The sequence below is a fragment of the Dama dama genome, chromosome 32 (assembly GCF_033118175.1).
Source record: "Dama dama isolate Ldn47 chromosome 32, ASM3311817v1, whole genome shotgun sequence".
NCBI lineage: Eukaryota > Metazoa > Chordata > Mammalia > Artiodactyla > Cervidae > Dama > Dama dama.
In genome coordinates, this window is record NC_083712.1 from 7,270,719 (window position 1) to 7,341,903 (window position 71,185).

Consider the following 71,185-nt stretch of genomic DNA (forward strand, 5'->3'; position numbering starts at 1 on the left):
CCTCTTGAGTCGAAGCCAGGGACTAAGCTCTCATCTCGAGTTGATTTGGAGTCCACGGAGTACTTTCCTGTTGCTCCAGTGACCTCAGGTTCCCTCTAGACTTGAGACAGTGATCTTGGGTTTTCTCTGGAGTGCCATCAAGGAAATCAAGGCTCCTTTCACGTTTGATGTGGAACACGGAATTGCTCTGCACGCAGTGCAGGGGAATCGGGCCTCATCTCGCGGCGAGGGGGAAGTCTCATGGTTTTTCTCGAGTTGCGGCCGGAACCTGGGGTATATTCTCGAGTTACGACGGGGAGGGCCCTTCCAGACACGTGTTTGTTCAGCGACATCAGGACTCCTGCCTAGGTGCGAGGGACACCTCGGGATTCTCCTCGAGTCTTGGCATGGCAATTGGGACGGGTCTCCACGTGAGGCGGGAGACGCAGGGTACCTTTCCACGTGCCACAGGGATCCTGGGACTCCTATCCATTTTCAAGAGGAGTCAGGGATCGTCTCCTTTGGAAGCATTGATCTCCGCGGACCTCTCGAGTTTTCAAAGGATGTGAGGCCTCCGGTCGCGATGAGGCGGAGAACTCGGTCTTTCTCTGCGGTCTCCACAGGGGATTCAGACATCCCTTCATCTTGGGAGATGCAAGACGAGCCTGCATTCAATTCACTGCAGGGATATCCGGCCTTACTTCGAGTCAGAGCATCTCGGTGACCATTCCACTTGAGGCCACAAACTCAGGGGCCCTCTCACATACCTGTGTCTGCGAGAAGCCTCCTCTTGAGGTGCTTGTGGAAAGTCGGTATTCCTCTTGAGTCAAAGCCAGGGACTAAGCTCTCATCTCGAGTTGATTTGGGGTCCACGGAGCCCTTTCGTGTTCTTCCAGTGACCTCACGATCCCTCTAGGCTTGAGACAGTGATCTTGGGTTTTCTCTGCAGTGCCATCAAGGAAATCAAGGCTCCTTTCACGTTTGATGTGGAAGACGGAATTGCTCTGCACGCAGTGCAGGGGAATCGGGCCTCATCTCACGGCGAGGGGGAAGTCTCATGGTTTTTCTCGAGTTGTGGCCGGAACCTGGGGTATATTATCGAGTTACGACGGGGGTTTCCCTTCCAGACACGTGTTTGTTCAGCGACGTCAGACCCATGCCTAGGTTCGATGGACACCTCGGTATTCTCCCCGCGGCTTCGCATGGCAATTGGGACGCGTCTCCAGGTGAGGCGGGAGACCCAGTGTCCCTTTCCACGTGCCACAGGTTCCTGGGACTCCTATCCATTTTCAATAGGAGTCAGGCATCGTTTCCTTTGGAAGCATTGATCTCCTCGGACCTCTGGAGTTTTCAAAGGATGTGAGGCCTCCAGTCGCGATGTGGCGAGAACTAGGTCTTTCTCTGTGGTCTCCACAGGGTATTCAGACATCCCTTCCTCTTGGGAGATGGAAGACGAGCCTGCATCCAATTCACTGCAGGGATATCTGTCCTTACTTCGAGTCAGAGCATCTCGGTGTCCATTCCACTTGAGGCCACAAACTCATGGTCCCTCTCACATACCTGTAGCTGAGAGAAGCCACCTCTTGAGGTGCTTGTGGAAAGTTGGTATTCCGCTTGAGTCGAAGCCAGGGACTAAGCTCTCATCTCGAGTTGATTTGGAGTCCACGGAGTACTTTCCTGTTGCTCCAGTGACCTCAGGTTCCCTCTAGACTTGAGACAGTGATCTTGGGTTTTCTCTGGAGTGCCATCAAGGAAATCAAGTCTCCGTTCACGTTTGATGTGGAACACGGAATTGCTCTGCACGCAGTCCAGGGTAATCGGGCCTCATGTCGCGGCGAGGGGGAAGTCTCATGGTTTTTCTCGAGTTGCGGCCGGAACCTGGGGTATATTCTCGAGTTACGAGGGGGAGGGCCCTTCCAGACACGTGTTTGTTCAGCGACGTCAGGACTCCTGCTTAGGAGCGAGGGACACCTCGGGATTCTCCTCGAGTCTTGGCATGGCAATTGGGAGGCGTCTCCACGTGAAGCGGGAGACCCAGGATCCCTTTCCACGTGCCATAGGGATCCTGGGATTCCTATCCATTTTCAAGAGGAGTCAGGCATCGTCTCATTTGGAAGCATTGATCTCCGCGGACCTCTCGAGTTTTCAAAGGATGTGAGGCCTCCGCTCGCGATGAGGCGGAGAACTCGGTCTTTCTCTGTCATCTCAACAGGGGATTCAGACATCCCTTCGTCTTGGGAGATGCAAGACGAGCCTTTATTCAATTCACTGCAGGGATATCCGGCCTTACTTCGAGTCACAGCATCTCGGTCTCCATTCCACTTGAGGCAACAAACTCAGGGGCAATCTCACATACCTGTAGCTGAGAGAAGCCTCCTCTTGAGGTGCTTGTGGAAAGTTGGTATTCCTCTTGAGTCGAAGCCAGGGACTAAGCTCTCATCTCGAGTTGCTTTGGGGTCCACGGAGCCCTTTCGTGTTGCTCCAGTGACCTCAGGATCCCTCTAGACTTGAGACCGTGATCTTGGGTTTTCTCTGGAGTGCCATCAAGGAAATCAAGGCTCCTTTCACGTTTGATGAGGAACACGCAATTGCTTTGCACGCATTGCAGGGGAATCGGGTCTCATCTCGCGGCGAGGGGGAAGTCTCATGGTTTTTCTCGAGTTGCGGCCGGAACCTGGGGTATATTCTCGAGTTACGTTGGGGAGGACACTTCCAGACACCTGTTTGTTAAGCTTAGTCAGGACTCCTGCCTAGGTGCGAGGGAAACCTCGAGATTCTCCTCGAGTCTTGGCATGCCAATTGCGACGCGTCTCCACAAGAGGCGTGAGACCCAGGGTCAATTTCCCCGTGCCACAGGGATCCTGGGACTCCTATCCATTTTCAAGAGGAGTCAGGGATCGTCTCCTTTGGAAGCATTGATCTCCGCGGACCTCTCGAGTTTTCAAAGGATGTGAGGCCTCCGGTCGCGATGAGGCGGAGAACTAGTTCTTTCTCTGTGGTCTCCACAGGGGATTCAGACCTCCCTTCGTCTTGGGAGATGCAAGGCAACCTGCATTCAATTCACTGCATTGATATCCGGCTTTAGTTCGAGTCAGAGCATCTCGGTGTCCATTCCACTTGAGGCCACAAACTCAGGGTCCCTCTCACATACCTGTAGCTGAGAGAAGCCTCTTCTTGAGGTGCTTGTGGAAAGTTGGTATTCCTCTTGAGTCGAAGCCAGGGACTAACCTCTCATCTCGAGTTGATTTTGGGTCCACGGAGCCCTTTCGTGTTGCTCCAGTTACCTCAGGATCCCTCTAGACTTGAGACAGTGATCTTGGGTTTTATCTGGAGTGCCATGATGGAAATCAAGGCTCCTTTCACGTTTGATGTGGAATACGGAATTGCTCTGCACGCAGGGCAGGGGAATCTGGCCTCATCTCACGTCGAGGGGGAAATCTCATTGTTTTTCTCGAGTTGCGGCCGGAACCTGGGGTATATTCTCGAGTTACGACGGCGAGGGCCCTTCCAGACATGTGTTTGTTCAGCGACGTCAGGACTTTTGCCTAGGTGTGAGGGACACCTCGGTATTCTCCTCAAATCTTGGCATGGCAATTGGGAAGCGTCTCCACGTGAGGCGGGAGACCCAGGGTCCCTTTCCACGTGCCACAGGGATCCTGGGACTCCTATCCATTTTCAAGAGGAGTCAGGCATTGTCTCCTTTGGAAGCATTGAACTCTGCAGACCTCTCGAATTTTCAAAGGATGTGAGGCCTCCGGTCGCGAAGAGGCGGAGAACTAGTTCTTTCTCTGTGGTCTCCAGATGCGATTCAGAGATCCCTTCGTCTTGGGAGATGAAAGGCAAGACTGCTTTCAATTCACTGCAGGGATATCCGGCCTTACTTCGAGTCAGAGCATCTCGGTGTCCATTCCATTTGAGGCCACAAACTCAGGGTCCCTCTCACATACCTGTAGCTGAGAGAAGCCTCCTCTTGAGGTGCTTGTGGAAAGTTGGTATTCCTCTTGAGTCGAAGCCAGGGACTAAGCTCTCATCTCGAGTTGATTTAGGGTCCACGGAGCATTTTCGTGTTGATACAGTGACCTCAGGATCCCTCTAGACTTGAGACAGTGATCTTGGGTTTTCTCTGGAGTGACATCAAGCAAATCAAGGCTCCTTTCACGTTTGATATGGAACACGGAATTGCTCTGCACGCAGTGCAGGGGAATCGGGCCTCATCTCACGGCGAGGGGGAAGTCTCATGGTTTTTCTCGAGTTGTGGCTGGAACCTGGGGTATATTCTCGAGGTACGACGGGGGTTTCCCTTCCAGACACGTGTTTGTTCAGCGACGTCAGAACCATGCCTAGGTTCGATGGACACCTCGGTATTCTCCCCGCGGCTTGGCATGGCAATTGGGACGCGTCTCCACGTGAGGCGGGAGACCCAGTGTCCCTTTCCACGTGCCACAGGTTCCTGGGACTCCTATCCAATTTCAAGAGGAGTCAGGCATCGTTTCCTTTGGAAGCATTGATCTCCTCGGACCTCTCGAGTTTTCAAAGGATGTGAGGCCTCCAGTCGCGATGTGGCGAGAACTAGGTCTTTCTCTGTGGTCTCCACAGGGTATTCAGACATCCCTTCCTCTTGGGAGATGGAAGACGAGCCTGCATCCAATTCACTGCAGGGATATCTGTCCTTACTTCGAGTCAGAGCATCTCGGTGTCCATTCCACTTGAGGCCACAAACTCATGGTCCCTCTCACATACCTGTAGCTGAGAGAAGCCACCTCTTGAGGTGCTTGTGGAAAGTTGGTATTCCTCTTGAGTCGAAGCCAGGGACTAAGCTCTCATCTCGAGTTGATTTGGAGTCCATGGAGTACTTTCCTGTTGCTCCAGTGACCTCAGGTTCCCTCTAGACTTGAGACAGTGATCTTGGGTTTTCTCTGGAGTGCCATCAAGGAAATCAAGGCTCCTTTCACGTTTGATGTGGAACACGGAATTTCTCTCCACGCAGTGCAGGGGAATCAGGCCTCATCTCGCGGCGAGGGGGAAGTCTCATCGTTTTTCTCGAGTTGCGGCCGGAACCTGGGGTATATTCTCGAGTTACGACGGGGAGGGCCCTTCCAGACACGTGTTTGTTCAGCGACGTCAGGACTCCTGCCTAGGTGCGAGGGACACCTCGGGATTCTCCTCGAGTCTTGGCATGGCAATTGGGACGCGTCTCCACGTGAGGCGGGAGACGCAGGGTACCTTTCCACGTGCCACAGGGATCCTGGGACTCCTATCCGTTTTCAAGAGGAGTCAGGCATCGTCTCTTTTGGAAGCATTGATCTCCGCATACCTCTCGAGTTTTCAAAGGATGTGAGGCCTCCGGTCGCGATGAGGCGGAGGACTAGGTCTTTCTCTGTCGTCTCCACAGGGGATTCAGACATCCCTTCGTCTTGGGAGATGCAAGACGAGCCTGCATTCAATTCACTGCAGGGATATCCGGCCTTACTTTGAGTCAGAGCATCTCGGTGTCCATTACACTTGAGGCCACAAATTCAGGGTCCCTCTCACATACATGTGGCTGAGAGAAGCCTCCTCTTCAGGTGCTTGTGGAAAGTTGGTATTCCTCTTGAGTCGAAGCCAGGGACTAAGCTCTCATCTCGAGTTGATTTGGGGTCCACGGAGCCCTTTCGTGTTGCTACAGTGATCTCAGGATCGTTCTAGACTTGAGACAGTGATCTTGGGTTTTCTCTGGAGTGCCATCAAGGAAATCAAGGCTCCTTTCACGTTTGATGTGGAACACGGAATTGCTCTGCACGCAGTGCAGGGGAATCTGGCCTCATCTCTCGGCGAGGGGGAAGTCTCATGGTTTTTCTCGAGTTGCAGCCGGAACCAGGGGTATATTATCGAGTTACGACGGGGAGGGCCCTTCCAGACATGTGTTTGTTCAGCGACGTCAGGACTTCTGCCTAGGTGCAAGGGACACCTCGGGATTCTCCTCGAGTCTTTGCATGGCAATAGGGACGCGTCTCCACGTGAGGCGGAAACCCACGTTCCCTTTCCACGTACCACAGGGATCCTGGGACTAGTATCCATTTTCAAGAGGAGTCAGGCATCGCCTCCTTTGGAAGCATTGATCTCCCCGGACCTCTCGAGTTTTCAAAGGATATGAGGCCTCCGGTTGGTTGAGGCGGTGGACTAGGTCTATTTCTGTGTTCTCCACAGGGGATTCAAACAACCCTTCGTCTTGGGAGATGCAAGACTAGCCTGCATTCAATTCACTCTAGGGATATCCGGCCTTACTTCGAGTCAGAGCATCTCGGTGTCCATTCCACTTGAGGCCACAAACTCAGGGTCCCTCTCACATACCTGTAGATGAGAGAAGCCTCCTCTTGAGGTGCTTGTGGAAAGTTGGTAATCCTCTTGAGTCGAAGCCAGACACTAAGCTCTCATCCCGAGTTGATTTGGGGTCCACGGAGCCCTTTCGTGTTGCTCCAGTGACTTCAGGATCCCTCTAGACTTGATACAGTGATCTTGGGTTTTCTCTGGAGTGCCATCAAGGAAATCAAGGCTCCTTTCACGTTTGATGTGGAACACGGAATTGCTCTGCACGCAGTGCAGGGGAATCGGGCCTCATCTCGCGGCGAGGGGGAAGTCTCATGGTTTTTCTCGAGTTGCGGCCAGAACCTGGGGTATATTCTCGAGTTACGACGGGGAGGGCCCTTCTAGACACGAGTTTGTTCAGCGACGTCAGGACTCCTGCCTAGGTGCGAGGGACACCTCGGGATTCTCCTCGAGTCTTGGCATGGCAATTGGGACGCGTCTCCAAGTCAGGCGGGAGACCCAGGGTCCCTTTCCACGTGCCACAGGGATCCTGGGACTCCTATCCATTTTCTGTAGGAGTGAGGCATCGTCTCCTTTGGAAGCATTGATCTCCGCAGACCTCCTGAGTTTTCAAAGGATGTGAGGACTCCGGTCGCGATGAGGCGGAAAACTAGGTCTTTCTCTGTGGTCTCCACAGGGGATTCAGACATCCCTTCGTCTTGGGAGATGCAAGACGAGCCTGCATTCAATTCACTGCAGGGATATCCGGCCTTACTTCAAGTCAGAGCATCTCGGTATCCATTCCACTTGAGGCCACAAACTCAGGGTCCCTCTCACATACATGTAGCTGAGAGAAGCCTCCTCTTGAGGTGCTTGTGGAAAGTTGGTATTCCTCTTGAGTCGAAGCCAGGGACTAAGCTCTCATCTCGAGTTGATTTGGGGTCCAAACAGCCCTTTCGTGTTGCTCCAGTGACCTCAGGATCCCTCTAGACTTGAGACAGTGATCTTGGGTTTTCTCTGGAGTGCCATCAAGGAAATCAAGGCTCCTTTCACGTTTGATGTGGAACACGGAATTGCTCTGCACGCAGTGCAGGGGAATCGGGCCTCATCTCGTGGCGAGGGGGAAGTCTCATGGTTTTTCTCTAGTTGCGGCCGGAACCTGGGGTATATTCTCGAGTTACGACGGGGAGGGCCCTTCCAGACACGTGTTTGTTCAGCGACGTCAGGACTCATGCCTAGGTGCGAGGGACACCTCGGGATTCTCCTCGAGTCTTGGCATGGCAATTGGGACGCGTCTTCACGTGAAGCGGGAGACCCAGGGTCCCCTTCCACGTGGACAGGGATCCTGGGACTCCTATCCATTTTCAAGAGGAGTCAGGCATCGTCTCCTTTGGAAGCATTGATCTCCGCGGACCTCTCGAGTTTTCAAAGGATGTGAGGCCTCCGGTCGCGATGAGGCGGAGGACTAGGTCTTTCTCTGTGGTCTCCACAGGGGATTCAGACAACCCTTCGTCTTGGGAGATGCAAGACGAGCCTGCATTCACTTCACTGCAGGGATATCCGGCCTGAATTCGAGTCAGAGCATCTCGGTGTTCATTCCATTTGAGGCCGCAAACTCAGGGTCCCTCTCACATACCTGTAGCTGAGAGAAGCCTCCTCTTGAGGTGCTTGTGGAAAGTTGGTGTTCCACTTGAGTCGAAGCCAGGGACTAAGCTCTCATCTCGAATTGATTTGGGGTCCCCGGAGCCCTTTCGTGTTGCTCCAGTGACCTCAGGATCCCTCTAGACTTGAGACAGTGATCTTGGGTTTTCTCTGGAGTGTCATCAAGGAAATCAAGGCTCCTTTCACTTTTGATGTGGAACACGGAATTGCTTTGCACGCAGTGCAAAGGAATCGGGCATAAACTCGTGGCGAGGGGGAAGTCTAATGGTTTTTCTCGAGTTGCGCCCGGAACCTGGGGTATATTCTCGAGTTACGACGGGGAGGGCCCTTCCAGACACGTGTTTGTTCAGCGACGTCAGGACTCCTGCCTAGGTGCGAGGGACACCTCGGGATTCTCCTCGAGCCTTGCCATGGCAATTGGGACGCGTCTCCACGGGAGGCGGAAACCCACGTTCCCTTTCCACGTACCACAGGGATCCTGGGACTCCTATCCATTTTCAAGAGGAGTCAGGCATTGTCTCCTTTGGAAGCATTGATCTCCGCGGACCTCTCGAGTTTTCAAAGGATGTGAGGCCTCCGGTCGCGATGAGGTGGAGAACTAGGTCTTTCTCTGTGGTCTCCACAGGGGACTCAGACATCCCTTCGTCTTGGGAGATGCAAGACGAGTCTGCATTCAATTCACTGCAGGGATATCCAGCCTTACTTCGAGTCAGAGCATCTCGGTGGCTATTCCACTTGAGGCCACAAACTCAGGGTCCCTCTCACATACCTGTAGCTGAGAGAAGAATCCTCTTGAGGTGCTTGTGGAAAGTTGGTATTCCTCTTGAGTCGAAGCCAGGGACTAAGCTATCATCTCGAGTTGATTTGGGGTCCACAGAGCCTTTTCGTGTTGCTCCAGTGACCTCAGGATCCCTCTAGACTTGAGACAGTGATCTTGGGTTTTCTCTGGAATGCCATCAAGGAAATCAAGGCTCCTTTGACGTTGGAAGTGAAACACGGAATTGCTCTGCACGCAGCACAGGGGAATCGGGCATCATCTCGCGGCGAGGGGGAATTCTCATGGTTTTTCTCGAGTTGCGGCCGGAACCTGGGGTATATTCTCGAGTTACGACGGGGAGGGCCCTTCCAGACATGTGTTTGTTCAGCGACGTCAGGACTCCTGCCTAGGTGTGAGGGACACCTCGGGATTCTCCTCGAATCCTGGCATGGCAATTGGGACGCGTCTCCACGTGAGGCGGGAGACCCAGTGTCCCTTTCCACGTGCCACAGGGATCCTGGGACTCCTATCCATTTTCAAGAGGAGTCAGGCATCGTCTCCTTTGGAAGCATTGATTTCCGCGGACCTCTCGAGTTTTCAAAGGATGTGAGGCCTCCGGTCGGGATGAGGCGGAGAACTAGGTCTTTCTCTGTGGTCTCCACAGGTGATTCAGACATCCCATCATCTTGGGAGATGCAAGACGAGCCTGCATTCAATTCACTGCAGGGATATCCGGCCTTACTTCGAGTCAGAGCATCTCGGTGTCCATTCCACTTGAGGCCACAAACTCAGGGTCCCTCTCACATACCTGTAGCTGAGAGAAGCCTCCTCTTGAGGTGCTTGTGGAAAGTTCGTATTCCTCTTGAGTCGAAGCTAGGGACTAAGCTCTCATCTCGAGTTGATTTGGGGTCCACAGAGCCCTTTCATGTTGCTACCGTGACCTCAGGATCCCTCTAGACTTGAGACAGTGATCCTGGGTTTTCTCTGGAGTGCCATCAAGGAAATCAAGGCTCCTTTCACTTTTGATGTGGAATACGGAATTGCTCTGCACGCAGGGCAGGGGAATCGGGCCTCATCTCGCGGCGAGGGGGAAGTCTCATGGTTTTTCTCGAGTTGCGGCTGAAACCTGGTGTATATTCTCGAGTTACGACGGGGAGGGCCCTTCCAGACACGTGTTTTTTCAGCGACGTCAGGACTCCTGCCTACGTGCGAGGGACACCTCGGGATTCTCCTCGAGTCTTGGCATGGCAATTGGGATGCGTCTCCACGTGAGGCGGGAGACCCAGGGTTCCCTTTCCATGTGCCACAGGGATCCTGGGACTCCTATCCATTTTCAAGAGGAGTCGGGCATCGTCTCCTTTGGAAGCATTGATCTCTGCAGACCTCTCGAGTTTTCAAAGGATGTGAGGCCTCCGGTTGCGTTGAGGTGGAGGACTAGGTCTTTCTCTGTGGTCTTCACAGGGGATTCAGACAGCCCTTCGTCTTGGGAGATGCAAGACGAGCCTGCATTCAATTCACTGCAGGGATATCCGGCCTTACTTCGAGTCAGAGCATCTCGGTGTCCATTCCACTTGAGGCCACAAACTCAGGGTCACTCTCACATACCTGTAGCTGAGAGAAGCCTCCTCTTGAGGTGCTTGTGGAAAGTTGGTATTTCTCTTGACTCGAAGCCAGGGACTAAGCTCTCATCTCGAGTTGATTTGGGGTCCACGGAGCCCTTTCGTGTTGCTCCAGTGACCTCAGTATCCCTCTAGACTTGAGACAGTGATCTTGGGTTTTCTCTGGAGTGCCATCAAGGAAATCAAGGCTCCTTTCACGTTTGATGAGGAACACGGAATTGCTTTGCACGCATTGCAGGGGAATCGGGTCTCATCTCGCGGCGAGGGGGAAGTCTCATGGTTTTTCTCGAGTTGCGGCCGGAACCTGGGGTATATTCTCGAGTTACGACGGGGAGGGCCCTTCCAGACACCTGTTTGTTCAGCGACGTCAGGACTCCTGCCTAGGTGCGAGGGACACCTCGGTATTCTCCTCGAGTCTTGGCATGGCAATTGGGACGCGTCTCCACGTGAGGCGGGAGACCCAGGGTCCGTTTCCACGTGCCACAGGGATCCTGGGACTGCTATCCATTTTCAAGAGTAGTCAGGCATCGTCTCCTTTGGAAGCATTGATCTCCGCGGACCTCTCGAGTTTTCAAAGGATGTGATGCCTCCGGTCTCGATGAAGCGGAGGACTTGGTCTTTCTCTGTGGTCTCCATAGGGGATTCAGACATCCCTTCATCTTGGGAGATGCAAGACGAGCCTGCATTCAATTCACTGCAGGGATATCCGGCCTTACTTCGAGTCAGAGCATCTAGGTGTCCATTCCACTTGAGGCCACAAACTCACGGTCCCTCTCACATACCTGTAGCTGAGAGAAGCCTCCTCTTGAGGTGCTTGTGGAAAGTCGGTATTCCTCTTGAGTCGAAGCCAGGGACTAAGCTCTCATCTCGAGTTGATTTGGGGTCCACAGAGCCCTTTCATGTTGCTCCAGTGACCTCAGGATCCCTCTAGACTTGAGACAGTGATCTTGGGTTTTCTCTGGAGTGCCATCAAGGAAATCAAGGCTCTTTTCACGTTTGATGTGGAACACGGAATTGCTCTGCACGCAGTGCAGGGGAATCGGGCCTCATCTCGCGGCGAGGGGGAAGTCTCATGGTTTTTCTCGAGTTGCGGCCGGAACCTGGGGTATATTCTCGAGTTACGAAGGGGAGGGCCCTTCCAGACACCTGTTTGTTCAGCGACGTCAGGACTCCTGCCTAGGTGCGAGGGACACCTCGGGATTCTCCTGGAGTCTTGGCATGGCAATGGAGACGCGTCTCCACGTGAAGCGGGAGACCCAGGGTCCCTTTCCACGTGCCACAGGAATCTTGGGACGCCTTTCCATTTTCAAGAAGAGTCAGGCATCGTCTCCTTTGGAAGCATTGATCTCCGCGGACCTCTCGAGTTTTCAAAGGATGTGAATCCTCCGGTCGCGATGAGGCGGAGAATTAGGTCTTTCTCTGTGGTCTCCACAGGGGATTCAGACATACCTTGGTCTTGGGAGATGCAAGACGAGCCTGCATTCAATTCACTGCAGGGATATCCGGCCTTACTTCGAGTCAGAGCATCTAGGTGTCCATTCCACTTGAGGCCACAAACTCACGGTCCCTCTCACATACCTGTAGCTGAGAGAAGCCTCCTCTTGAGGTGCTTGTGGAAAGTTGGTATTTCTCTTGACTCGAAGCCAGGGACTAAGCTCTCATCTCGAGTTGATTTGGGGTCCACGGAGCCCTTTCGTGTTGCTCCAGTGACCTCAGGATCCCTCTAGACTTGAGACAGTGATCTTGGGTTTTCTCTGGAGTGCCATCAAGGAAATCAAGGCTCCTTTCACGTTTGATGAGGAACACGGAATTGCTTTGCACGCATTGCAGGGGAATCGGGTCTCATCTCGCGGCGAGGGGGAAGTCTCATGATTTTTCTCGAGTTGCGGCCGGAACCTGGGGTATATTCTCGAGTTACGACGGGGAGGGCCCTTCCAGACACCTGTTTGTTCAGCGACGTCAGGACTCCTGCCTAGGTGCGAGGGACACCTCGGTATTCTCCTCGAGTCTTGGCATGGCAATTGGGACGCGTCTCCACGTGAGGCGGGAGACCCTGGGTCCGTTTCCACGTGCCACAGGGATCCTGGGACTGCTATCCATTTTCAAGAGTAGTCAGGCAACGTCTCCTTTGGAAGCATTGATCTCCGTGGACCTGTCGAGTTTTCAAAGAATGTGAGGCCTCCGGTCGCGATGAGGCGGAGGACTAGGTCTTTCTCTGTGGCCTCCACAGGGGATTCAGACATCCCTTCGTCTTGGGAGATTCAAGACGAGCCTGCATTCAATTCACTGCAGGGATATCCGGCCTTACTTCGAGTCAGAGCATCTTGGTGTCCATTCCACTTGAGGCCACAAACTCAGGGTGCCTCTCACATAATTGTAGCTGAGAGAAGCCTCCTCTTGAGGTGCTTGTGGAAAGTTGGTATTCCTCTTGAGTCGAAGCCAGGGACTAAGCTCTCATCTCGAGTTGATTTGGGGTCCACGGAGACCTTTCTTGTTGCTCCAGTGACCTCAGGATCCCTCTAGACTTGAGACAGTGATCTTGGGTTTTCTCTGGAGTGCCATCAAGGAAATCAAGGCTCCTTTCACGTTTGATGTGGAACACGGAATTGCTCTGCACGCAGGGCAGGGGAATCGGGCCTCATCTCGGGGTGAGGGGGAAGTCTCATGGTTTTTCTCGAGTTGAGGCCGGAACCTGGGGTATATTCTCGAGTTACGACGGGGAGGGCCCTTCCAGACACGTGTTTGTTCAGCGACGTCAGGGCTCCTGCCTAGGTGCGAGGGACACCTCGGGATTCTCCTCGAGTCTTGGCATGGCAATTGGGACGCGTCTCCACGTGAGGCGGGAGACCCAGGGTCCCTTTCCACGTGCCACAGGGATCCTGGGACTCCTATCCATTTTCAAGAGGAGTCAGGCATCGTCTCCTTTGGAAGCATTGATCTCCGCGGACCTCGCGAGTTTTCAAAGGATGTGAGGCCTCCGGTCTCGATGAGGCGGAGAACTAGGTCTTTCTCTGTGGTCTCCACAGGGGATTCAGACATCCCTTCGTCTTGGGAGATGCAAGACGAGCCTGCATTCAATTCACTGCAGGGATATCCGGCCTTACTTCGAGTCAGAGCATCTCGGTGTCCATTCCACTTGAGGCCACAAACTCAGGGTCCCTCTCACATACCTGTAGCTGAGAGAAGCCTCCTCTTGAGGTGCTTGTGGAAAGTTCGTATTCCTCTTGAGTCAAAGCCAGGGACTAAGCTATCATCTCGAGTTGATTTGGGGTCCACACAGCCCTTTCATGTTGCTCCAGTGACCTCAGGATCCCTCTAGACTTGAGACAGTGATCTTGGGTTTTCTCTGGAGTGCCATCAAGGAAATCAAGGCTCCTTTCACGTTTGATGTGGAACACGGAATTGCTCTGCACGCACTGCAGGGGAATCGGGCCTCTTCTCGCGGCGAGGGGGAAGTCTCATGGTTTTTCTCGAGTTGAGGCCGGAACCTGGGGTATATTCTCGAGTTAGGACGGGGAGGGCCCTTCCAGACACGTGTTTGTTCAGCGACGTCAGGACTCCTGCCTAGGTGTGAGGAACACCTCGGGATTCTCCTCGAGTCTTGGCATGGCAATTGGGACGCGTCTCCACGTGAGGCGGGAGACCCAGGGTCCCTTTCCACGTGCCAAAGGGATCCTGGGTCTCCTATCCATTTTCAAGAAGAGTCAGGCATCGTCTCCTTTGGAAGCATTGACCTCCGCAGACCTCTCGAGTTTTCAAAGGATGTGATGCCTCCGGTCTCGATGAAGCGGAGGTCTTGGTCTTTCTCTGTGGTCTCCATAGGGGATTCAGACATCCCTTCATCTTGGGAGATGCAAGACGAGCCTGCATTCAATTCACTGCAGGGATATCCGGCCTTACTTCGAGTCAGAGCATCTCGGTGTCCATTCCACTTGAGGCCACAAACTCAGGGTGCCTCTCACATAACTGTAGCTGAGAGAAGCCTCCTCTTGAGGTGCTTGTGGAAAGTTGGTATTCCTCTTGAGTCGAAGCCAGGGACTAAGCTCTCATCTCGAGTTGATTTGGGGTCCACGGAGACCTTTCTTGTTGCTCCAGTGACCTCAGGATCCCTCTAGACTTGAGACAGTGATCTTGGGTTTTCTCTGGAGTGCCATCAAGGAAATCAAGGCTCCTTTCACGTTTGATGTGGAACACGGAATTGCTCTGCACGCAGGGCAGGGGAATCGGGCCTCATCTCGGGGTGAGGGGGAAGTCTCATGGTTTTTCTCGAGTTGCGGCCGGAACCTGGGGTATATTCTCGAATTACGACGGGGAGGGCCCTTCCAGACACGTGTTTGTTCAGCGACGTCAGGACTCCTGCCTAGGTGCGAGGGACACCCCGGGATTCTCCTCGAGTCTTGGCATGGCAATTGGGACGCGTCTCCACGTGAGGCGGGAGACCCAGGGTCCCTTTCCACGTGCCACAGGGATCCTGGGACTCCTATCCATTTTCAAGAGGAGTCAGGCATCGTCTCCTTTGGAAGCATTGATCTCCGCGGACCTCGCGAGTTTTCAAAGGATGTGAGGCCTCCGGTCTCGATGAGGCGGAGAACTAGGTCTTTCTCTGTGGTCTCCACAGGGGATTCAGACATCCCTTCGTCTTGGGAGATGCAAGACGAGCCTGCATTCAATTCACTGCAGGGATATCCGGCCTTACTTCGAATCAGAGCATCTCGGTGTCCATTCCACTTGAGGCCACAAACTCAGGGTCCCTCTCACATACCTGTAGCTGAGAGAAGCCTCCTCTTGAGGTGCTTGTGGAAAGTTCGTATTCCTCTTGAGTCAAAGCCAGGGACTAAGCTATCATCTCGAGTTGATTTGGGGTCCACACAGCCCTTTCATGTTGCTCCAGTGACCTCAGGATCCCTCTAGACTTGAGACAGTGATCTTGGGTTTTCTCTGGAGTGCCATCAAGGAAATCAAGGCTCCTTTCACGTTTGATGTGGAACACGGAATTGCTCTGCACGCACTGCAGGGGAATCGGGCCTCTTCTCGCGGCGAGGGGGAAGTCTCATGGTTTTTCTCGAGTTGAGGCCGGAACCTGGGGTATATTCTCGAGTTAGGACGGGGAGGGCCCTTCCAGACACGTGTTTGTTCAGCGACGTCAGGACTCCTGCCTAGGTGTGAGGGACACCCCGGGATTCTCCTCGAGTCTTGGCATGGCAATTGGGACGCGTCTCCACGTGAGGCGGGAGACCCAGGGTCCCTTTCCACGTGCCAAAGGGATCCTGGGACTCCTATCCATTTTCAAGAAGAGTCAGGCATCGTCTGCTTTGGAAGCATTGACCTCCGCAGACCTCTCGAGTTTTCAAAGGATGTGATGCCTCCGGTCTCGATGAAGCGGAGGTCTTGGTCTTTCTCTGTGGTCTCCATAGGGGATTCAGACATCCCTTCATCTTGGGAGATGCAAGACGAGCCTGCATTCAATTCACTGCAGGGATATCCGGCCTTACTTCGAGTCAGAGCATCTCGGTGTCCATTCCACTTGAGGCCACAAACTCAGGGGCCCTGTCACTTACCTGTAGCTGAGAGAAGCCTCCTCTTGAGGTGCTTGTGGAAAGTTGGTATTCCTCTTGAGTCGAAGCCAGGGACTAAGCTCTCATCTCGAGTTGATTTGGGGTCCACGGACTCCTTTCGTGTTGCTACAGTGACCTCAGGATCCCTCTAGACTTGAGACAGTGATCCTGGGTTTTCTCTGGAGTGCCATCAAGGAAATCAAGGCTCCTTTCACTTTTGATGTGGAATACGGAATTGCTCTGCACGCAGGGCAGGGGAATCGGGCCTCATCTCGCGGCGAGGGGGAAGTCTCATGGTTTTTCTCGAGTTGCGGCCGGAACCTGGGGTATATTCTCGAGTTACGACGGGGAGGGCCCTTCCAGACACCTGTTTGTTCAGCGACGTCAGGACTCCTGCCTAGGTGCGAGGGACACCTCGGTATTCTCCTCGAGTCTTGGCATGGCAATTGGGACGCGTCTCCACGTGAGGCGGGAGACCCAGGGTCCGTTTCCACGTGCCACAGGGATCCTGGGACTGCTATCCATTTTCAAGAGTAGTCAGGCATCGTCTCCTTTGGAAGCATTGATCTCCGCGGACCTCTCGAGTTTTCAAAGGATGTGAGGCCTCCGGTCGCGATGAGGCGGAGAACTCGGTCTTTCTCTGCGGTCTCCACAGGGGATTCAGACATCCCTTCATCTTGGGAGATGCAAGACGAGCCTGCATTCAATTCACTGCAGGGATATCCGGCCTTACTTCGAGTCAGAGCATCTCGATGACCATTCCACTTGAGGCCACACACTCAGGGGCCCTCTCACATACCTGTGGCTGCGAGAAGCCTCCTCTTCAGGTGCTTGTGGAAAGTCGGTATTCCTCTTGAGTCGAAGCCAGGGAGTAAGCTCTCATCTCGAGTTGATTTGTGGTCCCCGGAGCCGTTTCCTGTTGCTCCAGTGACCTCAGGATCCCTCTAGACTTGAGACAGTGAACTTGGGTTTTCTCTGGAGTGCCATCAAGGAAATCAAGGCTCCTTTCACGTTTGATGTGGAACATGGAATTGCTCTACACGCAGTGCAGGGGAATCGGGCCTCATCTCGCGGCGAGGGGGAAGTCTCATGGTTTTTCTCGAGTTGCGGCCGGAACCTGGGGTATATTCTCGAGTTACGACGGGGAGGGCCCTTCCAGACACGTGTTTGTTCAGCGACGTCAGGACTCGTGCCTAGGTGCGAGGGACACCTCGGGATTCTCCTCGAGTCTTGGCATGGCAATTGGGACGCGTCTCCACGTTAGGCGGGACACCCAGGGTCCCTTTCCACGTGCCACAGGGATCCTGGGACTCCTATCCATTTTCAAGAGGAGTCAGGCATCGTCTCCTTCGGAAATATTGATCTCCGCGGACCTCTCGAGTTTTAAAAGGATGTGAGGCCTCCGGTTGCGTTGAGGTGGAGGACTAGGTCTTTCTCTGTGGTCTCCACAGGGGATTCAGACAGGCCTTCGTCTTGGGAGATGCAAGACGAGCCTGCATTCAATTCACTGCAGGGATATCCGGCCTTACTTCGAGTCAGAGCATCTCGGTGTCCATTCCAATTGAGGCCACAAACTCACGGGCCCTCTCACATACCTGTAAATGAGAGAAGCCTCCTATTGAGGTGCTTGTGAAAAGTTGGTATTCCTCTTGAGTCGAAGCCAGGGACTAAGCTCTCATCTCGAGTTGATTTGGGGTCCACGGAGCCCTTTCGTGTTGCTTCAGTGACCTCAGGATCCCTCTAGACTAGAGACAGTAATCTTGGGTTTTCTCTGGAGTGCCATCAAGAAAATCAAGGCTCCTTTCACTTTTGATGTGGAACACGGAATTGGTCTGCACGAAGGGCAGGGGAATCGGGCCTCATCTCGCGGCGAGGGGGAAGTCTCATGGTTTTTCTCGAGTTGCGGCCGGAACCTGGGGTATATTCTCGAGTTACGACGGGGAGGGACCTTCCAGACACGTGTTTGTTCAGCGACGTCAGGACCCCTGCCTAGGTGCGAGAGACACCTCGGGATTCTAATCGAGTCTTTGCATTGCAATTGGGACGCGTCACCACGTGAGGCGGGAGACCCAGGGTCCCTTACCACGTGCCACAGATATCCTGGGACTCCTATCCATTTTCAAGAGGAGTCAGGCATCGTCTCCTTCGGAAGTATTGATCTCAGCGGACCTCTCGAGTTTTCAAAGAATAGGAGGCCTCCGGTCACGAGGAGGCGGAGGACTAGGTCTTTCTCTGTGGTCTCCACAGGGGATTCAGACAACCCTTCGTCTTGGGAGATGCAAGACGAGCCTGCATTCAATTCACTGCAGGGATATCCGGCCTTACTTCGAGTCAGAGCATCTCTGTGTCCATTCCAATTGAGGCCACAAACTCAGGGTCCCTCTCACATACCTGTAGCTGAGAGAATCCTCCTCTTGAGATGCTTGTGGAAAATTGGCATTCCTCTTGAGTCGAAGCCAGGGACTAAGCTCTCACCTCGAGTTGATTTGGGGTCCACGGAGCCCTTTCCTGTTGCTACAGTGACCTCAGGATCCCTGTAGACTTGAGACAGTGATTCTGGGTTTTCTCTGGAGTGCCATCAAGGAAATCAAGGCTCCTTTCACTTTTGATGTAGAATACGGAATTGCACTGCACGCAGGGCAGGGGAATCGGGCCTCATCTCGCGGCGAGGGGGAAGTCTCATGGTTTTTCTCGAGTTGCGGCCGGAACCTGGGGTATATTCTCGAGTTACGACGGGGAGGGCCCTTCCAGACACGTGTTTTTTCAGCGACGTCAGGACTTCTGCCTAGGTGCGAGGGACACCTCGGGATTCTCCTCAAGTCTTGGCATGGCAATTGGGATGCGTCTCCACGTGAGGCGGGAGACCCAGGATTCCCTTTCCACGTGCCACAGGGATCCTGGGACTCCTATCCATTTTCAAGAGGAGTCGCGCATCGTCTCCTTTGGAAGCATTGATCTCTGCAGACCTCTCGAGTTTTCAAAGGATGTGAGGCCTCCGGTCGCGATGAGGCGGAGGACTAGGTCTATCTCTGTGGTCTCCACAGGGGATTCAGACATTCCTTCGTCTTGGGAGATGCAAGACGAGCCTGCATTCAATTCACTGCAGGGATATCTGGCCTTAGTTCGAGTCAGAGCATCTCGGTGTCCATTCCACTTGAGGCCACAAACTCAGGGTCCCTCTCACATACCTGTAGCTGAGAGAAGCCTCCTCTTGAGGTGCCTGTGGAAAGTTGGTATTTCTCTTGACTCGAAGCCAGGGACTAAGCTCTCACCTCGAGTTGATTTGGGGTCCACGGAGCCCTTTCGGGTTGCTCCAGTGACCTCAGGATCCCTCTAGACTTGAGACAGTGATCTTGGGTTTTCTCTGGAGTGCCATCAAGGAAATCAAGGCTCCTTTCACGTTTGATGAGGAACACGGAATTGCTTTGCATGCATTGCAGGGGAATCGGGTCTCATCTCGCGGCGAGGGGGAAGTCTCATTGTTTTTCTCGAGTTGCGGCCGGAACCTGGGGTATATTCTCGAGTTACGACGGGGAGGGCCCTTCCAGACACGTGTTTGTTCAGCGACGTCAGGACTCCTGCCTAGGTGCGAGGGACACCTCGGGATTCTCCTTGAGTCTTGGCATGGCAATTGGGACGCGTCTCCACGTGAGGCGGAAGACCCAGGGTCCCTTTCCACGTGCCACAGGGATCCTGGGACTCCTATCCATTTTCAAGAGGAGTCAGGCATCGTCTCCTTTGGAAGCATTGATCTCCGCGGACCTCTCGAGTTTTCAAAGGAAGTGAGGCCTCCGGTCGCGATGAGGCGGAGAACTCGGTCTTTCTCTGCGGTCTCCACAGGGGATTCAGACATCCCTTCGTCTTGGGAGATGCAAGACGAGCCTGCATTCAATTCACTATTGGGATATCCGGCCTTACTTCGAGTCAGAGCATCTACGTGTCCATTCCACTTGAGGCCACAAAGTCAGGGTCCCTCTCACATACCTGTAGCTGAGAGAAGCCTCATCTTGTGGTGCTTGTGGAAAGTCGGTATTCCTCTTGAGTCGAAGCCAGGGACTAAGCTCTCATCTCGAGTTGATTTGGGGTCCACGGAGCCCTTTCATGTTGCTCCAGGGACCTCAGGATCCCTCTAGACTTGAGACAGTGATCTTGGGGTTTCTCTGGAGTGCCATCAAGGAAATCAAGGCTCTTTTCACGTTTGATGTGGAACACGGAATTGCTCTGCACGCAGTGCTGGGGAATCGGGCCTCATCTCCCGGCGATGGGGAAGTCTCATGGTTTTTCTCGAGTTGCGGCCGGAACCTTGGGTATATTCTCGAGTTACGACGGGGAAGGCCCTTCCAGACACGTGTTTGTTCAGCGACGTCAGGACTCCTGCCTAGGAGCGAGGGACACCTCAGGATTCTCCTCGAGTCTTGGCATGGCAATTGGGACGCGTCTCCACGTGAGGCGGGAGACCCAGGGTCCCTTTCCACGTGCCACAGGAATCCTGGGACTCCTATCCATTTTCAAGAGGAGTCAGGCATCGTCTCCTTTGGAAGTATTGATCTCCGCGTACCTCTCGAGTTTTCAAAGGATGTGAGGCCTCCGCTCGCGATGAGGCGGAGGACTAGGTCTTTCTCGGTGGTCTCCACAGGGGATTCAGACATCCCTTCATCTTGGGAGATGCAAGACGAGCCTGCATTCAATTCACTGCAGGGATATCCAGCCTTACTTCGAGTCAGAGCATCTCGGTGTCCATTCCACTTGAGGCCACATACTCAGGGTCCCTCTCACATACCTGTAGCTGAGAGAAGCCTCCTCTTGAGGTTCTTGTGGAAAGTTGGTATTCCACTTAACTCGAAGCTAGGGACTAAGCTCTCATCTCGAGTTGATTTGGGGTCCACGGAGCCCTTTCATGTTGCTCCAGTGACCTCAGGATCCCTCTAGACTTGAGACAGTGATCTTGATTTTTCTCTGGAGTGCCATCAAGGAAATCAAGGCTCCTTTCACGTTTGATGTGGAACACGGAATTGCTCTGCACGCAGTGCAGAGGAATCGGGCCTCATCTCACGGCGAGGGGGAAGTCTCATGGTTTTTCTCGAGTTGCGGCCGGAACATGGGGTATATTCTCGAGTTACGACGGGGAGGGCCCTTCCAGACACGTGTTTGTTCAGCGACGTCAGGACACCTACCTAGGTGCGAGGGACACCTCGGGATTCTCCTCGAGTCTTGGCATGGAAATTGGGACACGTCTCCAAGTTAGGCGGGAGCCCCAGGGTCCCTTTCCACGTGTCACAGTGATTCTGGGACTCCTATCCATTTTCAAGAGGAGTCAGGCATCGTCTCCTTTGGAAGCATTGATCTCCGCGGACCTCTCGAGTTTTCAAAGGATGTGAGGCCTCCGCTCGCGATGAGGCGGAGAATTAGGTCTTTCTCTTTGCTCTCCACAGGGGATTCAGACATCCCTTCGTCGTGGGAGATGCAAGACGAGCGTGCATTCAATTCACTGCAGGGATATCTGGCCTTACTTCAAGTCAGAGCATCTCGGTGTCCATTCCACTTGAGGCCACAAACTCAGGGGCCCTCTCACATACCTGTAGCTGAGAGAAGCCTCCTCTTGAGGTGCTTGTGGAAAGTTGGTATTCCTCTTGAGTCGAAGCAAGGGACTAAGCTCTCATCTCGAGTTGATTTGGGGTCCACGGAGCCCTTTCGTGTTGCTACAGTGACCTCAGGATCCCTCTAGACTTGAGACAGTGATCTTGGGTTTTCTCTGGAGTGCCATCAAGGAAATCAAGGCTCCTTTCATTTTTGATGTGGAATACGGAATTACTCTGCACGCAGGGCAGGGGAATCGGGCCTCATCTCGCGGCGAGGGGGAAATCTCATGGTTTTTCTCGAGTTGCGGCCGGAACCTGGGGTATATTCTCGAGTAACGACGGGGAGGGCCCTTCCAGACACGTGTTTGTTCAGCGACGTCAGGTCTCCTGCCTAGGTGCGAGGGACACCTCGGGATTCTCCTCGAGTCTTGGCATGGCAATTGGGACGCGTCTCCACGTGAGGCGGGAGACCCAGGGTCACTTTCCATGTGCCACAGGGATCCTGGGACTCCTATCCATTTTCAAGAGGAGTCAGGCATCGTCTCCTTTGGAAGTATTGATCTCCGCGGACCTCTCGCGTTTTCAAAGGATGTGAGGCCTCCGCTCGCGATGAGGCGGAGAATTAGGTCCTTCTCTGTGGTCTCCACAGGGGATTCAGACATCCCTTCGTCTTGGGAGATGCAAGACGAGCCTGCATTCAATTCACTGTTGGGATATCCGGCATTACTTCGAGTCAGAGCATCTCTGTGTCCATTCCACTTGAGGCCACAATCTCAGGGGCCCTCTCACATACCTGTAGCTGAGAGAAGCCTCCTCTTGAGGTGCTTGTGGAAAGTTGGTATTCCACTTGAGTCGAAGCCAGTTACTAAGCTCTCATCTCGAGTTGATTTGGGGTCCACGGAGCCCTTTCTTGTTGCTCCAGTGACCTCAGGATCCCTCTAGACTTGAGACAGTGATCTTGGGTTTTCTCTGGAGTGCCATCAAGGAAATCAAGGCTCCTTTCATTTTTGATGTGGAATACGGAATTGCTCTGCATGCAGGGCCGGGGAATCAGGCCTCATCTCGCGGCGAGTGGGAAGTCTCATGGTTTTTCTCGAGTTGCGGCCGGAACCTGGGGTATATTCTCAAGTTACGACGGGGAGGGCCCTTCCAGACACGTGTTTGTTCAGCGACGTCACTACTCCTGCCTAGGTGCGAGGGACACCTCGGGATTCTCCTCGAGTCTTGGCATGGCAATTGGGACCCGTCTCCACGTGAGGCGGGAGACCCAGTGTCCCTTTCCAAGTGCCACAGTGATCCTGGGACTCCTATCCATTTTCAAGAGGAGTTAGGCATCATCTCCTTTGGAAGCATTGACCTCCGCAGACCTGTCGAGTTTTCAAAGGATGTGATGCCTCCGGTCTCGATGAGGCGGAGGACTAGGTCTTTCTCTGTGGTCTCCACAGGGGATTCAGACATCCCTTCGTCTTGGGAGATGCAAGACGAGTCTGCATTCAATTCACTGCAGGGATATCCAGCCTTACTTCGAGTCAGAGCATCTAGGTGTCCATTCCGCTTGAGGCCACAAACTCAGGGTCCCTCCCACATACCTGTAGCTGAGAGAAGCCTCCTCTTCAGGTGCTTGTGGAAAGTCGGTATTCCTCTTGAGTCGAAGCCAGGGACTAAGCTCTCATCTCGAGTTGATTTTGGGTCCACGGAGCACTTTCATGTTGCTCCAGTGACCTCAGGATCCCTCTAGACTTGAGACAGTGAACTTGGGTTTTCTCTGGAGTGCCATCAAGGAAATCAAGGCTCCTTTCACGTTTGATGTGGAACACGGAATTGCTCTGCACGCAGTGCAGGGGAATCGGGCCTCATCTCGCGGCGAGGGGGAAGTCTCATGGTTTTTCTCGAGTTGCGGCCGGAACCTGGGGTATATTCTCGAGTTACGACGGGGAGGGCCCTTCCAGACACGTGTTTGTTCAGCGACGTCAGGACTCTTGCCTAGGTGCGAGGGACACCTCGGGATTCTCCTCGAGTCTTGGCATGGCAATTGGGACGCGTCTCCACGTTAGGCGGGACACCCAGGGTCCCTTTCCACGTGCCACAGGGATCCTGGGACTCCTATCCATTTTCAAGAGGAGTCAGGCATCGTCTCCTACGGAAGTAGTGATCTCCGCGGACCTCTCGAGTTTTCAAAGGATGTGAGGCCTCCGGTTGCGTTGAGGTGAAGGACTAGGTCTTTCTCTGTGGTCTCCACAGGGGATTCAGACAGCCCTTCATCTTGGGAGATGCAAGACGAGCCTGCATTCAATTCACTGCAGGGATATCCGGCCTTACTTCGAGTCAGAGCATCTCGGTGTCCATTCCAATTGAGGCCACAAACTCACGGGCCCTCTGACATACCTGTAAATGAGAGAAGCCTCCTATTGAGGTGCTTGTGAAAAGTTGGTATTCCTCTTGAGTCGAAGCCAGGGACTAAGCTGTCATCTCGAGTTGATTTGTGGTCCACGGAGCCCTTTCGTGTTGCTTCAGTGACCTCAGGATCCCTCTAGACTTGAGACAGTGATCTTGGGTTTTCTCTGGAGTGCCATCAAGAAATTCAAGGCTCCTTTCACGTTTGATGTGGAACACGGAATTGGTCTGCACGCAGGGCAGGGGAATCGGGCCTCATCTCGCGGCGAGGGGGAAGTCTCATGGTTTTTCTCGAGTTGCGGCCGGAATCTGGGGTATATTCTCGAGTTACGACGGGGAGGGCCCTTCCAGACACGTGTTTGTTCAGCGACGTCAGGACTCCTGCCTAGGTGCGAGGGACACCTCGGGATTCTCCTCGAATCTTGGCATGGCAATTGGGACGCGTCTCCACGTGAGGCGGGAGACCCAGGGTCCCTTTCCACGTGCCACAGGGATCCTGGGACTCCTATCCATTTTCAAGAGGAGTCAGACATCGTCTCCTTTGGAAGCATTGATCTCCGTGGACCTGTCGAGTTTTCAAAGAATGTGAGGCCTCCGGTCGCGATGAGGCGGAGGACTAGGTCTTTCTCTGTGGCCTCCACAGGGGATTCAGACATCCCTTCGTCTTGGGAGATTCAAGACGAGCCTGCATTCAATTCACTGCAGGGATATCCGGCCTTACTTCGAGTCAGAGCATCTTGGTGTCCATTCCACTTGAGGCCACAAACTCAGGGTGCCTCTCACATAACTGTAGCTGAGAGAAGCCTCCTCTTGAGGTGCTTGTGGAAAGTTGGTATTCCTCTTGAGTCGAAGCCAGGGACTAAGCTCTCATCTCGAGTTGATTTGGGGTCCACGGAGACCTTTCTTGTTGCTCCAGTGACCTCAGGATCCCTCTAGACTTGAGACAGTGATCTTGGGTTTTCTCTGGAGTGCCATCAAGGAAATCAAGGCTCCTTTCACGTTTGATGTGGAACACGGAATTGCTCTGCACGCAGGGCAGGGGAATCGGGCCTCATCTCGGGGTGAGGGGGAAGTCTCATGGTTTTTCTCGAGTTGCGGCCGGAACCTGGGGTATATTCTCGAGTTCCGACGGGGAGGGCCCTTCCAGACACGTGTTTGTTCAGCGACGTCAGGACTCCTGCCTAGGTGGGAGGGACACCTCGGGATTCTCCTCGAGTCTTGGCATGGCAATTGGGACGCGTCTCCACGTGAGGCGGGAGACCCAGGGTCCCTTTCCACGTGCCACAGGGATCCTGGGACTCCTATCCATTTTCAAGAGGAGTCAGGCATCGTCTCCTTTGGAAGCATTGATCTCCGCGGACCTCGCGAGTTTTCAAAGGATGTGAGGCCTCCGGTCTCGATGAGGCGGAGAACTAGGTCTTTCTCTGTGGCCTCCACAGGGGATTCAGACATCCCTTCGTCTTGGGAGATGCAAGACGAGCCTGCATTCAATTCACTGCAGGGATATCCGGCCTTACTTCGAGTCAGAGCATCTCGGTGTCCATTCCACTTGAGGCCACAAACTCAGGGTCCCTCTCACATACCTGTAGCTGAGAGAAGCCTCCTCTTGAGGTGCTTGTGGAAAGTTCGTATTCCTCTTGAGTCAAAGCCAGGGACTAAGCTATCATCTCGAGTTGATTTGGGGTCCACACAGCCCTTTCATCTTGCTCCAGTGACCTCAGGATCCCTCTAGACTTGAGACAGTGATCTTGGGTTTTCTCTGGAGTGCCATCAAGGAAATCAAGGCTCCTTTCACGTTTGATGTGGAACACGGAATTGCTCTGCACGCACTGCAGGGGAATCGGGCCTCTTCTCGCGGCGAGGGGGAAGTCTCATGGTTTTTCTCGAGTTGAGGCCGGAACCTGGGGTATATTCTCGAGTTAGGACGGGGAGGGCCCTTCCAGACACCTGTTTGTTCAGCGACGTCAGGACTCCTGCCTAGGTGCGAGAGACACCTCGGGATTCTCCTGGAGTCTTGGCATGGCAATGGAGACGCGTCTCCACGTGAAGCGGGAGACCCAGGGTCCCTTTCCACGTGCCACAGGAATCTTGGGACGCCTTTCCATTTTCAAGAAGAGTCAGGCATCGTCTCCTTTGGAAGCATTGATCTCCGCGGACCTCTCGAGTTTTCAAAGGATGTGAATCCTCCGGTCGCGATGAGGCGGAGAATTAGGTCTTTCTCTGTGGTCTCCACAGGGGATTCAGACATACCTTGGTCTTGGGAGATGCAAGACGAGCCTGCATTCAATTCACTGCAGGGATATCCAGCCTTACTTCGAGTCAGAGCATCTAGGTGTCCATTCCACTTGAGGCCACAAACTCACGGTCCCTCTCACATACCTGTAGCTGAGAGAAGCCTCCTCTTGAGGTGCTTGTGGAAAGTTGGTATTTCTCTTGACTCGAAGCCAGGGACTAAGCTCTCATCTCGAGTTGATTTGGGGTCCACGGAGCCCTTTCGTGTTGCTCCAGTGACCTCAGGATCCCTCTAGACTTGAGACAGTGATCTTGGGTTTTCTCTGGAGTGCCATCAAGGAAATCAAGGCTCCTTTCACGTTTGATGAGGAACACGGAATTGCTTTGCACGCATTGCAGGGGAATCGGGTCTCATCTCGCGGCGAGGGGGAAGTCTCATGGTTTTTCTCGAGTTGCGGCCGGAACCTGGGGTCTATTCTCGAGTTACGACGGGGAGGGCCCTTCCAGACACCTGTTTGTTCAGCGACGTCAGGACTCCTGCCTAGGTGCGAGGGACACCTCGGTATTCTCCTCGAGTCTTGGCATGGCAATTGGGACGCGTCTCCACGTGAGGCGGGAGACCCAGGGTCCGTTTCCACGTGCCACAGGGATCCTGGGACTGCTATCCATTTTCAAGAGTAGTCAGGCATCGTCTCCTTTGGAAGCATTGATCTCCGCGGACCTCTCGAGTTTTCAAAGGATGTGAGGCCTCCGGTCGCGATGAGGCGGAGAACTCGGTCTTTCTCTGCGGTCTCCACAGGGGATTCAGACATCCCTTCATCTTGGGAGATGCAAGACGAGCCTGCATTCAATTCACTGCAGGGATATCCGGCCTTACTTCGAGTCAGAGCATCTCGATGACCATTCCACTTGAGGCCACAAACTCAGGGGCCCTCTCACATACCTGTGGCTGCGAGAAGCCTCCTCTTCAGGTGCTTGTGGAAAGTCGGTATTCCTCTTGAGTCGAAGCCAGGGAGTAAGCTCTCATCTCGAGTTGATTTGTGGTCCACGGAGCCCTTTCGTGTTACTCCAGTGACCTCAGGATCCCTATAGACTTGAGACAGTGAACTTGGGTTTTCTCTGGAGTGCCATCAAGGAAATCAAGGCTCCTTTCACGTTTGATGTGGAACACGGAATTGCTCTGCACGCAGTGCAGGGGAATCGGGCCTCATCTCGCGGCGAGGGGGAAGTCTCATGGTTTTTCTCGAGTTGCGGCCGGAACCTGGGGTATATTCTCGAGTTACGACGGGGAGGGCCCTTCCAGACACGTGTTTGTTCAGCGACGTCAGGACTCGTGCCTAGGTGCGAGGGACACCTCGGGATTCTCCTCGAGTCTTGGCATGGCAATTGGGACGCGTCTCCACGTTAGGCGGGACACCCAGGGTCCCTTTCCACGTGCCACAGGGATCCTGGGACTCCTATCCATTTTCAAGAGGAGTCAGGCATCGTCTCCTACGGAAGTATTGATCTCCGCGGACCTCTCGAGTTTTCAAAGGATGTGAGGCCTCCGGTTGCGTTGAGGTGGAGGACTAGGTCTTTCTCTGTGGTCTCCACAGGGGATTCAGACAGCCCTTCGTCTTGGGAGATGCAAGACGAGCCTGCATTCAATTCACTGCAGGGATATCCGGCCTTACTTCGAGTCAGAGCATCTTGGTGTCCATTCCACTTGAGGCCACAAACTCAGGGTGCCTCTCACATAACTGTAGCTGAGAGAAGCCTCCTCTTGAGGTGCTTGTGGAAAGTTGGTATTCCTCTTGAGTCGAAGCCAGGGACTAAGCTCTCATCTCGAGTTGATTTGGGGTCCACGGAGACCTTTCTTGTTGCTCCAGTGACCTCAGGATCCCTCTAGACTTGAGACAGTGATCTTGGGTTTTCTCTGGAGTGCCATCAAGGAAATCAAGGCTCCTTTCACGTTTGATGTGGAACACGGAATTGGTCTGCACGCAGGGCAGGGGAATCGGGCCTCATCTCGGGGTGAGGGGGAAGTCTCATGGTTTTTCTCGAGTTGCGGCCGGAACCTGGGGTATATTCTCGAGTTCCGACGGGGAGGGCCCTTCCAGACACGTGTTTGTTCAGCGACGTCAGGACTCCTGCCTAGGTGCGAGGGACACCTCGGGATTCTCCTCGAGTCTTGGCATGGCAATTGGGACGCGTCTCCACGTGAGGCGGGAGACCCAGGGTCCCTTTCCACGTGCCACAGGGATCCTGGGACTCCTATCCATTTTCAAGAGGAGTCAGGCATCGTCTCCTTTGGAAGCATTGATCTCCGCGGACCTCGCGAGTTTTCAAAGGATGTGAGGCCTCCGGTCTCGATGAGGCGGAGAACTAGGTCTTTCTCTGTGGTCTCCACAGGGGATTCAGACATCCCTTCGTCTTGGGAGATGCAAGACGTGCCTGCATTCAATTCACTGCAGGGATATCCGGCCTTACTTCGAGTCAGAGCATCTCGGTGTCCATTCCACTTGAGGCCACAAACTCAGGGTCCCTCTCACATACCTGTAGCTGAGAGAAGCCTCCTCTTGAGGTGCTTGTGGAAAGTTCGTATTCCTCTTGAGTCAAAGCCAGGGACTAAGCTATCATCTCGAGTTGATTTGGGGTCCACACAGCCCTTTCATGTTGCTCCAGTGACCTCAGGATCCCTCTAGACTTGAGACAGTGATCTTGGGTTTTCTCTGGAGTGCCATCAAGGAAATCAAGGCTCCTTTCACGTTTGATGTGGAACACGGAATTGCTCTGCACGCAGTGCAGGGGAATCGGGCCTCATCTCGCGGCGAGGGGGAAGTCTCATGGTTTTTCTCGAGTTGCGGCTGGAACCTGGGGTATATTCTCGAGTTACGACGGGGAGGGCCCTTCCAGACACGTGTTTGTTCAGCGACGTCAGGACTCGTGCCTAGGTGCGAGGGACACCTCGGGATTCTCCTCGAGTCTTGACATGGCAATTGGGACGCATCTCCACGTTAGGCGGGACACCCAGGGTCCCTTTCCACGTGCCACAGGGATCCTGGGACTCCTATCCATTTTCAAGAGGAGTCAGGCATCGTCTCCTACGGAAGTATTGATCTCCGCGTACCTCTCGAGTTTTCAAAGGATGTGAGGCCTCCGGTTGCGTTGAGGTGGAGGACTAGGTCTTTCTCTGTGGTCTCCACAGGGGATTCAGACAGCCCTTCGTCGAGAGATGCAAGACGAGCCTGCATTCAATTCACTGCAGGGATATCCGGGCTTACTTCGAGTCCGAGCATCTAGGTGTCCATTCCAATTGAAGCCACAAACTCACGGGCCCTCTCACATACCTGTAAATGAGAGAAGCCTCCTATTGGGGTGCTTGTGAAAAGTTGGTATTCCTCTTGAGTCGAAACCAGGGACTAAGCTCTCATCTCGAGTTGATTTGTGGTCCACGGAGCCCTTTCGTGTTGCTTCAGTAACCTCAGGATCCCTCTAGACTTGAGACAGTGATCTTGGGTTTTCTCTGGAGTGCCATCAAGAAAATCAAGGCTCCTTTCACTTTTGATGTGGAACACGGAATTGGTCTGCACGCAGGGCAGGGGAATCGGGCCTCATCTCGCGGCGAGGGGGAAGTCTCATGGTTTTTCTCGAGTTGCGGCCGGAACCTGGGGTATATTCTCGAGTTACGACGGGGAGGGCCCTTCCAGACACGTGTTTGTTCAGCGACGTCAGGACCCCTGCCTAGGTGCGAGGGACACCTCGGGATTCTCCTCGAATCTTGGCATGGCAATTGGGACGCGTCTCCACGTGAGGCGGGAGACCCAGGGTCCCTTTCCACGTGCCACAGGGATCCTGGGACTCCTATCCATTTTCAAGAGGAGTCAGACATCGTCTCCTTTGGAAGCATTGATCTCCGTGGACCTGTCGAGTTTTCAAAGAATGTGAGGCCTCCGGTCGCGATGAGGCGGAGGACTAGGTCTTTCTCTGTGGCCTCCACAGGGGATTCAGACATCCCTTCGTCTTGGGAGATTCAAGACGAGCCTGCATTCAATTCACTGCAGTGATATCCGGCCTTACTTCGAGTCAGAGCATCTTGGTGTCCATTCCACTTGAGGCCACAAACTCAGGGTGCCTCTCACATAACTGTAGCTGAGAGAAGCCTCCTCTTGAGGTGCTTGTGGAAAGTTGGTATTCCTCTTGAGTCGAAGCCAGGGACTAAGCTCTCATCTCGAGTTGATTTGGGGTCCACGGAGACCTTTCTTGTTGCTCCAGTGACCTCAGGATCCCTCTAGACTTGAGACAGTGATCTTGGGTTTTCTCTGGAGTGCCATCAAGGAAATCAAGGCTCCTTTCACGTTTGATGTGGAACACGGAATTGCTCTGCACGCAGGGCAGGGGAATCGGGCCTCATCTCGGGGTGAGGGGGAAGTCTCATGGTTTTTCTCGAGTTGCGGCCGGAACCTGGGGTATATTCTCGAGTTCCGACGGGGAGGGCCCTTCCAGACACGTGTTTGTTCAGCGACGTCAGGACTCCTGCCTAGGTGCGAGGGACACCTCGGGATTCTCCTCGAGTCTTGGCATGGCAATTGGGACGCGTCTCCACGTGAGGCGGGAGACCCAGGGTCTCTTTCCACGTGCCAAAGGGATCCTGGGACTCCTATCCATTTTCAAGAGGAGTCAGGCATCGTCTCCTTTGGAAGCATTGATCTCCGCGGACCTCGCGAGTTTTCAAAGGATGTGAGGCCTCCGGTCTCGATGAGGCGGAGAACTAGGTCTTTCTCTGTGGTCTCCACAGGGGATTCAGACATCCCTTCGTCTTGGGAGATGCAAGACGAGGCTGCATTCAATTCACTGCAGGGATATCCGGCCTTACTTCGAGTCAGAGCATCTCGGTGTCCATTCCACTTGAGGCCACAAACTCAGGGTCCTTCTCACATACCTGTAGCTGAGAGAAGCCTCCCCTTGAGGTGCTTGTGGAAAGTTCGTATTCCTCTTGAGTCAAAGCCAGGGACTAAGCTATCATCTCGAGTTGATTTGGGGTCCACACAGCCCTTTCATGTTGCTCCAGTGACCTCAGGATCCCTCTAGACTTGAGACAGTGATCTTGGGTTTTCTCTGGAGTGCCATCAAGGAAATCAAGGCTCCTTTCACGTTTGATGTGGAACACGGAATTGCCCTGCACGCACTGCAGGGGAATCGGGCCTCTTCTCGCGGCGAGAGGGAAGTCTCATGGTTTTTCTCGAGTTGAGGCTGGAACCTGGGGTATATTCTCGAGTTAGGACGGGGAGGGCCCTTCCAGACACGTGTTTGTTCAGCGACGTCAGGACTCCTGCCTAGGTGTGAGGGACACCTCGGGATTCTCCTCGAGTCTTGGCATGGCAATTGGGACGCGTCTCCACGTGAGGCGGGAGACCCAGGGTCCCTTTCAACGTGCCAAAGGGATCCTGGGACTCCTATCCATTTTCAAGAAGAGTCAGGCATCGTCTGCTTTGGAAGCATTGACCTCCGCAGACCTCTCGAGTTTAAAAAGGATGTGATGCCTCCGGTCTCGATGAAGCGGAGGACTTGGTCTTTCTCTGTGGTCTCCATAGGGGATTCAGACATCCCTTCGTCTTGGGAGATGCAAGACGAGTCTGCATTCAATTCACTGCAGGGATATCCGGCCTTACTTCGAGTCAGAGCATCTAGGTGTCCATTCCACTTGAGGCCACAAACTCACGGTCCCTCTCACATACCTGTAGCTGAGAGAAGCCTCCTCTTGAGGTGCTTGTGGAAAGTCGGTATTCCTCTTGAGTCGAAGCCAGGGACTAAGCTCTCATCTCGAGTTGATTTGGGGTCCACAGAGCCCTTTCATGTTGCTCCAGTGACCTCAGGATCCCTCTAGACTTGAGACAGTGATCTTGGGTTTTCTCTGGAGTGCCATCAAGGAAATCAAGGCTCTTTTCACGTTTGATGTGGAATACGGAATTGCTCTGCACGCAGGGCAGGGGAATCGGGCCACATCTCGCGGCGAGGGGTAAGTCTCATGGTTTTTCTTGAGTTGCGGCCGGAACCTGGGGTATATTCTCGAGTTACGACGGGGAGGGACCTTCCAGACTCGTGTTTGTTCAGCGACGTCAGGACTCCTGCCTAGGTGCGAGGGACACCTCGGGATTCTCCACGAGTCTTGGCATGGCAATTGGGATGCGTCTCCACGTGAGGCGGGAGACCCAGGGTCCCTTTCCACGTGCCACAGGGATCCTGGGACTCCTATCCATTTTCAAGAGGAGTCAGACATCGTCTCCTTTGGAAGCATTGATCTCCGCGGACCTCTCGAGTTTTCAAAGGATGTGAGGCCTCCGGTCGCGATGAGGCGGAGAACTCGGTCTTTCTCTGTCATCTCCACAGGGGATTCAGACATCCCTTCTTCTTGGGAGATGCAAGACAAGCCTGCATTCAATTCACTGCAGGGATATCCGGCCTTACTTCGAGTCAGAGCATCTCGGTGTCCATTCCACTTGAGGCCACAAACTCAGGGTGCCTCTCACATAACTGTAGCTGAGAGAAGCCTCCTCTTGAGGTGCTTGTGGAAAGTTGGTATTCCTCTTGAGTCGAAGCCAGGGACTAAGCTCTCATCTCGAGTTGATTTGGGGTCCACGGAGACCTTTCTTGTTGCTCCAGTGACCTCAGGATCCCTCTAGACTTGAGACAGTGATCTTGGGTTTTCTCTGGAGTGCCATCAAGGAAATCAAGGCTCCTTTCACGTTTGATGTGGAACACGGAATTGCTCTGCACGCAGGGCAGGGGAATCGGGCCTCATCTCGGGGTGAGTGGGAAGTCTCATGGTTTTTCTCGAGTTGCGGCCGGAACCTGGGGTATATTCTCGAGTTACGACGGGGAAGGCCCTTCCAGACACGTGTTTGTTCAGCGACGTCAGGACTCCTGCCCAGGTGCGAGGGACACCTCGGGATTCTCCTCGAATCTTGGCATGGCAATTGGGACGCGTCTCCACGTGAGGCGGGAGACCCAGGGTCCCTTTCCACGTGCCACAGGGATCCTGGGACTCCTATCCATTTTCAAGAGGAGTCAGACATCGTCTCCTTTGGAAGCATTGATCTCCGTGGACCTGTCGAGTTTTCAAAGAATGTGAGGCCTCCGGTCGCGATGAGGCGGAGGACTAGGTCTTTCTCTGTGGCCTCCACAGGGGATTCAGACATCCCTTCGTCTTGGGAGATTCAAGACGAGCCTGCATTCAATTCACTGCAGGGATATCCGGCCTTACTTCGAGTCAGAGCATCTTGGTGTCCATTCCACTTGAGGCCACAAACTCAGGGTGCCTCTCACATAACTGTAGCTGAGAGAAGCCTCCTCTTGAGGTGCTTGTGGAAAGTTGGTATTCCTCTTGAGTCGAAGCCAGGGACTAAGCTCTCATCTCGAGTTGATTTGGGGTCCACGGAGACCTTTCATGTTGCTCCAGTGACCTCAGGATCCCTCTAGACTTGAGACAGTGATCTTGGGTTTTCTCTGGAGTGCCATCAAGGAAATCAAGGCTCCTTTCACGTTTGATGTGGAACACGGAATTGCTCTGCACGCACTGCAGGGGAATCGGGCCTCTTCTCGCGGCGAGGGGGAAGTCTCATGGTTTTTCTCGAGTTGAGGCCGGAACCTGGGATATATTCTCGAGTTAGGACGGGGAGGGCCCTTCCAGACACGTGTTTGTTCAGCGACGTCAGGACTCCTGCCTAGGTGCGAGGGACACCTCGGGATTCTCCTCGAGTCTTGGCATGGCAATTGGGACGCGTCTCCACGTGAGGCGGGAGACCCAGGGTCCCTTTCCACGTGCCACAGGGATCCTGGGACTCCTATCCATTTTCAAGAGGAGTCAGGCATCGTCTCCTTTGGAAGCATTGACCTCCGCAGACCTCTCGAGTTTAAAAAGGATGTGATGCCTCCGGTCTCGATGAAGCGGAGGACTTGGTCTTTCTCTGTGGTCTCCATAGGGGATTCAGACATCCCTTCATCTTGGGAGATGCAAGACGAGCCTGCATTCAATTCACTGCAGGGATATCCGGCCTTACTTCGAGTCAGAGCATCTAGGTGTCCATTCCACTTGAGGCCACAAACTCACGGTCCCTCTCACATACCTGTAGCTGAGAGAAGCCTCCTCTTGAGGTGCTTGTGGAAAGTCGGTATTCCTCTTGAGTCGAAGCCAGGGACTAAGCTCTCATCTCGAGTTGATTTGGGGTCCACAGAGCCCTTTCATGTTGCTCCAGTGACCTCAGGATCCCTCTAGACTTGAGACAGTGATCTTGGGTTTTCTCTGGAGTGCCATCAAGGAAATCAAGGCTCTTTTCACGTTTGATGTGGAACACGGAATTGCTCTGCACGCAGTGCAGGGGAATCGGGCCTCATCTCGCGGCGAGGGGGAAGTCTCATGGTTTTTCTCGAGTTGCGGCCGGAACCTGGGGTATATTCTCGAGTTACGAAGGGGAGGGCCCTTCCAGACACCTGTTTGTTCAGCGACGTCAGGACTCCTGCCTAGGTGCGAGGGACACCTCGGGATTCTCCTGGAGTCTTGGCATGGCAATGGAGACGCGTCTCCACGTGAAGCGGGAAACCCAGGGTCCCTTTCCACGTGCCACAGGAATCTTGGGACGCCTTTCCATTTTCAAGAAGAGTCAGGCATCGTCTCCTTTGGAAGCATTGATCTCCGCGGACCTCTCGAGTTTTCAAAGGATGTGAATCCTCCGGTCGCGATGAGGCGGAGAATTAGGTCTTTCTCTGTGGTCTCCACAGGGGATTCAGACATACCTTGGTCTTGGGAGATGCAAGACGAGCCTGCATTCAATTCACTGTTGGGATATTCGGCCTTACTTCGAGTCAGAGCATCTCGGTGTCCATTCCACTTGAGGCCACAAACTCAGGGGCCCTCTCACATACCTGTAGTTGAGAGAAGCCTCCTCTTGAGGTGCTTGTGGAAAGTTGGTATTCCTCTTGAGTCGAAGCCAGGGACTAAGATCTCTTTTCGAGTTGATTTGGGGTGCATGGAGCCCTTTCCTCTTGCTCCAGTGACCTCAGGATCCCTCTAGACTTGAGACAGTGATCTTGGGTTTTCTCTGGAGTGCCATCAAGGAAATCAAGGCTCCTTTCATTTTTGATGTGGAATACGGAATTGCTCTGCACGCAGGGCAGGGGAATCGGGCCACATCTCGCGGCGAGGGGTAAGTCTCATGGTTTTTCTTGAGTTGCGGCCGGAACCTGGGGTATATTCTCGAGTTACGACGGGGAGGGTCCTTCCAGACTCGTGTTTGTTCAGCGACGTCAGGACTCCTGCCTAGGTGCGAGGGACACCTCGGGATTCTCCACGAGTCTTGGCATGGCAATTGGGATGCGTCTCCACGTGAGGCGGGAGACCCAGGGTCCCTTTCCACGTGCCACAGGGATCCTGGGACTCCTATCCATTTTCAAGAGGAGTCAGACATCGTCTCCTTTGGAAGCATTGATCTCCGCGGACCTCTCGAGTTTTCAAAGGATGTGAGGCCTCCGGTCGCGATGAGGCGGAGAACTCGGTCTTTCTCTGTCATCTCCACAGGGGATTCATACATCCCTTCTTCTTGGGAGATGCAAGACAAGCCTGCATTCAATTCACTGCAGGGATATCCGGCCTTACTTCGAGTCAGAGCATCTCGGTGTCCATTCCACTTGAGGCCACAAACTCAGGGGCCCTGTCACTTACCTGTAGCTGAGAGAAGCCTCCTCTTGATGTGCTTGTGGAAAGTTCGTATTCCTCTTGAGTCAAAGCCAGGGACTAAGCTATCATCTCGAGTTGATTTGGGGTCCACACAGCCCTTTCATGTTGCTCCAGTGACCTCAGGATCCCTCTAGACTTGAGACAGTGATCTTGGGTTTTCTCTGGAGTGCCATCAAGGAAATCAAGGCTCCTTTCACGTTTGATGTGGAACACGGAATTGCCCTGCACGCACTGCAGGGGAATCGGGCCTCTTCTCGCGGCGAGAGGGAAGTCTCATGGTTTTTCTCGAGTTGAGGCTGGAACCTGGGGTATATTCTCGAGTTAGGACGGGGAGGGCCCTTCCAGACACGTGTTTGTTCAGCGACGTCAGGACTCCTGCCTAGGTGTGAGGGACACCTCGGGATTCTCCTCGAGTCTTGGCATGGCAATTGGGACGCGTCTCCACGTGAGGCGGGAGACCCAGGGTCCCTTTCAACGTGCCAAAGGGATCCTGGGACTCCTATCCATTTTCAAGAAGAGTCAGGCATCGTCTGCTTTGGAAGCATTGACCTCCGCAGACCTCTCGAGTTTAAAAAGGATGTGATGCCTCCGGTCTCGATGAAGCGGAGGACTTGGTCTTTCTCTGTGGTCTCCATAGGGGATTCAGACATCCCTTCGTCTTGGGAGATGCAAGACGAGTCTGCATTCAATTCACTGCAGGGATATCCGGCCTTACTTCGAGTCAGAGCATCTAGGTGTCCATTCCACTTGAGGCCACAAACTCACGGTCCCTCTCACATACCTGTAGCTGAGAGAAGCCTCCTCTTGAGGTGCTTGTGGAAAGTCGGTATTCCTCTTGAGTCGAAGCCAGGGACTAAGCTCTCATCTCGAGTTGATTTGGGGTCCACAGAGCCCTTTCATGTTGCTCCAGTGACCTCAGGATCCCTCTAGACTTGAGACAGTGATCTTGGGTTTTCTCTGGAGTGCCATCAAGGAAATCAAGGCTCTTTTCACGTTTGATGTGGAATACGGAATTGCTCTGCACGCAGGGCAGGGGAATCGGGCCACATCTCGCGGCGAGGGGTAAGTCTCATGGTTTTTCTTGAGTTGCGGCCGGAACCTGGGGTATATTCTCGAGTTACGACGGGGAGGGACCTTCCAGACTCGTGTTTGTTCAGCGACGTCAGGACTCCTGCCTAGGTGCGAGGGACACCTCGGGATTCTCCACGAGTCTTGGCATGGCAATTGGGATGCGTCTCCACGTGAGGCGGGAGACCCAGGGTCCCTTTCCACGTGCCACAGGGATCCTGGGACTCCTATCCATTTTCAAGAGGAGTCAGACATCGTCTCCTTTGGAAGCATTGATCTCCGCGGACCTCTCGAGTTTTCAAAGGATGTGAGGCCTCCGGTCGCGATGAGGCGGAGAACTCGGTCTTTCTCCGTCATCTCCACAGGGGATTCAGACATCCCTTCTTCTTGGGAGATGCAAGACAAGCCTGCATTCAATTCACTGCAGGGATATCCGGCCTTACTTCGAGTCAGAGCATCTCGGTGTCCATTCCACTTGAGGCCACAAACTCAGGGTGCCTCTCACATAACTGTAGCTGAGAGAAGCCTCCTCTTGAGGTGCTTGTGGAAAGTTGGTATTCCTCTTGAGTCGAAGCCAGGGACTAAGCTCTCATCTCGAGTTGATTTGGGGTCCACGGAGACCTTTCTTGTTGCTCCAGTGACCTCAGGATCCCTCTAGACTTGAGACAGTGATCTTGGGTTTTCTCTGGAGTGCCATCAAGGAAATCAAGGCTCCTTTCACGTTTGATGTGGAACACGGAATTGCTCTGCACGCAGGGCAGGGGAATCGGGCCTCATCTCGGGGTGAGTGGGAAGTCTCATGGTTTTTCTCGAGTTGCGGCCGGAACCTGGGGTATATTCTCGAGTTACGACGGGGAAGGCCCTTCCAGACACGTGTTTGTTCAGCGACGTCAGGACTCCTGCCCAGGTGCGAGGGACACCTCGGGATTCTCCTCGAATCTTGGCATGGCAATTGGGACGCGTCTCCACGTGAGGCGGGAGACCCAGGGTCCCTTTCCACGTGCCACAGGGATCCTGGGACTCCTATCCATTTTCAAGAGGAGTCAGACATCGTCTCCTTTGGAAGCATTGATCTCCGTGGACCTGTCGAGTTTTCAAAGAATGTGAGGCCTCCGGTCGCGATGAGGCGGAGGACTAGGTCTTTCTCTGTGGCCTCCACAGGGGATTCAGACATCCCTTCGTCTTGGGAGATTCAAGACGAGCCTGCATTCAATTCACTGCAGGGATATCCGGCCTTACTTCGAGTCAGAGCATCTTGGTGTCCATTCCACTTGAGGCCACAAACTCAGGGTGCCTCTCACATAACTGTAGCTGAGAGAAGCCTCCTCTTGAGGTGCTTGTGGAAAGTTGGTATTCCTCTTGAGTCGAAGCCAGGGACTAAGCTCTCATCTCGAGTTGATTTGGGGTCCACGGAGACCTTTCATGTTGCTCCAGTGACCTCAGGATCCCTCTAGACTTGAGACAGTGATCTTGGGTTTTCTCTGGAGTGCCATCAAGGAAATCAAGGCTCCTTTCACGTTTGATGTGGAACACGGAATTGCTCTGCACGCACTGCAGGGGAATCGGGCCTCTTCTCGCGGCGAGGGGGAAGTCTCATGGTTTTTCTCGAGTTGAGGCCGGAACCTGGGATATATTCTCGAGTTAGGACGGGGAGGGCCCTTCCAGACACGTGTTTGTTCAGCGACGTCAGGACTCCTGCCTAGGTGCGAGGGACACCTCGGGATTCTCCTCGAGTCTTGGCATGGCAATTGGGACGCGTCTCCACGTGAGGCGGGAGACCCAGGGTCCCTTTCCACGTGCCACAGGGATCCTGGGACTCCTATCCATTTTCAAGAGGAGTCAGGCATCGTCTCCTTTGGAAGCATTGACCTCCGCAGACCTCTCGAGTTTAAAAAGGATGTGATGCCTCCGGTCTCGATGAAGCGGAGGACTTGGTCTTTCTCTGTGGTCTCCATAGGGGATTCAGACATCCCTTCATCTTGGGAGATGCAAGACGAGCCTGCATTCAATTCACTGCAGGGATATCCGGCCTTACTTCGAGTCAGAGCATCTAGGTGTCCATTCCACTTGAGGCCACAAACTCACGGTCCCTCTCACATACCTGTAGCTGAGAGAAGCCTCCTCTTGAGGTGCTTGTGGAAAGTCGGTATTCCTCTTGAGTCGAAGCCAGGGACTAAGCTCTCATCTCGAGTTGATTTGGGGTCCACAGAGCCCTTTCATGTTGCTCCAGTGACCTCAGGATCCCTCTAGACTTGAGACAGTGATCTTGGGTTTTCTCTGGAGTGCCATCAAGGAAATCAAGGCTCTTTTCACGTTTGATGTGGAACACGGAATTGCTCTGCACGCAGTGCAGGGGAATCGGGCCTCATCTCGCGGCGAGGGGGAAGTCTCATGGTTTTTCTCGAGTTGCGGCCGGAACCTGGGGTATATTCTCGAGTTACGAAGGGGAGGGCCCTTCCAGACACCTGTTTGTTCAGCGACGTCAGGACTCCTGCCTAGGTGCGAGGGACACCTCGGGATTCTCCTGGAGTCTTGGCATGGCAATGGAGACGCGTCTCCACGTGAAGCGGGAAACCCAGGGTCCCTTTCCACGTGCCACAGGAATCTTGGGACGCCTTTCCATTTTCAAGAAGAGTCAGGCATCGTCTCCTTTGGAAGCATTGATCTCCGCGGACCTCTCGAGTTTTCAAAGGATGTGAATCCTCCGGTCGCGATGAGGCGGAGAATTAGGTCTTTCTCTGTGGTCTCCACAGGGGATTCAGACATACCTTGGTCTTGGGAGATGCAAGACGAGCCTGCATTCAATTCACTGTTGGGATATTCGGCCTTACTTCGAGTCAGAGCATCTCGGTGTCCATTCCACTTGAGGCCACAAACTCAGGGGCCCTCTCACATACCTGTAGTTGAGAGAAGCCTCCTCTTGAGGTGCTTGTGGAAAGTTGGTATTCCTCTTGAGTCGAAGCCAGGGACTAAGATCTCTTTTCGAGTTGATTTGGGGTGCATGGAGCCCTTTCCTCTTGCTCCAGTGACCTCAGGATCCCTCTAGACTTGAGACAGTGATCTTGGGTTTTCTCTGGAGTGCCATCAAGGAAATCAAGGCTCCTTTCATTTTTGATGTGGAATACGGAATTGCTCTGCACGCAGGGCAGGGGAATCGGGCCACATCTCGCGGCGAGGGGTAAGTCTCATGGTTTTTCTTGAGTTGCGGCCGGAACCTGGGGTATATTCTCGAGTTACGACGGGGAGGGTCCTTCCAGACTCGTGTTTGTTCAGCGACGTCAGGACTCCTGCCTAGGTGCGAGGGACACCTCGGGATTCTCCACGAGTCTTGGCATGGCAATTGGGATGCGTCTCCACGTGAGGCGGGAGACCCAGGGTCCCTTTCCACGTGCCACAGGGATCCTGGGACTCCTATCCATTTTCAAGAGGAGTCAGACATCGTCTCCTTTGGAAGCATTGATCTCCGCGGACCTCTCGAGTTTTCAAAGGATGTGAGGCCTCCGGTCGCGATGAGGCGGAGAACTCGGTCTTTCTCTGTCATCTCCACAGGGGATTCATACATCCCTTCTTCTTGGGAGATGCAAGACAAGCCTGCATTCAATTCACTGCAGGGATATCCGGCCTTACTTCGAGTCAGAGCATCTCGGTGTCCATTCCACTTGAGGCCACAAACTCAGGGGCCCTGTCACTTACCTGTAGCTGAGAGAAGCCTCCTCTTGAGGTGCTTGTGGAAAGTTGGTATTCCTCTTGAGTCGAAGCCAGGGACTAAGCTCTCATCTCGAGTTGATTTGCGGTCCACGGACCCCTTTCGTGTTGCTACAGTGACCTCAGGATCCCTCTAGACTTGAGACAGTGATCCTGGGTTTTCTCTGGAGTGCCATCAAGGAAATCAAGGCTCCTTTCACTTTTGATGTGGAACACGGAATTGCTCTGCACGCAGGGCAGGGGAATCGGGCCTCATCTCGCGGCGAGGGGGAAGTCTCATGGTTTTTCTCGAGTTGCGGCCGGAACCTGGGGTATATTCTCGAGTTACGACGGGGAGGGCCCTTCCAGACATGTGTTTTTTCAGCGACGTCAGGACTCCTGCCTACGTGCGAGGGACACCTCGGGATTCTCCTCGAGTCTTGGCATGGCAATTGGGATGCGTCTCCACGTGAGGCGGGAGACCCAGGGTTCCCTTTCCACGTGCCACAGGGATCCTGGGACTCCTATCCATTTTCAAGAGGAGTCGGGCATCGTCTCCTTTGGAAGCATTGATCTCTGCAGACCTCTCGAGTTTTCAAAGGATGTGAGGCCTCCGGTCGCGATGAGGTGGAGGACTAGGTCTATCTCTGTGGTCTCCACAGGGGATTCAGACATCCCTTCGTCTTGGGAGATGCAAGACGAGCCTGCATTCAATTCACTGCAGGGATATCCGGCCTTACTTCGAGTCAGAGCATCTCGGTGTCCATTCCACTTGAGGCCACAAACTCAGGGTCCCTCTCACATACCTGTAGCTGAGAGAAGCCTCCTCTTGAGGTGCTTGTGGAAAGTTGGTATTTCTCTTGACTCGAAGCCAGGGACTAAGCTCTCATCTCGAGTTGATTTTGGGTCCACGGAGCCCTTTCGTGTTGCTCCAGTGACCTCAGGATCCCTCTAGACTTGAGACAGTGATCTTGGGTTTTCTCTGGAGTGCCATCAAGGAAATCAAGGCTCCTTTCACGTTTGATGAGGAACACGGAATTGCTTTGCACGCATTGCAGGGGAATCGGGTCTCATCTCGCGGCGAGGGGGAAGTCTCATGGTTTTTCTCGAGTTGCGGCCGGAACCTGGGGTATATTCTCGAGTTCCGACGGGGAGGGCCCTTCCAGACACGTGTTTGTTCAGCGACGTCAGGACTCCTGCCTAGGTGCGAGGGACACCTCGGGATTCTCCTCGAGTCTTGGCATGGCAATTGGGACGCGTCTCCACGTGAGGCGGGAGACCCAGTGTCCGTTTCCACGTGCCACAGGGATCCTGGGACTCCTATCCATTTTCAAGAGTAGTCAGGCATCGTCTCCTTTGGAAGCATTGATCTCCGCGGACCTCTCGAGTTTTCAAAGGTTTGTGAGGCCTCCGGTCGCGATGAGGCGGAGAACTCGGTCTTTCTCTGCGGTCTCCACAGGGGATTCAGACATCCCTTCATCTTGGGAGATGCAAGACGAGCCTGCATTCAATTCACTGCAGGGATATCCGGCCTTACTTCGAGTCAGAGCATCTCGATGACCATTCCACTTGAGGCCACAAACTCAGGGGCCCTCTCACATACCAGTGGCTGCGAGAAGCCTCCTCTTCAGGTGCTTGTGGATAGTCGGTATTCCTCTTGAGTCGAAGCCAGGGACTAAGCTCTCATCTCGAGTTGATTTGGGGTCCACGGAGCCCTTTCGTGTTCTTCCAGTGACCTCAGGATCCTTCTAGGCTTGAGACAGTGATCTTGGGTTTTCTATGGAGTGCCATCAAGGAAATCAAGGCTCCTTTCACGTTTGATGTGGAACACGGAATTGCTCTGCACGCAGTGCAGGGTAATCGGGCCTCATCTTGCGGCGAGGGGGAAGTCTCATGGTTTTTCTCGAGTTGCGGCCGGAACCTGGGGTATATTCTCGAGTTACGACGGGGAGGGCCCTTCCAGACACGTGTTTGTTCAGCGACGTCAGGACTCGTGCCTAGGTGCGAGGGACACCTCGGTATTCTCCTCGAGTCTTGGCATGGCAATTGGGACGCGTCTCCACGTTAGGCGGGACACCCAGGGTCCCTTTCCACGTGCCACAGGGATCCTGGGACTCCTATCCATTTTCAAGAGGAGTCAGGCATCGTCCCCTTCGGAAGTATTGATCTCCGCGGACCTCTCGAGTTTTCAAAGGATGTGAGGCCTCCGGTTGCATTGAGGTGGAGGACTAGGTCTTTCTCTGTGGTCTCCACAGGGGATTCAGACAGCCCTTCGTCTTGGGAGATGCAAGACGAGCCTGCATTCAATTCACTGCAGGGATATCCGGCCTTACTTCGAGTCAGAGCATCGTGGTGTCCATTCCACTTGAGGCCACAAACTCAGGGTGCCTCTCACATAACTGTAGCTGAGAGAAGCCTCCTCTTGAGGTGCTTGTGGAAAGTTCGTATTCCTCTTGAGTCAAAGCCAGGGACTAAGCTCTCATCTCGAGTTGATTTGGGGTCCACGGAGACCTTTCTTGTTGCTCCAGTGACCTCAGGATCCCTCTAGACTTGAGACAGTGATCTTGGGTTTTCTCTGGAGTGCCATCAAGGAAATCAAGGCTCCTTTCACGTTTGATGTGGAACACGGAATTGCTCTGCACGCAGGGCAGGGGAATCGGGCCTCATCTCGGGGTGAGGGGGAAGTCTCATGGTTTTTCTCGAGTTGCGGCCGGAACCTGGGGTATATTCTCGATTTCCGACGGGGAGGGCCCTTCCAGACACGTGTTTGTTCAGCGACGTCAGGACTCCTGCCTAGGTGCGAGGGACACCTCGGGATTCTCCTCGAGTCTTGGCATGGCAATTGGGACGCGTCTCCACGTGAGGCGGGAGACCCAGGGTCCCTTTCCACGTGCCACAGGGATCCTGGGACTCCTATCCATTTTCAAGAGGAGTCAGGCATCGTCTCCTTTGGAAGCATTGATCTCCGCGGACCTCGCGAGTTTTCAAAGGATGTGAGGCCTCCGGTCTCGATGAGGCGGAGAACTAGGTCTTTCTCTGTGGTCTCCACAGGGGATTCAGACATACCTTCGTCTTGGGAGATGCAAGACGAGCCTGCATTCAATTCACTGCAGGGATATCCGGCCTTCCTTCGAGTCAGAGCATCTCGGTGTCCATTCCATTTTAGGCCACAAACTCAGGGTCCCTCTCACATACCTGTAGCTGAGAGAAGCCTCCTCTTGAGGTGCTTGTGGAAAGTTCGTATTCCTCTTGAGTCAAAGCCAGGGACTAAGCTATCATCTCGAGTTGATTTGGGGTCCACACAGCCCTTTCATGTTGCTCCAGTGACCTCAGGATCCCTCTAGACTTGAGACAGTGATCTTGGGTTTTCTCTGGAGTGCCATCAAGGAAATCAAGGCTCCTTTCACGTTTGATGTGGAACACGGAATTGCTCTGCACGCACTGCAGGGGAATCGGGCCTCTTCTCGCGGCGAGGGGGAAGTCTCATGGTTTTTCTCGAGTTGAGGCCGGAACCTGGGGTATATTCTCGAGTTAGGACGGGGAGGGCCCTTCCAGACACGTGTTTGTTCAGCGACGTCAGGACTCCTGCCTAGGTGTGAGGGACACCTCGGGATTCTCCTCGAGTCTTGGCATGGCAATTGGGACGCGTCTCCACGTGAGGCGGGAGACCCAGGGTCCCTTTCCACGTGCCAAAGGGATCCTGGGACTCCTATCCATTTTCAAGAAGAGTCAGGCATCGTCTGCTTTGGAAGCATTGACCTCCGCAGACCTCTCGAGGTTTCAAAGGATGTGATGCCTCCGGTCTCGATGAAGCAGAGGACTTGGTCTTTCTCTGTGGTCTCCATAGGGGATTCAGACATCCCTTCATCTTGGGAGATGCAAGACGAGCCTGCATTCAATTCACTGCAGGGATATCCGGCCTTACTTCGAGTCAGAGCATCTAGGTGTCCATTCCACTTGAGGCCACAAACTCACGGTCCCTCTCACATACCTGTAGCTGAGAGAAGCCTCCTCTTGAGGTGCTTGTGGAAAGTCGGTATTCCTCTTGAGTCGAAGCCAGGGACTAAGCTCTCATCTCGAGTTGATTTGGGGTCCACAGAGCCCTTTCATGTTGCTCCAGTGACCTCAGGATCCCTCTAGACTTGAGACAGTGATCTTGGGTTTTCTCTGGAGTGCCATCAAGGAAATCAAGGCTCTTTTCACGTTTGATGTGGAACACGGAATTGCTCTGCACGCAGTGCAGGGGAATCGGGCCTCATCTCGCGGCGAGGGGGAAGTCTCATGGTTTTTCTCGAGTTGCGGCCGGAACCTGGGGTATATTCTCGAGTTACGAAGGGGAGGGCCCTTCCAGACACCTGTTTGTTCAGTGACGTCAGGACTCCTGCCTAGGTGCGAGGGACACCTCGGGATTCTCCTGGAGTCTTGGCATGGCAATGGAGACGCGTCTCCACGTGAACCGGGAGACCCAGGGTCCCTTTCCACGTGCCACAGGAATCTTGGGAAGCCTTTCCATTTTCAAGAAGAGTCAGGCATCGTCTCCTTTGGAAGCATTGATCTCCGCGGACCTCTCGAGTTTTCAAAGGATGTGAATCCTCCGGTCGCGATGAGGCGGAGAATTAGGTCTTTCTCTGTGGTCTCCACAGGGGATTCAGACATACCTTGGTCTTGGGAGATGCAAGACGAGCCTGCATTCAATTCACTGTTGGGATATTCGGCCTTACTTCGAGTCAGAGCATCTCGGTGTCCATTCCACTTGAGGCCACAAACTCAGGGGCCCTCTCACATACCTGTAGCTGAGAGAAGCCTCCTCTTGAGGTGCTTGTGGAAAGTTGGTATTCCTCTTGAGTCGAAGCCAGGGACTAAGCTCTCATCTCGAGTTGATTTGCGGTCCACGGACCCCTTTCGTGTTGCTACAGTGACCTCAGGATCCCTCTAGACTTGAGACAGTGATCCTGGGTTTTCTCTGGAGTGCCATCAAGGAAATCAAGGCTCCTTTCACTTTTGATGTGGAACACGGAATTGCTCTGCACGCAGGGCAGGGGAATCGGGCCTCATCTCGCGGCGAGGGGGAAGTCTCATGGTTTTTCTCGAGTTGCGGCCGGAACCTGGGGTATATTCTCGAGTTACGACGGGGAGGGCCCTTCCAGACACGTGTTTTTTCAGCGACGTCAGGACTCCTGCCTACGTGCGAGGGACACCTCGGGATTCTCCTCGAGTCTTGGCATGGCAATTGGGATGCGTCTCCACGTGAGGCGGGAGACCCAGTGTTCCCTTTCCACGTGCCACAGGGATCCTGGGACTCCTATCCATTTTCAAGAGGAGTCGGGCATCGTCTCCTTTGGAAGCATTGATCTCCGCGGACCTCGCGAGTTTTCAAAGGATGTGAGGCCTCCGGTCGCGATGAGGTGGAGGACTAGGTCTATCTCTGTGGTCTCCACAGGGGATTCAGACATCCCTTCGTCTTGGGAGATGCAAGACGAGCCTGCATTCAATTCACTGCAGGGATATCCGGCCTTACTTCGAGTCAGAGCATCTCGGTGTCCATTCCACTTGAGGCCACAAACTCAGGGTCCCTCTCACATACCTGTAGCTGAGAGAAGCCTCCTCTTGAGGTGCTTGTGGAAAGTTGGTATTTCTCTTGACTCGAAGCCAGGGACTAAGCTCTCATCTCGAGTTGATTTTGGGTCCACGGAGCCCTTTCGTGTTGCTCCAGTGACCTCAGGATCCCTCTAGACTTGAGACAGTGATCTTGGGTTTTCTCTGGAGTGCCATCAAGGAAATCAAGGCTCCTTTCACGTTTGATGAGGAACACGGAATTGCTTTGCACGCATTGCAGGGGAATCGGGTCTCATCTCGCGGCGAGGGGGAAGTCTCATGGTTTTTCTCGAGTTGCGGCCGGAACCTGGGGTATATTCTCGAGTTACGACGGGGAGGGCCCTTCCAGACACCTGTTTGTTCAGCGACGTCAGGACTCCTGCCTAGGTGCGAGGGACACCTCGGTATTCTCCTCGAGTCTTGGCATGGCAATTGGGACGCGTCTCCACGTGAGGCGGGAGACCCAGTGTCCGTTTCCACGTGCCACAGGGATCCTGGGACTCCTATCCATTTTCAAGAGTAGTCAGGCATCGTCTCCTTTGGAAGCATTGATCTCCGCGGACCTCTCGAGTTTTCAAAGGATGTGAGGCCTCCGGTCGCGATGAGGCGGAGAACTCGGTCTTTCTCTGCGGTCTCCACAGGGGATTCAGACATCCCTTCATCTTGGGAGATGCAAGACGAGCCTGCATTCAATTCACTGCAGGGATATCCGGCCTTACTTCGAGTCAGAGCATCTCGATGACCATTCCACTTGAGGCCACAAACTCAGGGGCCCTCTCACATACCAGTGGCTGCGAGAAGCCTCCTTTTCAGGTGCTTGTGGATAGTCGGTATTCCTCTTGAGTCGAAGCCAGGGAGTAAGCTCTCATCTCGAGTTGATTTGGGGTCCACGGAGCCCTTTCGTGTTCTTCCAGTGACCTCAGGATCCTTCTAGGCTTGAGACAGTGATCTTGGGTTTTCTCTGGAGTGCCATCAAGGAAATCAAGGCTCCTTTCACGTTTGATGTGGAACACGGAATTGCTCTGCACGCAGTGCATGGGAATCGGGCCTCATCTCGCGGCGAGGGGGAAGTCTCATGGTTTTTCTCGAGTTGCGGCCGGAACCTGGGGTATATTCTCGAGTTACGACGGGGAGGGCCCTTCCAGACAAATGTTTGTTCAGCGACGTCAGGACTCGTGCCTAGGTGCGAGGGACACCTCGGGATTCTCCTCGAGTCTTGGCATGGCAATTGGGACGCGTCTCCACGTTAGGCGGGACACCCAGGGTCCCTTTCCACGTGCCACAGGGATCCTGGGACTCCTATCCATTTTCAAGAGGAGTCAGGCATCGTCCCCTTCGGAAGTATTGATCTCCGCGGACCTCTCGAGTTTTCAAAGGATGTGAGGCCTCCGGTTGCGTTGAGGTGGAGGACTAGGTCTTTCTCTGTGGTCTCCACAGGGGATTCAGACAGCCCTTCGTCTTGGGAGATGCAAGACGAGCCTGCATTCAATTCACTGCACGGATATCCGGCCTTACTTCGAGTCAGAGCATCTTCGTGTCCATTCCACTTGAGGCCACAAACTCAGGGTGCCTCTCACATAACTGTAGCTGAGAGAAGCCTCCTCTTGAGGTGCTTGTGGAAAGTTGGTATTCCTCTTGAGTCGAAGCCAGGGACTAAGCTCTCATCTCGAGTTGATTTGGGGTCCACGGAGACCTTTCATGTTGCTCCAGTGACCTCAGGATCCCTCTAGACATGAGACAGTGATCTTGGGTTTTCTCTGGAGTGCCATCAAGGAAATCAAGGCTCCTTTCACGTTTGATGTGGAACACGGAATTGCTCTGCACGCACTGCAGGGGAATCGGGCCTCTTCTCACGGCGAGGGGGAAGTCTCATGGTTTTTCTCGAGTTGAGGCCGGAACCTGGGGTATATTCTCGAGTTAGGACGGGGAGGGCCCTCCAGACACGTGTTTGTTCAGCGACGTCAGGACTCCTGCCTAGGTGCGAGGGACACCTCGGGATTCTCCTGGAGTCTTGGCATGGCAATGGAGACGCGTCTCCACGTGAAGCGGGAGACCCAGGGTCCCTTTCCACGTGCCACAGGAATCTTGGGACGCCTTTCCATTTTCAAGAAGAGTCAGACATCGTCTCCTTTGGAAGCATTGATCTCCGCGGACCTCTCGAGTTTTCAAAGGATGTGAATCCTCCGGTCGCGATGAGGCGGAGAATTAGGTCTTTCTCTTGGTCTCCACAGGGGATTCAGACATACCTTGGTCTTGGGAGATGCAAGACGAGCCTGCATTCAATTCACTGTTGGGATATTCGGCCTTACTTCGAGTCAGAGCATCTCGGTGTCCATTCCACTTGAGGCCACAAACTCAGGGGCCCTCTCACATACCTGTAGCTGTGAGAAGCCTCCTCTTGAGGTGCTTGTGGAAAGTTGGTATTCCTCTTGAGTCGAAGCCAGGGACTAAGCTCTCATTTCGAGTTGATTTGGGGTCCATGGAGCCCTTTCCTCTTGCTCCAGTGACCTCAGGATCCCTCTAGACTTGAGACAGTGATCTTGGGTTTTCTCTGGAGTGCCATCAAGGAAATCAAGGCTCCTTTCATTTTTGATGTGGAATACGGAATTGCTCTGCACGCAGGGCAGGGGAATCGGGCCACATCTCGCGGCGAGGGGTAAGTCTCATGGTTTTTCTTGAGTTGCGGCCGGAACCTGGGGTATATTCTCGAGTTACGACGGGGAGGGACCTTTCAGACTCGTGTTTGTTCAGCGACGTCAGGACTCCTGCCTAGGTGCGAGGGACACCTCGGGATTCTCCACGAGTCTTGGCATGGCAATTGGGATGCGTCTCCACGTGAGGCGGGAGACCCAGGGTCCCTTTCCACGTGCCACAGGGATCCTGGGACTCCTATCCATTTTCAAGATGAGTCAGGCATCTTCTCCTTTGGAAGCATTGATCTCCGCGGACCTCTCGAGTTTTCAAAGGATGTGAGGCCTCCGGTCTCGATGAGGCGGAGAACTCGGTCTTTCTCTGTCATCTCCAAAGGGGATTCAGACATCCCTTCTTCTTGGGAGATGCAAGACAAGCCTGCATTCAATTCACTGCAGGGATATCCGGCCTTACTTCGAGTCAGAGCATCTCGGTGTCCATTCCACTTGAGGCCACAAACTCAGGGGCCCTGTCACTTACCTGTAGCTGAGAGAAGCCTCCTCTTGAGGTGCTTGTGGAAAGTTGGTATTTCTCTTGACTCGAAGCCAGGGACTAAGCTCTCATCTCGAGTTGATTTTGGGTCCACGGAGCCCTTTCGTGTTGCTCCAGTGACCTCAGGATCCCTCTAGACTTGAGACAGTGATCTTGGGTTTTCTCTGGAGTGCCATCAAGGAAATCAAGGCTCCTTTCACGTTTGATGAGGAACACGGAAATGCTTTGCACGCATTGCAGGGGAATCGGGTCTCATCTCGCGGCGAGGGGGAAGTCTCATGGTTTTTCTCGAGTTGCGGCCGGAACCTGGGGTATATTCTCGAGTTACGACGGGGAGGGCCCTTCCAGACACCTGTTTGTTCAGCGATGTCAGGACTCCTGCCTAGGTGCGAGGGACACCTCGGTATTCTCCTCGAGTCTTGGCATGGCAATTGGGACGCGTCTCCACGTGAGGCGGGAGACCCAGTGTCCGTTTCCACGTGCCACAGGGATCCTGGGACTCCTATCCATTTTCAAGAGTAGTCAGGCATCGTCTCCTTTGGAAGCATTGATCTCCGCGGACCTCTCGAGTTTTCAAAGGATGTGAGGCCTCCGGTCGCGATGAGGCGGAGAACTCGGTCTTTCTCTGTGGTCTCCACAGGGGATTCAGACACCCCTTCATCTTGGGAGATGCAAGACGAGCCTGCATTCAATTCACTGCAGGGATATCCGGCCTTACTTCCAGTCAGAGCATCTCGATGACCATTCCACTTGAGGCCACAAACTCAGGGGCCCTCTCACATACCAGTGGCTGCGAGAAGCCTCCTCTTCAGGTGCTTGTGGATAGTCGGTATTCCTCTTGAGTCGAAGCCAGGGACTAAGCTCTCATCTCGAGTTGATTTGGGGTCCACGGAGCACTTTCGTGTTCTTCCAGTGACCTCAGGATCCTTCTAGGCTTGAGACAGTGATCTTGGGTTTTCTCTGGAGTGCCATCAAGGAAATCAAGGCTCCTTTCACGTTTGATGTGGAACACGGAATTGCTCTGCACGCAGTGCAGGGGAATCGGGCCTCATCTCGCGGCGAGGGGGAAGTCTCATGGTTTTTCTCGAGTTGCGGCCGGAACCTGGGGTATATTCTCGAGTTACGACGGGGAGGGCCCTTCCAGACACGTGTTTGTTCAGCGACGTCAGGACTCGTGCCTAGGTGCGAGGGACACCTCGGGATTCTCCTGGAGTCTTGGCATGGCAATTGGGACGCGTCTCCACGTTAGGCGGGACACCCAGGGTCCCTTTCCACATGCCACAGGGATCCTGGGACTCCTATCCATTTTCAAGAGGAGTCAGACATCGTCTCCTTTGGAAGCATTGATCTCCGTGGACCTGTCGAGTTTTCAAAGAATGTGAGGCCTCCGGTCGCGATGAGGCGGAGGACTAGGTCTTTCTCTGTGGCCTCCACAGGGGATTCAGACATCCCTTCGTCTTGGGAGATTCAAGACGAGCCTGCATTCAATTCACTGCAGGGATATCCGGCCTTACTTCGAGTCAGAGCATCTTGGTGTCCATTCCACTTGAGGCCACAAACTCAGGGTGCCTCTCACATAATTGTAGCTGAGAGAAGCCTCCTCTTGAGGTGCTTGTGGAAAGTTGGTATTCCTCTTGAGTCGAAGCCAGGGACTAAGCTCTCATCTCGAGTTGATTTGGGGTCCACGGAGACCTTTCTTGTTGCTCCAGTGACCTCAGGATCCCTCTAGACTTGAGACAGTGATCTTGGGTTTTCTCTGGAGTGCCATCAAGGAAATCAAGGCTCCTTTCACGTTTGATGTGGAACACGGAATTGCTCTGCACGCAGGGCAGGGGAATCGGGCCTCATCTCGGGGTGAGGGGGAAGTCTCATGGTTTTTCTCGAGTTGAGGCCGGAACCTGGGGTATATTCTCGAGTTACGACGGGGAGGGCCCTTCCAGACACGTGTTTGTTCAGCGACATCAGGGCTCCTGCCTAGGTGCGAGGGACACCTCGGGATTCTCCTCGAGTCTTGGCATGGCAATTGGGACGCGTCTCCACGTGAGGCGGGAGACCCAGGGTCCCTTTCCACGTGCCACAGGGATCCTGGGACTCCTATCCATTTTCAAGAGGAGTCAGGCATCGTCTCCTTTGGAAGCATTGATCTCCGCGGACCTCGCGAGTTTTCAAAGGATGTGAGGCCTCCGGTCTCGATGAGGCGGAGAACTAGGTCTTTCTCTGTGGTCTCCACAGGGGATTCAGACATCCCTTCGTCTTGGGAGATGCAAGACGAGCCTGCATTCAATTCACTGCAGGGATATCCGGCCTTACTTCGAGTCAGAGCATCTCGGTGTCCATTCCACTTGAGGCCACAAACTCAGGGTCCCTCTCACATACCTGTAGCTGAGAGAAGCCTCCTCTTGAGGTGCTTGTGGAAAGTTCGTATTCCTCTTGAGTCAAAGCCAGGGACTAAGCTCTCATCTCGAGTTGATTTGGGGTCCACGGACTCCTTTCGTGTTGCTACAGTGACCTCAGGATCCCTCTAGACTTGAGACAGTGATCCTGGGTTTTCTCTGGAGTGCCATCAAGGAAATCAAGGCTCCTTTCACTTTTGATGTGGAATACGGAATTGCTCTGCACGCAGGGCAGGGGAATCGGGCCTCATCTCGCGGCGAGGGGGAAGTCTCATGGTTTTTCTCGAGTTGCGGCCGGAACCTGGGGTATATTCTCGAGTTACGACGGGGAGGGCCCTTCCAGACACCTGTTTGTTCAGCGACGTCAGGACTCCTGCCTAGGTGCGAGGGACACCTCGGTATTCTCCTCGAGTCTTGGCATGGCAATTGGGACGCGTCTCCACGTGAGGCGGGAGACCCAGGGTCCGTTTCCACGTGCCACAGGGATCCTGGGACTGCTATCCATTTTCAAGAGTAGTCAGGCATCGTCTCCTTTGGAAGCATTGATCTCCGCGGACCTCTCGAGTTTTCAAAGGATGTGAGGCCTCCGGTCGCGATGAGGCGGAGAACTCGGTCTTTCTCTGCGGTCTCCACAGGGGATTCAGACATCCCTTCATCTTGGGAGATGCAAGACGAGCCTGCATTCAATTCACTGCAGGGATATCCGGCCTTACTTCGAGTCAGAGCATCTCGATGACCATTCCACTTGAGGCCACACACTCAGGGGCCCTCTCACATACCTGTGGCTGCGAGAAGCCTCCTCTTCAGGTGCTTGTGGAAAGTCGGTATTCCTCTTGAGTCGAAGCCAGGGAGTAAGCTCTCATCTCGAGTTGATTTGTGGTCCCCGGAGCCGTTTCCTGTTGCTCCAGTGACCTCAGGATCCCTCTAGACTTGAGACAGTGAACTTGGGTTTTCTCTGGAGTGCCATCAAGGAAATCAAGGCTCCTTTCACGTTTGATGTGGAACATGGAATTGCTCTACACGCAGTGCAGGGGAATCGGGCCTCATCTCGCGGCGAGGGGGAAGTCTCATGGTTTTTCTCGAGTTGCGGCCGGAACCTGGGGTATATTCTCGAGTTACGACGGGGAGGGCCCTTCCAGACACGTGTTTGTTCAGCGACGTCAGGACTCGTGCCTAGGTGCGAGGGACACCTCGGGATTCTCCTCGAGTCTTGGCATGGCAATTGGGACGCGTCTCCACGTTAGGCGGGACACCCAGGTTCCCTTTCCACGTGCCACAGGGATCCTGGGACTCCTATCCATTTTCAAGAGGAGTCAGGCATCGTCTCCTTCGGAAATATTGATCTCCGCGGACCTCTCGAGTTTTAAAAGGATGTGAGGCCTCCGGTTGCGTTGAGGTGGAGGACTAGGTCTTTCTCTGTGGTCTCCACAGGGGATTCAGACAGGCCTTCGTCTTGGGAGATGCAAGACGAGCCTGCATTCAATTCACTGCAGGGATATCCGGCCTTACTTCGAGTCAGAGCATCTCGGTGTCCATTCCAATTGAGGCCACAAACTCACGGGCCCTCTCACATACCTGTAAATGAGAGAAGCCTCCTATTGAGGTGCTTGTGAAAAGTTGGTATTCCTCTTGAGTCGAAGCCAGGGACTAAGCTCTCATCTCGAGTTGATTTGGGGTCCACGGAGCCCTTTCGTGTTGCTTCAGTGACCTCAGGATCCCTCTAGACTAGAGACAGTAATCTTGGGTTTTCTCTGGAGTGCCATCAAGAAAATCAAGGCTCCTTTCACTTTTGATGTGGAACACGGAATTGGTCTGCACAAAGGGCAGGGGAATCGGGCCTCATCTCGCGGCGAGGGGGAAGTCTCATGGTTTTTCTCGAGTTGCGGCCGGAACCTGGGGTATATTCTCGAGTTACGACGGGGAGGGACCTTCCAGACACGTGTTTGTTCAGCGACGTCAGGACCCCTGCCTTGGTGCGAGAGACACCTCGGGATTCTAATCGAGTCTTTGCATTGCAATTGGGACGCGTCACCACGTGAGGCGGGAGACCCAGGGTCCCTTACCACGTGCCACAGATATCCTGGGACTCCTATCCATTTTCAAGAGGAGTCAGGCATCGTCTCCTTCGGAAGTATTGATCTCAGCGGACCTCTCGAGTTTTCAAAGAATAGGAGGCCTCCGGTCACGAGGAGGCGGAGGACTAGGTCTTTCTCTGTGGTCTCCACAGGGGATTCAGACAACCCTTCGTCTTGGGAGATGCAAGACGAGCCTGCATTCAATTCACTGCAGGGATATCCGGCCTTACTTCGAGTCAGAGCATCTCTGTGTCCATTCCAATTGAGGCCACAAACTCAGGGTCCCTCTCACATACCTGTAGCTGAGAGAATCCTCCTCTTGAGATGCTTGTGGAAAATTGGCATTCCTCTTGAGTCGAAGCCAGGGACTAAGCTCTCACCTCGAGTTGATTTGGGGTCCACGGAGCCCTTTCCTGTTGCTACAGTGACCTCAGGATCCCTGTAGACTTGAGACAGTGATTCTGGGTTTTCTCTGGAGTGCCATCAAGGAAATCAAGGCTCCTTTCACTTTTGATGTAGAATACGGAATTGCACTGCACGCAGGGCAGGGGAATCGGGCCTCATCTCGCGGCGAGGGGGAAGTCTCATGGTTTTTCTCGAGTTGCGGCCGGAACCTGGGGTATATTCTCGAGTTACGACGGGGAGGGCCCTTCCAGACACGTGTTTTTTCAGCGACGTCAGGACTTCTGCCTAGGTGCGAGGGACACCTCGGGATTCTCCTCAAGTCTTGGCATGGCAATTGGGATGCGTCTCCACGTGAGGCGGGAGACCCAGGATTCCCTTTCCACGTGCCACAGGGATCCTGGGACTCCTATCCATTTTCAAGAGGAGTCGGGCATCGTCTCCTTTGGAAGCATTGATCTCTGCAGACCTCTCGAGTTTTCAAAGGATGTGAGGCCTCCGGTCGCGATGAGGCGGAGGACTAGGTCTATCTCTGTGGTCTCCACAGGGGATTCAGACATTCCTTCGTCTTGGGAGATGCAAGACGAGCCTGCATTCAATTCACTGCAGGGATATCTGGCCTTAGTTCGAGTCAGAGCATCTCGGTGTCCATTCCACTTGAGGCCACAAACTCAGGGTCCCTCTCACATACCTGTAGCTGAGAGAAGCCTCCTCTTGAGGTGCCTGTGGAAAGTTGGTATTTCTCTTGACTCGAAGCCAGGGACTAAGCTCTCACCTCGAGTTGATTTGGGGTCCACGGAGCCCTTTCGGGTTGCTCCAGTGACCTCAGGATCCCTCTAGACTTGAGACAGTGATCTTGGGTTTTCTCTGGAGTGCCATCAAGGAAATCAAGGCTCCTTTCACGTTTGATGAGGAACACGGAATTGCTTTGCATGCATTGCAGGGGAATCGGGTCTCATCTCGCGGCGAGGGGGAAGTCTCATTGTTTTTCTCGAGTTGCGGCCGGAACCTGGGGTATATTCTCGAGTTACGACGGGAGGGCCCTTCCAGACACGTGTTTGTTCAGCGACGTCAGGACTCCTGCCTAGGTGCGAGGGACACCTCGGGATTCTCCTTGAGTCTTGGCATGGCAATTGGGACGCGTCTCCACGTGAGGCGGAAGACCCAGGGTCCCTTTCCACGTGCCACAGGGATCCTGGGACTCCTATCCATTTTCAAGAGGAGTCAGGCATCGTCTCCTTTGGAAGCATTGATCTCCGCGGACCTCTCGAGTTTTCAAAGGAAGTGAGGCCTCCGGTCGCGATGAGGCGGAGAACTCGGTCTTTCTCTGCGGTCTCCACAGGGGATTCAGACATCCCTTCGTCTTGGGAGATGCAAGACGAGCCTGCATTCAATTCACTATTGGGATATCCGGCCTTACTTCGAGTCAGAGCATCTACGTGTCCATTCCACTTGAGGCCACAAAGTCAGGGTCCCTCTCACATACCTGTAGCTGAGAGAAGCCTCATCTTGTGGTGCTTGTGGAAAGTCGGTATTCCTCTTGAGTCGAAGCCAGGGACTAAGCTCTCATCTCGAGTTGATTTGGGGTCCACGGAGCCCTTTCATGTTGCTCCAGGGACCTCAGGATCCCTCTAGACTTGAGACAGTGATCTTGGGGTTTCTCTGGAGTGCCATCAAGGAAATCAAGGCTCTTTTCACGTTTGATGTGGAACACGGAATTGCTCTGCACGCAGTGCTGGGGAATCGGGCCTCATCTCCCGGCGATGGGGAAGTCTCATGGTTTTTCTCGAGTTGCGGCCGGAACCTTGGGTATATTCTCGAGTTACGACGGGGAAGGCCCTTCCAGACACGTGTTTGTTCAGCGACGTCAGGACTCCTGCCTAGGAGCGAGGGACACCTCAGGATTCTCCTCGAGTCTTGGCATGGCAATTGGGACGCGTCTCCACGTGAGGCGGGAGACCCAGGGTCCCTTTCCACGTGCCACAGGAATCCTGGGACTCCTATCCATTTTCAAGAGGAGTCAGGCATCGTCTCCTTTGGAAGTATTGATCTCCGCGTACCTCTCGAGTTTTCAAAGGATGTGAGGCCTCCGCTCGCGATGAGGCGGAGGACTAGGTCTTTCTCGGTGGTCTCCACAGGGGATTCAGACATCCCTTCATCTTGGGAGATGCAAGACGAGCCTGCATTCAATTCACTGCAGGGATATCCAGCCTTACTTCGAGTCAGAGCATCTCGGTGTCCATTCCACTTGAGGCCACATACTCAGGGTCCCTCTCACATACCTGTAGCTGAGAGAAGCCTCCTCTTGAGGTTCTTGTGGAAAGTTGGTATTCCACTTAACTCGAAGCTAGGGACTAAGCTCTCATCTCGAGTTGATTTGGGGTCCACGGAGCCCTTTCATGTTGCTCCAGTGACCTCAGGATCCCTCTAGACTTGAGACAGTGATCTTGATTTTTCTCTGGAGTGCCATCAAGGAAATCAAGGCTCCTTTCACGTTTGATGTGGAACACGGAATTGCTCTGCACGCAGTGCAGAGGAATCGGGCCTCATCTCACGGCGAGGGGGAAGTCTCATGGTTTTTCTCGAGTTGCGGCCGGAACATGGGGTATATTCTCGAGTTACGACGGGGAGGGCCCTTCCAGACACGTGTTTGTTCAGCGACGTCAGGACACCTACCTAGGTGCGAGGGACACCTCGGGATTCTCCTCGAGTCTTGGCATGGAAATTGGGACACGTCTCCAAGTTAGGCGGGAGCCCCAGGGTCCCTTTCCACGTGTCACAGTGATTCTGGGACTCCTATCCATTTTCAAGAGGAGTCAGGCATCGTCTCCTTTGGAAGCATTGATCTCCGCGGACCTCTCGAGTTTTCAAAGGATGTGAGGCCTCCGCTCGCGATGAGGCGGAGAATTAGGTCTTTCTCTTTGCTCTCCACAGGGGATTCAGACATCCCTTCGTCGTGGGAGATGCAAGACGAGCGTGCATTCAATTCACTGCAGGGATATCTGGCCTTACTTCAAGTCAGAGCATCTCGGTGTCCATTCCACTTGAGGCCACAAACTCAGGGGCCCTCTCACATACCTGTAGCTGAGAGAAGCCTCCTCTTGAGGTGCTTGTGGAAAGTTGGTATTCCTCTTGAGTCGAAGCAAGGGACTAAGCTCTCATCTCGAGTTGATTTGGGGTCCACGGAGCCCTTTCGTGTTGCTACAGTGACCTCAGGATCCCTCTAGACTTGAGACAGTGATCTTGGGTTTTCTCTGGAGTGCCATCAAGGAAATCAAGGCTCCTTTCATTTTTGATGTGGAATACGGAATTACTCTGCACGCAGGGCAGGGGAATCGGGCCTCATCTCGCGGCGAGGGGGAAATCTCATGGTTTTTCTCGAGTTGCGGCCGGAACCTGGGGTATATTCTCGAGTAACGACGGGGAGGGCCCTTCCAGACACGTGTTTGTTCAGCGACGTCAGGTCTCCTGCCTAGGTGCGAGGGACACCTCGGGATTCTCCTCGAGTCTTGGCATGGCAATTGGGACGCGTCTCCACGTGAGGCGGAAGACCCAGGGTCACTTTCCATGTGCCACAGGGATCCTGGGACTCCTATCCATTTTCAAGAGGAGTCAGGCATCGTCTCCTTTGGAAGTATTGATCTCCGCGGACCTCTCGCGTTTTCAAAGGATGTGAGGCCTCCGCTCGCGATGAGGCGGAGAATTAGGTCCTTCTCTGTGGTCTCCACAGGGGATTCAGACATCCCTTCGTCTTGGGAGATGCAAGACGAGCCTGCATTCAATTCACTGTTGGGATATCCGGCATTACTTCGAGTCAGAGCATCTCTGTGTCCATTCCACTTGAGGCCACAATCTCAGGGGCCCTCTCACATACCTGTAGCTGAGAGAAGCCTCCTCTTGAGGTGCTTGTGGAAAGTTGGTATTCCACTTGAGTCGAAGCCAGTTACTAATCTCTCATCTCGAGTTGATTTGGGGTCCACGGAGCCCTTTCTTGTTGCTCCAGTGACCTCAGGATCCCTCTAGACTTGAGACAGTGATCTTGGGTTTTCTCTGGAGTGCCATCAAGGAAATCAAGGCTCCTTTCATTTTTGATGTGGAATACGGAATTGCTCTGCATGCAGGGCCGGGGAATCAGGCCTCATCTCGCGGCGAGTGGGAAGTCTCATGGTTTTTCTCGAGTTGCGGCCGGAACCTGGGGTATATTCTCAAGTTACGACGGGGAGGGCCCTTCCAGACACGTGTTTGTTCAGCGACGTCACTACTCCTGCCTAGGTGCGAGGGACACCTCGGGATTCTCCTCGAGTCTTGGCATGGCAATTGGGACCCGTCTCCACGTGAGGCGGGAGACCCAGTGTCCCTTTCCAAGTGCCACAGTGATCCTGGGACTCCTATCCATTTTCAAGAGGAGTTAGGCATCATCTCCTTTGGAAGCATTGATCTCTGCAGACCTCTCGAGTTTTCAAAGGATGTGAGGCCTCCGGTCGCGATGAGGCGGAGGACTAGGTCTATCTCTGTGGTCTCCATAGGGGATTCAGACATCCCTTCATCTTGGGAGATGCAAGACGAGCCTGCATTCAATTCACTGCAGGGATATCCGGCCTTACTTCGAGTCAGAGCATCTCGGTGTCCATTCCACTTGAGGCCACAAACTCAGGGGCCCTGTCACTTACCTGTAGCTGAGAGAAGCCTCCTCTTGAGGTGCTTGTGGAAAGTTGGTATTCCTCTTGAGTCGAAGCCAGGGACTAAGCTCTCATCTCGAGTTGATTTGGGGTCCACGGACTCCTTTCGTGTTGCTACAGTGACCTCAGGATCCCTCTAGACTTGAGACAGTGATCCTGGGTTTTCTCTGGAGTGCCATCAAGGAAATCAAGGCTCCTTTCACTTTTGATGTGGAATACGGAATTGCTCTGCACGCAGGGCAGGGGAATCGGGCCTCATCTCGCGGCGAGGGGGAAGTCTCATGGTTTTTCTCGAGTTGCGGCCGGAACCTGGGGTATATTCTCGAGTTACGACGGGGAGGGCCCTTCCAGACACCTGTTTGTTCAGCGACGTCAGGACTCCTGCCTAGGTGCGAGGGACACCTCGGTATTCTCCTCGAGTCTTGGCATGGCAATTGGGACGCGTCTCCACGTGAGGCGGGAGACCCAGGGTCCGTTTCCACGTGCCACAGGGATCCTGGGACTGCTATCCATTTTCAAGAGTAGTCAGGCATCGTCTCCTTTGGAAGCATTGATCTCCGCGGACCTCTCGAGTTTTCAAAGGATGTGAGGCCTCCGGTCGCGATGAGGCGGAGAACTCGGTCTTTCTCTGCGGTCTCCACAGGGGATTCAGACATCCCTTCATCTTGGGAGATGCAAGACGAGCCTGCATTCAATTCACTGCAGGGATATCCGGCCTTACTTCGAGTCAGAGCATCTCGATGACCATTCCACTTGAGGCCACACACTCAGGGGCCCTCTCACATACCTGTGGCTGCGAGAAGCCTCCTCTTCAGGTGCTTGTGGAAAGTCGGTATTCCTCTTGAGTCGAAGCCAGGGAGTAAGCTCTCATCTCGAGTTGATTTGTGGTCCCCGGAGCCGTTTCCTGTTGCTCCAGTGACCTCAGGATCCCTCTAGACTTGAGACAGTGAACTTGGGTTTTCTCTGGAGTGCCATCAAGGAAATCAAGGCTCCTTTCACGTTTGATGTGGAACATGGAATTGCTCTACACGCAGTGCAGGGGAATCGGGCCTCATCTCGCGGCGAGGGGGAAGTCTCATGGTTTTTCTCGAGTTGCGGCCGGAACCTGGGGTATATTCTCGAGTTACGACGGGGAGGGCCCTTCCAGACACGTGTTTGTTCAGCGACGTCAGGACTCGTGCCTAGGTGCGAGGGACACCTCGGGATTCTCCTCGAGTCTTGGCATGGCAATTGGGACGCGTCTCCACGTTAGGCGGGACACCCAGGTTCCCTTTCCACGTGCCACAGGGATCCTGGGACTCCTATCCATTTTCAAGAGGAGTCAGGCATCGTCTCCTTCGGAAATATTGATCTCCGCGGACCTCTCGAGTTTTAAAAGGATGTGAGGCCTCCGGTTGCGTTGAGGTGGAGGACTAGGTCTTTCTCTGTGGTCTCCACAGGGGATTCAGACAGGCCTTCGTCTTGGGAGATGCAAGACGAGCCTGCATTCAATTCACTGCAGGGATATCCGGCCTTACTTCGAGTCAGAGCATCTCGGTGTCCATTCCAATTGAGGCCACAAACTCACGGGCCCTCTCACATACCTGTAAATGAGAGAAGCCTCCTATTGAGGTGCTTGTGAAAAGTTGGTATTCCTCTTGAGTCGAAGCCAGGGACTAAGCTCTCATCTCGAGTTGATTTGGGGTCCACGGAGCCCTTTCGTGTTGCTTCAGTGACCTCAGGATCCCTCTAGACTAGAGACAGTAATCTTGGGTTTTCTCTGGAGTGCCATCAAGAAAATCAAGGCTCCTTTCACTTTTGATGTGGAACACGGAATTGGTCTGCACAAAGGGCAGGGGAATCGGGCCTCATCTCGCGGCGAGGGGGAAGTCTCATGGTTTTTCTCGAGTTGCGGCCGGAACCTGGGGTATATTCTCGAGTTACGACGGGGAGGGACCTTCCAGACACGTGTTTGTTCAGCGACGTCAGGACCCCTGCCTAGGTGCGAGAGACACCTCGGGATTCTAATCGAGTCTTTGCATTGCAATTGGGACGCGTCACCACGTGAGGCGGGAGACCCAGGGTCCCTTACCACGTGCCACAGATATCCTGGGACTCCTATCCATTTTCAAGAGGAGTCAGGCATCGTCTCCTTCGGAAGTATTGATCTCAGCGGACCTCTCGAGTTTTCAAAGAATAGGAGGCCTCCGGTCACGAGGAGGCGGAGGACTAGGTCTTTCTCTGTGGTCTCCACAGGGGATTCAGACAACCCTTCGTCTTGGGAGATGCAAGACGAGCCTGCATTCAATTCACTGCAGGGATATCCGGCCTTACTTCGAGTCAGAGCATCTCTGTGTCCATTCCAATTGAGGCCACAAACTCAGGGTCCCTCTCACATACCTGTAGCTGAGAGAATCCTCCTCTTGAGATGCTTGTGGAAAATTGGCATTCCTCTTGAGTCGAAGCCAGGGACTAAGCTCTCACCTCGAGTTGATTTGGGGTCCACGGAGCCCTTTCCTGTTGCTACAGTGACCTCAGGATCCCTGTAGACTTGAGACAGTGATTCTGGGTTTTCTCTGGAGTGCCATCAAGGAAATCAAGGCTCCTTTCACTTTTGATGTAGAATACGGAATTGCACTGCACGCAGGGCAGGGGAATCGGGCCTCATCTCGCGGCGAGGGGGAAGTCTCATGGTTTTTCTCGAGTTGCGGCCGGAACCTGGGGTATATTCTCGAGTTACGACGGGGAGGGCCCTTCCAGACACGTGTTTTTTCAGCGACGTCAGGACTTCTGCCTAGGTGCGAGGGACACCTCGGGATTCTCCTCAAGTCTTGGCATGGCAATTGGGATGCGTCTCCACGTGAGGCGGGAGACCCAGGATTCCCTTTCCACGTGCCACAGGGATCCTGGGACTCCTATCCATTTTCAAGAGGAGTCGGGCATCGTCTCCTTTGGAAGCATTGATCTCTGCAGACCTCTCGAGTTTTCAAAGGATGTGAGGCCTCCGGTCGCGATGAGGCGGAGGACTAGGTCTATCTCTGTGGTCTCCACAGGGGATTCAGACATTCCTTCGTCTTGGGAGATGCAAGACGAGCCTGCATTCAATTCACTGCAGGGATATCTGGCCTTAGTTCGAGTCAGAGCATCTCGGTGTCCATTCCACTTGAGGCCACAAACTCAGGGTCCCTCTCACATACCTGTAGCTGAGAGAAGCCTCCTCTTGAGGTGCCTGTGGAAAGTTGGTATTTCTCTTGACTCGAAGCCAGGGACTAAGCTCTCACCTCGAGTTGATTTGGGGTCCACGGAGCCCTTTCGGGTTGCTCCAGTGACCTCAGGATCCCTCTAGACTTGAGACAGTGATCTTGGGTTTTCTCTGGAGTGCCATCAAGGAAATCAAGGCTCCTTTCACGTTTGATGAGGAACACGGAATTGCTTTGCATGCATTGCAGGGGAATCGGGTCTCATCTCGCGGCGAGGGGGAAGTCTCATTGTTTTTCTCGAGTTGCGGCCGGAACCTGGGGTATATTCTCGAGTTACGACGGGAGGGCCCTTCCAGACACGTGTTTGTTCAGCGACGTCAGGACTCCTGCCTAGGTGCGAGGGACACCTCGGGATTCTCCTTGAGTCTTGGCATGGCAATTGGGACGCGTCTCCACGTGAGGCGGAAGACCCAGGGTCCCTTTCCACGTGCCACAGGGATCCTGGGACTCCTATCCATTTTCAAGAGGAGTCAGGCATCGTCTCCTTTGGAAGCATTGATCTCCGCGGACCTCTCGAGTTTTCAAAGGAAGTGAGGCCTCCGGTCGCGATGAGGCGGAGAACTCGGTCTTTCTCTGCGGTCTCCACAGGGGATTCAGACATCCCTTCGTCTTGGGAGATGCAAGACGAGCCTGCATTCAATTCACTATTGGGATATCCGGCCTTACTTCGAGTCAGAGCATCTACGTGTCCATTCCACTTGAGGCCACAAAGTCAGGGTCCCTCTCACATACCTGTAGCTGAGAGAAGCCTCATCTTGTGGTGCTTGTGGAAAGTCGGTATTCCTCTTGAGTCGAAGCCAGGGACTAAGCTCTCATCTCGAGTTGATTTGGGGTCCACGGAGCCCTTTCATGTTGCTCCAGGGACCTCAGGATCCCTCTAGACTTGAGACAGTGATCTTGGGGTTTCTCTGGAGTGCCATCAAGGAAATCAAGGCTCTTTTCACGTTTGATGTGGAACACGGAATTGCTCTGCACGCAGTGCTGGGGAATCGGGCCTCATCTCCCGGCGATGGGGAAGTCTCATGGTTTTTCTCGAGTTGCGGCCGGAACCTTGGGTATATTCTCGAGTTACGACGGGGAAGGCCCTTCCAGACACGTGTTTGTTCAGCGACGTCAGGACTCCTGCCTAGGAGCGAGGGACACCTCAGGATTCTCCTCGAGTCTTGGCATGGCAATTGGGACGCGTCTCCACGTGAGGCGGGAGACCCAGGGTCCCTTTCCACGTGCCACAGGAATCCTGGGACTCCTATCCATTTTCAAGAGGAGTCAGGCATCGTCTCCTTTGGAAGTATTGATCTCCGCGTACCTCTCGAGTTTTCAAAGGATGTGAGGCCTCCGCTCGCGATGAGGCGGAGGACTAGGTCTTTCTCGGTGGTCTCCACAGGGGATTCAGACATCCCTTCATCTTGGGAGATGCAAGACGAGCCTGCATTCAATTCACTGCAGGGATATCCAGCCTTACTTCGAGTCAGAGCATCTCGGTGTCCATTCCACTTGAGGCCACAAACTCAGGGTCCCTCTCACATACCTGTAGCTGAGAGAAGCCTCCTCTTGAGGTGCTTGTGGAAAGTTGGTATTCCTCTTGAGTCGAAGCCAGGGACTAAGCTCTCATCTCGAGTTGATTTGGGGTCCACGGAGCCCTTTCATGTTGCTCCAGTGACCTCAGGATCCCTCTAGACTTGAGACAGTGATCTTGATTTTTCTCTGGAGTGCCATCAAGGAAATCAAGGCTCCTTTCACGTTTGATGTGGAACACGGAATTGCTCTGCACGCAGTGCAGAGGAATCGGGCCTCATCTCACGGCGAGGGGGAAGTCTCATGGTTTTTCTCGAGTTGCGGCCGGAACATGGGGTATATTCTCGAGTTACGACGGGGAGGGCCCTTCCAGACACGTGTTTGTTCAGCGACGTCAGGACACCTACCTAGGTGCGAGGGACACCTCGGGATTCTCCTCGAGTCTTGGCATGGAAATTGGGACACGTCTCCAAGTTAGGCGGGAGCCCCAGGGTCCCTTTCCACGTGTCACAGTGATTCTGGGACTCCTATCCATTTTCAAGAGGAGTCAGGCATCGTCTCCTTTGGAAGCATTGATCTCCGCGGACCTCTCGAGTTTTCAAAGGATGTGAGGCCTCCGCTCGCGATGAGGCGGAGAATTAGGTCTTTCTCTTTGCTCTCCACAGGGGATTCAGACATCCCTTCGTCGTGGGAGATGCAAGACGAGCGTGCATTCAATTCACTGCAGGGATATCTGGCCTTACTTCAAGTCAGAGCATCTCGGTGTCCATTCCACTTGAGGCCACAAACTCAGGGGCCCTCTCACATACCTGTAGCTGAGAGAAGCCTCCTCTTGAGGTGCTTGTGGAAAGTTGGTATTCCTCTTGAGTCGAAGCAAGGGACTAAGCTCTCATCTCGAGTTGATTTGGGGTCCACGGAGCCCTTTCGTGTTGCTACAGTGACCTCAGGATCCCTCTAGACTTGAGACAGTGATCTTGGGTTTTCTCTGGAGTGCCATCAAGGAAATCAAGGCTCCTTTCATTTTTGATGTGGAATACGGAATTACTCTGCACGCAGGGCAGGGGAATCGGGCCTCATCTCGCGGCGAGGGGGAAATCTCATGGTTTTTCTCGAGTTGCGGCCGGAACCTGGGGTATATTCTCGAGTAACGACGGGGAGGGCCCTTCCAGACACGTGTTTGTTCAGCGACGTCAGGTCTCCTGCCTAGGTGCGAGGGACACCTCGGGATTCTCCTCGAGTCTTGGCATGGCAATTGGGACGCGTCTCCACGTGAGGCGGGAGACCCAGGGTCACTTTCCATGTGCCACAGGGATCCTGGGACTCCTATCCATTTTCAAGAGGAGTCAGGCATCGTCTCCTTTGGAAGTATTGATCTCCGCGGACCTCTCGCGTTTTCAAAGGATGTGAGGCCTCCGCTCGCGATGAGGCGGAGAATTAGGTCCTTCTCTGTGGTCTCCACAGGGGATTCAGACATCCCTTCGTCTTGGGAGATGCAAGACGAGCCTGCATTCAATTCACTGTTGGGATATCCGGCATTACTTCGAGTCAGAGCATCTCTGTGTCCATTCCACTTGAGGCCACAATCTCAGGGGCCCTCTCACATACCTGTAGCTGAGAGAAGCCTCCTCTTGAGGTGCTTGTGGAAAGTTGGTATTCCACTTGAGTCGAAGCCAGTTACTAAGCTCTCATCTCGAGTTGATTTGGGGTCCACGGAGCCCTTTCTTGTTGCTCCAGTGACCTCAGGATCCCTCTAGACTTGAGACAGTGATCTTGGGTTTTCTCTGGAGTGCCATCAAGGAAATCAAGGCTCCTTTCATTTTTGATGTGGAATACGGAATTGCTCTGCATGCAGGGCCGGGGAATCAGGCCTCATCTCGCGGCGAGTGGGAAGTCTCATGGTTTTTCTCGAGTTGCGGCCGGAACCTGGGGTATATTCTCAAGTTACGACGGGGAGGGCCCTTCCAGACACGTGTTTGTTCAGCGACGTCACTACTCCTGCCTAGGTGCGAGGGACACCTCGGGATTCTCCTCGAGTCTTGGCATGGCAATTGGGACCCGTCTCCACGTGAGGCGGGAGACCCAGTGTCCCTTTCCAAGTGCCACAGTGATCCTGGGACTCCTATCCATTTTCAAGAGGAGTTAGGCATCATCTCCTTTGGAAGCATTGACCTCCGCAGACCTGTCGAGTTTTCAAAGGATGTGATGCCTCCGGTCTCGATGAGGCGGAGGACTAGGTCTTTCTCTGTGGTCTCCACAGGGGATTCAGACATCCCTTCGTCTTGGGAGATGCAAGACGAGTCTGCATTCAATTCACTGCAGGGATATCCAGCCTTACTTCGAGTCAGAGCATCTAGGTGTCCATTCCGCTTGAGGCCACAAACTCAGCGTCCCTCCCACATACCTGTAGCTGAGAGAAGCCTCCTCTTCAGGTGCTTGTGGAAAGTCGGTATTCCTCTTGAGTCGAAGCCAGGGACTAAGCTCTCATCTCGAGTTGATTTTGGGTCCACGGAGCACTTTCATGTTGCTCCAGTGACCTCAGGATCCCTCTAGACTTGAGACAGTGAACTTGGGTTTTCTCTGGAGTGCCATCAAGGAAATCAAGGCTCCTTTCACGTTTGATGTGGAACACGGAATTGCTCTGCACGCAGTGCAGGGGAATCGGGCCTCATCTCGCGGCGAGGGGGAAGTCTCATGGTTTTTCTCGAGTTGCGGCCGGAACCTGGGGTATATTCTCGAGTTACGACGGGGAGGGCCCTTCCAGACACGTGTTTGTTCAGCGACGTCAGGACTCTTGCCTAGGTGCGAGGGACACCTCGGGATTCTCCTCGAGTCTTGGCATGGCAATTGGGACGCGTCTCCACGTTAGGCGGGACACCCAGGGTCCCTTTCCACGTGCCACAGGGATCCTGGGACTCCTATCCATTTTCAAGAGGAGTCAGGCATCGTCTCCTACGGAAGTAGTGATCTCCGCGGACCTCTCGAGTTTTCAAAGGATGTGAGGCCTCCGGTTGCGTTGAGGTGAAGGACTAGGTCTTTCTCTGTGGTCTCCACAGGGGATTCAGACAGCCCTTCGTCTTGGGAGATGCAAGACGAGCCTGCATTCAATTCACTGCAGGGATATCCGGCCTTACTTCGAGTCAGAGCATCTCGGTGTCCATTCCAATTGAGGCCACAAACTCACGGGCCCTCTGACATACCTGTAAATGAGAGAAGCCTCCTATTGAGGTGCTTGTGAAAAGTTGGTATTCCTCTTGAGTCGAAGCCAGGGACTAAGCTGTCATCTCGAGTTGATTTGTGGTCCACGGAGCCCTTTCGTGTTGCTTCAGTGACCTCAGGATCCCTCTAGACTTGAGACAGTGATCTTGGGTTTTCTCTGGAGTGCCATCAAGAAATTCAAGGCTCCTTTCACGTTTGATGTGGAACACGGAATTGGTCTGCACGCAGGGCAGGGGAATCGGGCCTCATCTCGCGGCGAGGGGGAAGTCTCATGGTTTTTCTCGAGTTGCGGCCGGAATCTGGGGTATATTCTCGAGTTACGACGGGGAGGGCCCTTCCAGACACGTGTTTGTTCAGCGACGTCAGGACTCCTGCCTAGGTGCGAGGGACACCTCGGGATTCTCCTCGAATCTTGGCATGGCAATTGGGACGCGTCTCCACGTGAGGCGGGAGACCCAGGGTCCCTTTCCACGTGCCACAGGGATCCTGGGACTCCTATCCGTTTTCAAGAGGAGTCAGACATCGTCTCCTTTGGAAGCATTGATCTCCGTGGACCTGTCGAGTTTTCAAAGAATGTGAGGCCTCCGGTCGCGATGAGGCGGAGGACTAGGTCTTTCTCTGTGGCCTCCACAGGGGATTCAGACATCCCTTCGTCTTGGGAGATTCAAGACGAGCCTGCATTCAATTCACTGCAGGGATATCCGGCCTTACTTCGAGTCAGAGCATCTTGGTGTCCATTCCACTTGAGGCCACAAACTCAGGGTGCCTCTCACATAACTGTAGCTGAGAGAAGCCTCCTCTTGAGGTGCTTGTGGAAAGTTGGTATTCCTCTTGAGTCGAAGCCAGGGACTAAGCTCTCATCTCGAGTTGATTTGGGGTCCACGGAGACCTTTCTTGTTGCTCCAGTGACCTCAGGATCCCTCTAGACTTGAGACAGTGATCTTGGGTTTTCTCTGGAGTGCCATCAAGGAAATCAAGGCTCCTTTCACGTTTGATGTGGAACACGGAATTGCTCTGCACGCAGGGCAGGGGAATCGGGCCTCATCTCGGGGTGAGGGGGAAGTCTCATGGTTTTTCTCGAGTTGCGGCCGGAACCTGGGGTATATTCTCGAGTTCCGACGGGGAGGGCCCTTCCAGACACGTGTTTGTTCAGCGACGTCAGGACTCCTGCCTAGGTGGGAGGGACACCTCGGGATTCTCCTCGAGTCTTGGCATGGCAATTGGGACGCGTCTCCACGTGAGGCGGGAGACCCAGGGTCCCTTTCCACGTGCCACAGGGATCCTGGGACTCCTATCCATTTTCAAGAGGAGTCAGGCATCGTCTCCTTTGGAAGCATTGATCTCCGCGGACCTCGCGAGTTTTCAAAGGATGTGAGGCCTCCGGTCTCGATGAGGCGGAGAACTAGGTCTTTCTCTGTGGCCTCCACAGGGGATTCAGACATCCCTTCGTCTTGGGAGATGCAAGACGAGCCTGCATTCAATTCACTGCAGGGATATCCGGCCTTACTTCGAGTCAGAGCATCTCGGTGTCCATTCCACTTGAGGCCACAAACTCAGGGTCCCTCTCACATACCTGTAGCTGAGAGAAGCCTCCTCTTGAGGTGCTTGTGGAAAGTTCGTATTCCTCTTGAGTCAAAGCCAGGGACTAAGCTATCATCTCGAGTTGATTTGGGGTCCACACAGCCCTTTCATGTTGCTCCAGTGACCTCAGGATCCCTCTAGACTTGAGACAGTGATCTTGGGTTTTCTCTGGAGTGCCATCAAGGAAATCAAGGCTCCTTTCACGTTTGATGTGGAACACGGAATTGCTCTGCACGCACTGCAGGGGAATCGGGCCTCTTCTCGCGGCGAGGGGGAAGTCTCATGGTTTTTCTCGAGTTGAGGCCGGAACCTGGGGTATATTCTCGAGTTAGGACGGGGAGGGCCCTTCCAGACACCTGTTTGTTCAGCGACGTCAGGACTCCTGCCTAGGTGCGAGGGACACCTCGGGATTCTCCTGGAGTCTTGGCATGGCAATGGAGACGCGTCTCCACGTGAAGCGGGAGACCCAGGGTCCCTTTCCACGTGCCACAGGAATCTTGGGACGCCTTTCCATTTTCAAGAAGAGTCAGGCATCGTCTCCTTTGGAAGCATTGATCTCCGCGGACCTCTCGAGTTTTCAAAGGATGTGAATCCTCCGGTCGCGATGAGGCGGAGAATTAGGTCTTTCTCTGTGGTCTCCACAGGGGATTCAGACATACCTTGGTCTTGGGAGATGCAAGACGAGCCTGCATTCAATTCACTGCAGGGATATCCAGCCTTACTTCGAGTCAGAGCATCTAGGTGTCCATTCCACTTGAGGCCACAAACTCACGGTCCCTCTCACATACCTGTAGCTGAGAGAAGCCTCCTCTTGAGGTGCTTGTGGAAAGTTGGTATTTCTCTTGACTCGAAGCCAGGGACTAAGCTCTCATCTCGAGTTGATTTGGGGTCCACGGAGCCCTTTCGTGTTGCTCCAGTGACCTCAGGATCCCTCTAGACTTGAGACAGTGATCTTGGGTTTTCTCTGGAGTGCCATCAAGGAAATCAAGGCTCCTTTCACGTTTGATGAGGAACACGGAATTGCTTTGCACGCATTGCAGGGGAATCGGGTCTCATCTCGCGGCGAGGGGGAAGTCTCATGGTTTTTCTCGAGTTGCGGCCGGAACCTGGGGTCTATTCTCGAGTTACGACGGGGAGGGCCCTTCCAGACACCTGTTTGTTCAGCGACGTCAGGACTCCTGCCTAGGTGCGAGGGACACCTCGGTATTCTCCTCGAGTCTTGGCATGGCAATTGGGACGCGTCTCCACGTGAGGCGGGAGACCCAGGGTCCGTTTCCACGTGCCACAGGGATCCTGGGACTGCTATCCATTTTCAAGAGTAGTCAGGCATCGTCTCCTTTGGAAGCATTGATCTCCGCGGACCTCTCGAGTTTTCAAAGGATGTGAGGCCTCCGGTCGCGATGAGGCGGAGAACTCGGTCTTTCTCTGCGGTCTCCACAGGGGATTCAGACATCCCTTCATCTTGGGAGATGCAAGACGAGCCTGCATTCAATTCACTGCAGGGATATCCGGCCTTACTTCGAGTCAGAGCATCTCGATGACCATTCCACTTGAGGCCACAAACTCAGGGGCCCTCTCACATACCTGTGGCTGCGAGAAGCCTCCTCTTCAGGTGCTTGTGGAAAGTCGGTATTCCTCTTGAGTCGAAGCCAGGGAGTAAGCTCTCATCTCGAGTTGATTTGTGGTCCACGGAGCCCTTTCGTGTTACTCCAGTGACCTCAGGATCCCTATAGACTTGAGACAGTGAACTTGGGTTTTCTCTGGAGTGCCATCAAGGAAATCAAGGCTCCTTTCACGTTTGATGTGGAACACGGAATTGCTCTGCACGCAGTGCAGGGGAATCGGGCCTCATCTCGCGGCGAGGGGGAAGTCTCATGGTTTTTCTCGAGTTGCGGCCGGAACCTGGGGTATATTCTCGAGTTACGACGGGGAGGGCCCTTCCAGACACGTGTTTGTTCAGCGACGTCAGGACTCGTGCCTAGGTGCGAGGGACACCTCGGGATTCTCCTCGAGTCTTGGCATGGCAATTGGGACGCGTCTCCACGTTAGGCGGGACACCCAGGGTCCCTTTCCACGTGCCACAGGGATCCTGGGACTCCTATCCATTTTCAAGAGGAGTCAGGCATCGTCTCCTACGGAAGTATTGATCTCCGCGGACCTCTCGAGTTTTCAAAGGATGTGAGGCCTCCGGTTGCGTTGAGGTGGAGGACTAGGTCTTTCTCTGTGGTCTCCACAGGGGATTCAGACAGCCCTTCGTCTTGGGAGATGCAAGACGAGCCTGCATTCAATTCACTGCAGGGATATCCGGCCTTACTTCGAGTCAGAGCATCTTGGTGTCCATTCCACTTGAGGCCACAAACTCAGGGTGCCTCTCACATAACTGTAGCTGAGAGAAGCCTCCTCTTGAGGTGCTTGTGGAAAGTTGGTATTCCTCTTGAGTCGAAGCCAGGGACTAAGCTCTCATCTCGAGTTGATTTGGGGTCCACGGAGACCTTTCTTGTTGCTCCAGTGACCTCAGGATCCCTCTAGACTTGAGACAGTGATCTTGGGTTTTCTCTGGAGTGCCATCAAGGAAATCAAGGCTCCTTTCACGTTTGATGTGGAACACGGAATTGCTCTGCACGCAGGGCAGGGGAATCGGGCCTCATCTCGGGGTGAGGGGGAAGTCTCATGGTTTTTCTCGAGTTGCGGCCGGAACCTGGGGTATATTCTCGAGTTCCGACGGGGAGGGCCCTTCCAGACACGTGTTTGTTCAGCGACGTCAGGACTCCTGCCTAGGTG